Source organism: Cupressus sempervirens, chromosome 2, assembly GCF_028749045.1.
Source record: "Cupressus sempervirens isolate cs-2001-9-10 chromosome 2, ASM2874904v1, whole genome shotgun sequence".
Classification (NCBI taxonomy): Eukaryota; Viridiplantae; Streptophyta; class Pinopsida; order Cupressales; family Cupressaceae; genus Cupressus; species Cupressus sempervirens.
The window spans coordinates 244,131,435-244,203,523 of NC_143119.1; positions in this window are offsets into that span (position 1 = coordinate 244,131,435).

Sequence of the window (72,089 nt, forward strand, 5' to 3'; positions counted from 1 at the left end):
ATAAATAAATAAATAATAAATAAAGAAAGTGGTAATAATTAATAATAGTAGATTTATATTATAAATATGACTAAATCAATTAGAGTAAATTCTTTTTCCTTGTGTTAATAGGATGCATAATGAACTGGTAAGGATAAAAGAGACTAGTTGTTTACAATAATACAGTTGAACAAGATTAAGATAATAATATAATTAAGGTGTAATAGAATAGTACTTCACATAAATTTTCTTATCTATTATTGAACACTAACAAAATGTATAAAAATATAAATAGCTAGTGTTACAGTGGAATATAAATTATTATGGGTAGAGGAACATCGTAAATGTGTGCACATAGATGTACTCTTGAACTAGTATACAATGGAAGTGGAGATAAGTGTGGATTAGTACTCGATTTTCATAGCATTTATATAGGGTAGACATTTGACACTAAGTGAAATCTAAGCAATCCTTATATTGCATAATTAAACATATGTGGACACTACTAGAATTTTAATATCAGCATGCCTCAAGTATTAAGGCGAGTTTGATATAGGTGTCATTATTTTAGCCTCCTCATTATACATGGTTGTCCACAAACTTGACCTAGGATTGAGTTTGCTCAGTATCATCCACCTTTTTGGAGCATAATGGTAATTGCAATAATTAATAATAAGCTAAAATAAAAAGTAGTGTTTATGTACAAGTATTTTGGGAAAGAAATTCACTAAAGAATCACTTATATCAGGTTAATGTCATGAACATTTATACTAGGATCATGAAACTATTAGACAACTTGTGCTGACAATGCAATGATGTTGTGGAAGCATGAGGTTTTTGTATAACCTGAATCATTTGATCACGACACTAGCTAGGATTGTATTTTCCTATCAATGAACATAAGGATCATAATCTATCAAATGATTAAAAACATGCAAGATCAAATAGACATAACTTTTAAGCAAGTATCTTGAGTAGATGCATTAAGGTAACACATAGTTATTCCAAAGAAAAAAAATTGTTGTGTTTTTACAGTAAATTTTGGGCATAACATTCTGGTATCATAGCACTAGGTTATGAGATACTGGACATTAATGGGTCCATGAATGAATGTGCAATTCAAATGTTACCTTCAAAAGAGTTTGTAATGATGACACAAGATATAATAACACACTAAAAATATATGTACTTTATTGCAAAGAGGCAATGCTCTCCTACGATAATCAAGCTATTGTCATAAAATTAATGTAAATTAGAACTTACATATTAATCTAAATATTTGTATAGATAGCATCAATGAGCTAGGATTTTTATCACAAAAGGTGAAAAATGATCTTTCATTAGTAGTATTCTCAACTTCAAGATAAGACATAGATATTATTTTTACCTCTTAATTGTATCAACACTTATAAAATATATATATCTTAATTAAAAAATAAAGATCATTCAATTCTTTTATAATTATTGATAAATATATCATATTTAGTAAGATATTAATAGTAATTTTATTTTTATTTTTTCCTCTAGCATTTCTAGATGAAGGATCTTTTCTAATGCACTACTGATTTAATATAAATAAATAAATCAATAAACAAATATTGAATTTCCATTTAAAAGATCAAATTATTTTATAGATTCTACTCTATTTTAAAAATAAATATAATCTTTTTTATTGATTTATTAACTAATTTTCATGATTAATTAAAGAAAATAAGAATAACATATACATTTTTGCTTCTAATTAACATTAGATAAACTTTTATTTCTTTATTCATTTGATTGATAAAGAAATACTAATTTAATAGTATGTGTCAAAATACACATTTAACATTGTCACTGCATGTAAGAGACTTTAGTGACCATAGATTGAACTAGAATGAAGGATTTGTAAAGAAAATAAATGCAAGATTTATCTAAGATTTTCTATGCAAGTAAATGAATCTAAATGAGATGAAATACAAATTCAATCTAAGAGTTTAATAAGAAAACATTTAAGGTAGAACATGTATCAAATTTAACAACTAAAATGAAAGTATTGAATGAGAATGCATCAAAGCTTTTGAATGCACAAATGTGTGGAGTGCTCAAACTGACAAAGTTTCTTTACTCACAAATTTCATCCTCTCAAATGAGAGACATAAGCTCCCAATTTATAGAGAAACCCAAAATAAATAATGATGCATATCAATTAGATGAATGGTGGAGATTGAATGAGTGTTCATTTAGAAATAGAAGTTTCCGTTTGAGAGAGAGTTAAATGATTTGTTTCCTTGTTCTTTTCAAATTCACTCAATGTTTCCATTTTTCTTAACTCAAAAAGAGATTTTAGAGATTTTGTTAAAATTGTATATTTAAATTCAAATGATAAATATGTGTAGACATTTAATTCAAACAATTAATAAATTCATTTGTCATGTAATTTTAGAAAATGTAAAATTATTTTAATCAAAGTATTAGAAAAATTTTAATTGATTTAGTGGGTTTAATAACCAAGATGTTGATATTCATAAATTTATTTATTTTAAATTATTTTAGTGACTATTACAGATTAATGATTTTCTATAATTGGTACCTAAAATCAAGTAGGGTTAATTAAGAATTTGTTGATCAATTGAAAAATGAGGAGCAAATTAGTTTCTGAGACCAATTTTAGGGTACTACAAATATATGAGTACAAGGTATAATATCCATTATATATATATTTCATGATCCAATTAGCATTATTCATATAACTAAACACCATTAACTATTTATGGATTAATTATCTGTGACAATTATGATTGATTATCATTAATAATAATAATGTTGTAGGATCAAGGTGTCATCAAATTATAGCATCTAAAATTAGTGTGGAAAATGATAATAGTTGAAGGGCATATGACAATATCAAAACATGTTGAATTCAACTATAGAACGATATATTGGATGTAAATACAAGTGTAATATTAATATTTGTTACAATGTAGATAGAAGTGAAAATTGACCTCAAAATGATTGATATTAAGGTGGTCATGAAGTACCTGATATATATAATACAATAGAGGAATTATTATCTCTGTATAGGGGTCTATGATACTGAAGGACAATCCATTCAAGACACCATTGTGTGGTATAGCCAAATTTGTAAATGTCAAGGTATGATATTTCTATATTAGATATAGGATGTAATCGATAGTTGGATTCCTTAGTATGATTTCTACTTATCACACCATCGTATAGAACTCTTAATTTTAAGTAGATATTATTCATCTAGGATTTGTGATTTCAATGTACATGTTGAATAATATGGATAATTACATATTCAGACACATCCATTTGGACACAATTCACATTGGGAATCTAGGTTTCAAAAGGAATTTACATGATACTCAAGGATAGGATGTTAAATTGAATCATTGATATAGGATATTTCTATGACAAGGTCACATAAGCATATATTTCCTTCTAAGATCAACTATTAACAGACTCTAGTTTCAACACTAGGAGCCTAACCCATTACGTTTCACCATATGCAATAAACAAAAACCTAGTGTAAGATGTATTAGTGTACCCATTTTAACCACGACCTATGGATGAAGCACTTAGAGAACATAGGGGATATGAGACTTCTTACTAAGCCATTAGTTCCATAAAACAAAAATTTCTCCTCTTCTCCATTAGGGAACCTTGGTATGGCCACATCATGCTTGTGAAATTATTATTTGATGTAAAATTTTGTTAGTCCCTTGTTCAAATTTTGCGTTTATAGAATTTTTATTTTTCTTACCAACAATTTGACATTTATCATTTTGCTAGATTTCTTGATCTTGGTCCCATTGTGCCTCAGGGACATGTCTTATTTTAATTTTGATTTACCAATGTGGCCACATCTGTGTTGATTTCCTGTAAAATTAATCCTTCTATGTTACTTATGAGGCATTTTCTTATGGATTAGGTTGGCAAGAATATTGCATTGAAATGGCCATACTGAGGAGGATCCTTGACAAAACATCTAGAGAGTTAATGTACGAGTAAACCTTCTTGTTATCCATTACAAAGCTACTAGATGAGATTTCTAAGACACCATACCTTCGTATGTCACAAACATGAAATATGGCCCAATCTCTTTTAGCACAACTATATAACATATAATAAACTGGATAAGACCATAGATGCATGCTATGTTAAGGACCTTAAGATAGGACATAAACAATTTAGCAGTTAGACCTTAGAAAGATAAAGATTGGTCTATTAGCACCAATAAGTAGGAGACTTAAGTTGGGACAAAATTTGTAAATGCAACAAAGATAATATCATAGTACCTGCCCCTTATTGATGAACTCCAGGAGGAGGTTCATGCCTAGGGGAGGAGGATGTGAGACCTCACCCAATCCGCTGTAGTATAGATGACATAATTGCATTGTGGTACTTTTAGTTTGGTATTTTAATATCTATATTTTGATGATCCACATTTATGTTTGTGCATTAAGGCCTAAATTATATAATTAATGATTCTATTCATGAACTAGACCTTTTCTATTACTTTGATAGAGGCTAAATTGTAGAAATGCTTGTAATTCATTATTTATATTCAATATTTGGATATTTGACATTATTCAAGATCTAGTAGGACAATGGCTTACTGTATCACTTGATTTTGACACTTACAGTAGTGTTCTGCTTCTACGGTATGCACAAAAAAACTTATATTGTGAATGGAATGATCGAACACATATGGATGCAACTTAATGACATGATAAAATTAGATTATAATATGATGATTACAATGATCTATGATACGTAGATAAATGATAATTTGACTACAATGGCTTATGATGTAAATGAGGATAAATTTTAATTTGATAATGATGATTTAAGATTTAATGTGGTATGCAGATAAATGTTAATTCGATTATGATGAGTTATGATACATAGACATATGTTGACTTGATTTTGATATGTGGATCCTGATATTTTAACATTTTGAATGATTTACTTGAATGACTGGGAAAGGAAATTTATTTGAATTATGTTAATAAGATTATGTAACAATTGAAATTATAGGCATTTATGATATTTATTCATATAATCTCCTTGGACTACTAATGCTCGAGTTGAATGTGCAGGAAGTGGAACCATGGATACTTTGGGGGGGAAACAAGTTCCAAACATATGTGAACACAGGTTAACCAAGGCAAATCTTTGGAAGATTAAAAAAAGCACCATTGTGAAAATGTGTTGTTTGTAATGTAACTTTTTTTGCATGAAGAAATGTTTAATCATAAGTTAGGTGCATTAGGAGTGTGTCATGGTCAGTGGAATGTGATTTATGTGTCACTTGACACTTGTGAATTTTGTATGTGATTGATGTGTCATTTTGGGTTGGACCATTGTGGCAATTTACCCTAAAACTAATTACCCTATTAATAAGTAATTTAAACCCACTTGACAAGGGAAGGATGCGTCTCAATCATAATAAATTCGGATGTGTACTTTACTAGGGTTTTGAGGGGTCATTAGGTGATCCCAAAGTGTCTTTTAGGTGAAAATAAGTTACCCATATGATAGTACATTATGTTAGGGACCTAATTTTGATCATGTGAGTGCCTAGATAGCCTAGGGATCCCCTTTACCCATGCATTCTTCGATCAATTCGAATTTGGAGTTGTCATATGTGTTTTCCCCATGTTCCCACTTAGTCAAAAATAGAAAATTTAGAGGAGACAAGTTTGTAAGAAGTAGTGGCTTAGTGTTTTTGCTAAAATAAGTTAGTGAGAAGGCTTTATTAGAGGGTCTTGGCCAAACTAGTGGGGTGTCTACTGACTCTCTAATTTTAGAGACTGTTAGGTTTTGGAGGGAGATGAAGGGAACTCTACTACAACTATCCTTACGATATCTTAGACCAAGGTTGGTGTCTCAAAAATTGTTTCTTTCTCGTTTCTTGCTTTTAGCATGGTTAAACAAATCTGCAAGTGTGATAGTTCATTAATAGAGTATGCATTTGCATTGTAAATCTTGTGATATGGATTTTTGGATATTGTGTGAAAGTGTGGTGTTCTTGTTGCATTATGAGCATTGATTATGTATTGTGACAATGTGAGAATGTGTGATGTTCTTGTAAATTTCTTGGTTCACCTTCTTGGTTTTGTTTTTGTTGGAATGGAAAGTGAATGTATTTTATGCTTTTGGAGATCCTTTCTTGGTTTTGTTTTGTTGTTCTTGTTTGAATGTGGGTTTTGATTTTTATTATGGGTGTGAAGGCTTCACTCACCCTTGGCAGGTTAGAGAAGCCTTGGGTGAAGGGCACAAGTTGGGCTTGACATTGCAGGTGAGAAAAGAAGTCTTTTTCTTTTACCTCATGATGAGGTTTGTTATTATCATGGAGCATGGGCTCCATCATGGCCATGAATCTTGTTGTTTGGGAGGTATAAGGAGGTTTGGTGGATGAGGAGAAGATGGTTTTTTGAAGGCCTTGAGAGGCAATGCGGTGGCAATATGTTGTTTATGTTGTGGTGGCCTTGAAAGGAAAAATGCATTGGCAATATGATATTTATGTTGTTATAATTTCTCCTCCTTGAAGAGCCCACCTTCACCCAACTTTTTATGATTCCAATGGTGAATAATTGTGCAAGCCATGGGAGGGTTTTGATTGTGTTTGTGATGTGTTTTTATGTAGAGGTTGGTGAAGTATGTGTGTAACCTATTTGGTTCTTATTTCCCCTACTTGGTGGGTGGCTTCATAGAAGCCTAGGTTGGGAGGTGAGCCTCGACGGTTCCAAGTTTTGTGTTATTTTGCAGGTTATGTGAAGGGGCATGCCATGAAGTATTGGGGTTTCTCCCTTGTTCAAATGGATAAGATCTAAGTGTGTAAAGAAAGCTCAATGTTCATGTCTTCTTAAGTGGATATCATTTTGAAAATCTATTGTGTTGTCTCAATGTAATGCAAAGATATTGTGCCATTGTTACCATCTGATATGTAGAGAGAATAATATGAGAAGTTTTACATATATAATTGTATTTTAGTTTCAATAACAAGCATCTAATTGGATTTCATTGGAAAGAATTTATGAATCATAACATTTTTAGGAAGGATGTAAAGGAAGCTTTCTCTCTCTCTTTAAGGATAACTTATTTCGTTGATACTCAAGAAATTAACCATGCATTGTTGGTATCTTGCTCTTTGGAATTTATCAAATAATTTAAGATATGGTATGTAAAATAGATTTCTCATAGTTATGCCTTGGGAAATATGGAATGTCAATCAATTTTATCAATGGAAGAATATAATTAATCAACTAGTTTGTGTTTTATCTTTTTCTAGATACATTTCATGGATTAATATTCATGTCAAAGGTGATTTTGAATGGAATTGCTTATTATACATCTACATTGCAATTTTGAAGAAGAGAAATAGTAATAATAATGAACCACCCATTACCAAACCAATAACCTCATTAATCTAAAGGAAGGAACAATAGATGAGTCTCCATAAGAAAGCATGCCTGTACATGCATTTTTAGTTTCTAGAATTTGTATGGAAATTAAGAAATGTGACTCTTAGCTAATACAGGCCAATATAATAATATAGGAATAAGCTTTAGTACCCCTAGTAGGAACCTATGAGTTAAGGGGATTACCATATGGATTAAAAAACATATGACTCCCTTACAACATGCTAAGAGTTGTACTAAACCCACTTTTAACTCTTTTAAAAACAAGAGAAAATAAAACAATTAAATAATCATTAAACATAGAATGCAAACAAAATAATAAATAAATAAATAGCATGAAAAATCCTATTGGTGACCAATCCTACTAAGGCGTCACCCTTAGTATGGTCAAATCAGCCCAAGGGGACTTGCAAGAGTAAAGCCGTGGGACCCACGAGATAAGCCTTTCCCTCCCTTGGATCAGATGAGCACATGTCATAGGCAGACTTGGGCAGAGTGTCTTCACTAGGCGCCAACATGGGAAGGACTTCAAGTCAACTCCAAAAGTTTAGTTTTTTTTAATACATCAACTTGAAAACAGACTGCCTCACCTTCATAGGCATTTAAGATGGCATGGGAATTGAGGCAAGGCTGACATATGTCAGATTTCCTAAGTACCTTGTTCCCCACTTTTTTGTTTCCTTGGAGTAATGGAGGAATCATGTGTCCTTGCTTAGGAATTAGCAATTTAGGCATGGAACAGATTTGTTTTTGTGTAAATTAGGCATTTGAAACAAGGGTCCTTGGATGGGACATGACAGGTAAACATCTAGGGTGAGGGAGATAAAGTTTAAAGCCATGTTAGGGGTTGTAATGGGGTCTTGATAATAGTGTTAGTGGGAAATTAGAGAGAGGTTAATTATGGTTGGGTATTAGCAAGTATATAGGATGAAGTTTGTGGGGTACTCTAGTATTAGTGATAAACCATTTATTAATAGGTTTCATTTACTAATTTAATAAATAAATAAATACTAAATAAAGAAAGTGGTAATAGTTAATAATAGTAGATTTATATTATAGATATGACTAATTAAATTAGAGTAAATTCTTTTTCCTTGTGTTAAATAGGATGAATAATGAACTGGTAAGGATAATAGAAACTAGTTGTTTACAATAATACATTTGAACAAGATAATATAATCATATAATTAAGGTGTAATAGAATAGTACTTCACATAAATTTGCTTAGCTATTAATGAACACTAACAAAATGTATAAAAAAATAAATACCTAGTGTTACAGTGGAATATAAATTATTATGGGTAGAGGAACATCCTAAATGTGTGCACATAGATGTACTCTTGAACTAGTATACAATGGAAGTGGAGATAAGTGTGGATTAGTACTCGATTGTCATGGCATTTATATAGGGTAAACATTTGAAACTAAGTGAAATCTAAGCAATCCTTATATCACACAATTAAACATATGTGGACACTACTAGAATTTTAATATCAGCATGCCTCAAGTATTAAGGAGAGGTTGATATAGGTGTCATTATTTTAGCCTCATCATTATACATGGTTGTCCATAAACTTGACCTAAGATTGAGTTTGCTCAGTATCATCCACCTTTTTGGAGCATAATGGTAATTGCAATAATTAATAATAAGATAAAATAAAAAGTATTATGTATGTACAAGTATTTTGGGAAAGAAATTCACTAAAGAATCACTTATAGCATGTTAATGTCACGAACATTTATACTAGGATCATGAAACTATTAGACAACTTGTGTTGACAATGCAACGATGTTGTGGAAGCATGAGGTATTGTATAACCTGAATCATTTGATCACAAAAATGGCTAGGATTGTATTTTCCAATCAAGGAACATAAGGATCATAATCTATCAAATGATAAAAACATGCAAGATCAAATAGACATAACTTTTAACCAAGTATCTTGAGTAGATGCATTAAGGTAACACATAGCTATTCAAAAATAAATAAATAAAATTGTCTTTTTACAGTAAATTTTGGGCATGACACTAAATACTAAAGGAACATGAATTTTATATTCCATGGTGATACAAGAAGGTGGATCTATGGGTGTTTCAAAAGACACATTACAATTGCAAAGCACAGTTTTTGGGTGAACCATCAAGTTGGCCACCTATTGGGTTTACCATCCTTGGTGATTTATTGTAATGTGGGTATCTTAGTAGATAGGGCTCTCTCTCTCTCTCTCTCTCTCTCTCTCTCTCTCTCCCCCCCCCCCCCCCCTCCCCCCACTTTCATGCTAGTAGGGCTAGATCATGAAGCTATGTTATTTATAGTATTTATCTTGTCTTTCCTATGTAATCATTTATACTTTTATGATAGCTTTCCAAATATAATATTAGTATAGGAAGCATGTCTTAGCAAGATTTCCTTTAGTAGTTGATTTTGGTTTGTTATAGTACTAATCCCTCTTTTTGTGTCTTTTAGCTTTATTTTTTCTTTCTTTTCACATTCTCATACATGTATGTTGAGTTAGGATCCTTGGCTTGAGGGATTGCATCCTTAACTAAGTGTTATTTTATCTCATTGCAAATCCACTTAGATCTTTCTTCTCCTTTACCATGAGCATGTTCGATTTCCATACTCCCCGTAAAGTCAAGACTTATTATATCATCTTAAAATTGAAGCACTTCCATTTTAAGAACATTTAGCCCTCCTTAGGTAGTTTTTTGGGCTTTCATCAAGTTGTCCCCTATTTTTTGCCCCCTTCCCATCTTTTGTACCTATTTAGGGCTCTATTTTGGACCACTCAAGCACTTTTTTTCCCTTCTGGCTTATTTTCCAGGGGTTCTAAACCCTTGGGTCAAGGTTGGCCTTGACCCTGACCTAGGTCCCCTTTTTCATTGAAAAGTTTCTGGATGTGGGGAGAAGTTCAAAAGTTTATTTTTGTACTTTTGGGTTAGCTAGTTTGGGCTTCTCAAAGGTAAACTCTTAAATTGTATTTAATTTAGGTCCATTTCAAGGGGTTATGGATTAATTGGAATTTAAATCTCCTATTTTTGTCTCTCTAGATTTTTTTTTCCTAGACTACTATAAAAGGAAGCTTTCCTCCATCATTTTTGCTTCCACTTTTCATGATCAATCATTGCCTTCCTTTGAGTTCAAGAAAGAAAATCAAGTGAGTAAGAAATCACCCATTTAAGCATTCAAGTTCTCCATTTAAGATAAAGGATTCAAGCATTCAACCCTTTGAATGGATTTCGTTCAATCATTCAAATGCTAGATCTATCCATCACTTTGGTGTGATTTTCCTTCAAGGTCCCTTGTTCATCTTCAAGATATATTCATTCTTCTACCAACGTGGATTTCAAGCATAAAATCATGAATTTTTTTATTTACATTCATGGTTTTGATTAGATTATTGAGTCCAAGCTTTTATATCAATATACTTGTTTACATTTCAAATACAATTACATATATATTGAATATCATAGCTCCATTGTTAGATCTACTTTTACTACTTGCTAGCATTTTCTATTTCAATTGCATTATTAAGGTTGATTCCAAACAAGTTTTTGACCAAGGCAAACCCCTCATCTAGGAAAAAAAACTCTTTTTCTTATAGATATAGGTGAAGGATGACGAACATCAGTGTATATTTGGATACCCTTTTTGCCAAACTTTTAGGATCTTTGAAGATATTTTTTGTTAGAGTAGTGTAGGTCAAGGAAAAACTTTTGGGGCAAGATCTTACCCTAGCCTTCCCTCAAGGTTGACATAGCTTAGAAAAGAAAAAGAATTTTTGGTTTTCTAGGTCTCACAGTTTTGGTTTAGGAGCACAGAAATCAATAGTTTCTGAGACTATTTGACAACGTTTTCAATAAGTTCTTTTGCGAAGGTAAGTACTTTCATTTCTTCATTTCAAAATTAGAATTTATATATTTAAATTGAATCCCCTTACAATTCATATGTATGTATATAATTATTGGTTTAGGATCTCTTTCATTTGGATTATTCTAAACCCTATTCATCCATACATTTATATGTTATAGTTAGATCTCTTGAAAAGTTTGTTAAAAAAATTTGGGATCTCAAAATTTTTGGATTTATTATTCCTTTCACTAGTTTTAGCACTATTGGTTCTTTCATAAGTTTTCCTCCTTTTATTTTTACCAATAACTTTATGAGTCCTTCATCAATATTATCCTCTAAAATATTAGTGCATGGACAATCAAGGTTGGAGGGTGCTCTATTATGAACTAAGCGACAATACTTAGGGAAATCATTAAACTCATCCAAGTTAAGATGAATTGATATAAAATCCATACTAATATTTAAATGTAACTTTTTAAGGGATAACTATTGAGCATTCAATTTTTGAGGCATTATGTTAACTGAATCTTTATCTTCTTACAAGAATGTAAAGAGGTTTAACATCGAATGGGTTATTGAGGTTCACATTCTCTTTCTCTTTAGCATATAATACCACATGCTCATCATTATAAAGGGGCTTATTCAAAGTAACAACAGTCTCATCAATGGATTTCCCTTTTGGGGTATTACTAATTTTTTCTAGGCCTTTATATTTCCCATCTACATTCAAATTTTAGGAATTCTTACTATTATCTCACTTAGCTTTATCATCTTGGGTTATCACATTACCTTTAGGGCCCATTTGGTTGTTATAATAGGAATACAAAATTTCGAATACATTTTCTATTTTTTGTTTAGTTTTTCAATTGGAATAGGGAATAGGAATGCATATTCGCATTTTGTCTCTAAAATGAGCTTATACCCATTCAAAAAATAGTTGTTATGGGAATAACAATGCATATTCCCAATATTCATTCCTATTCTTCATTCTTATGCTTGCAAAAAAATGAGCCCTTAGTGAACTCTTTTTGAATGTTTTTCAATAGTTAGAAATAATTTCTATTATGCCTTTATAGTTTACAGTGAAAGTAGTCTCCCAAATCCCCAAGTTTATTAATCTTTTAGAAAAAAGTCTCATTTTCAATTTTAACTAAAATTTCTTCAAGAAAGGAAACATTAGGGTTTAGGGAGATTAGGGCTCTAGCATTTAATGCAAGAGAGTGATCTTAGAATATTCAACTTAGTGTATTGACCCCAAAGACTTTAGCATAAGGGGAAGAAAGTGTATGCTTAAAATGTGAGCACACTTCTTTGAGTCATTATATCCAAGATTGCTCAAGAATGAGGTCTTGAATGGTGGCTCATAGCTCTCTATTCATGGAGTGCAAGGTTTTTTAATGAGGCCCTCAGTTTTGACCTAGTTTGTGCTCATGCAAGTACACCATAAAATGAGAGATTTAGAGATCCAATATGCATGCAAATGGAGATGAAAGCTAATCTATATGATAACAATGCAAAACAATGCAAGATCTAATCTATAAATGCAAGATCTAAGATTATATGAAAATGCATGGATGAGATATGATAATGGAAGCCATGGATGCATATGAGAACAAGACTAGAAGATAGAAGTTCCCCACAAAAAAATTTACTATTCAAACTCCTTCAAAAATTACTCTCTAAACTTACATCAGAACAATAGCATAGAGTGTGTTCATGTAAAATAAGGAGAGTTCTCTTTGTATAGACAAGATTTAATGATCAAGATTAAGAGGCAAAAATATTTGATCAAGGGTGGAGAAAGAATGATCCATGTGAAATATAGATCCACCAATGAGAAAATAGGAAAAAAATTAAATAAAATCCCACTTAGAAATATGTACATTTAAGTGTAGAGGAATTTTTAATTTTTAATTATTTTATTTGCTCTTTAAGTGGGGATTTATTTAATTAAAAGGGAGCAAGTTCTTTTAATAAAATAGGGAATATTAGGCAAAAGCCTACAATACAATGATAACTTGTGAGCCTCTCATGTGGGAGGTCTTGGGTTCAAATCTACCTTAGCTTAACATATAATAATAATTATTCTAGGCTTTGGCCATTTATTGATAGAAAAAAATTAAATAGAAAATATTTAATTAAATTAAAAGAGGGGTTTTTCTCTTAATTAATTAAATGTGGATGAATTGTTTAATTAAAAGAGAGGTTTTATTTTAATTAAATGGGGACTTATTTTATTTAATTAAAAGGGATATTTTATTTTAATTAAATAAGACTTAGGATAAAATGATCAACCTTAGAAAATATTTAAATAATTAAATTTGATCAAGGAAATTGATTTGAATTGATTTAATAAAATATTGCAAACCATTGATTTGGGATATTTGATAAATTGAATAATGGGGGCCCATAGTCTAGGTGATTATTTTAGGTTGCATACATTTTCCCCCTCTTTGAGTAATGTGTGATCGATTTGGAACCACATGTAGTCAAAGAAAGGAATTGAAGTGTAAGATCAATTTGGGATCACAAAAAAAATGAGATGTGTGGTCAATTCGGGAATGCATTAGGAAAAAGAATACAAATAAATTTTGACTATAAAAATTTGAGGATAAAATTGATAAAATTGAATCAAGGATTGAAGTTTGATAAGTACTACCCCCTCATGATCGAAATCAAAATGAGATAGAGGAGAAACGAAAAATTTATTAAATTGATAAAATCAAACTAAAGATAAGGTTATTGATCTAAGATGAAACATATAAAAAATAACAAACCAAAATAGATCATCAAGCATTAAATATGATGCCCTAAAGTTGAATCAGAAGAAAAAATGTGGGATGACAGTGAATGGAAGATAGAAATTTGGAAGAGATGGAAAGAAATGGAGAGAAGAAAGAGAATGCTCCAAAATCAATTAACTATTTAAGTTAGGAAATTTTGATTGAGATCATGAAAGAAGATAAGGAAATGAAGATCAAAACATGACCACAGTTGATTAAAATTCCACAAGAAAGATGAAGGGGAAACCCTCTCAAACTCATAATAAAGCCTAAAAATGCAAACTAACATGAAGCCTAACAATTCAATCTACATGAAAATGCAAAGGTGTACTTGCAATAGAAAAAGTGTAACATATGTTTTTGTGTTCATCATTCATTAGATAATGTAAAGGAACTTATTTTCATCATTGTGCCATTATTAGCAGACATTGGAAAATCACGCAATCATCACTAGTCACAGGTGCAAATATGAAGATATGAATGTGATTTATATTGGATTGGAATGTGGAAAGATTCTAACATAAGCATCAAAGACATAAAGGTCATGATGACTTTGATGTTAGCTTACCCAATTTAATGTAGCAAATAAAACATATGCCTCATGATCCAAGTCCTCTAGCTATGCATCCTGAAGAGACTTAGGAACAATGACACTCAACAAAAATCAATAATAGTTAGCACACAAAAAAAAGATCATGACATAGCTAAAACATTAAGTTTTTATGTTTAAAAATTCAAGTGTATTAACTAATATCAGTTTTGAGGATAAGGAACAAATGCTTGCGAATAGGTAAGATACAGGACAAAGCTAGGTAAGTCTAAACCAATAAGTGTTGAAAAAAACTTGATCTCAGGAGTTTTATTGAAAAATAAAATTGGGGTGGTGTTGAAGAAAAACATTTGTGAGGTGTCCTAAAGAGTAACCCATCCAAGAGACCAAACCTAACATAGCTATGCCCCTTAGACAAAGACCAATCCCAAACTAAGGCAACAAGCACAAGGCATAATGGAGAAATGCTAAGTGTCAAGGACACACATAAAGAAACAGGGGTGCAAAGGCCTCAAGTAGTGTTCATTTCTAGGTTTTCACCGCTTTGATTTGATTTTTTTTTTCAAGACTTTTGAATTTTCTTTTTTGGATTTTTGCTACCAAGGCACATGTTTCTAGGTTTTCATTGAAGCACTTTTTCAAAAAAAATTTAAATTTTTGAATTTTTTGATCTTTTTTTATATTTTAAGAATATTTTATTTTATTTTTTAGGATCAATAAATATATACAAATAATATGCAATGTCCCAAGATAGAAAGGGCATCGTGGGTAGAATTTCTTTTGGTGCAAGACATTGATAGGATTAGGGAGATACTCTCCCTTTGTTGTAAACAATAAATATGCACCAGACCCAAAAGCTACTATAACAATGCAAGGTCCAAGCCAATTAGGTTCAAATTTACCCTTTTGATCTCTATTCTATTCATTCTTAGGATTCACACACAGGACAAGATCTCCCACCTGGAATTCTCTAGGGTGAACCTTTTTGTTGAATGCTTTTGAAATGTGTTTTTGATAGACCCTCATATGGTCAAATGATATTTGATGCTTCTCATTTAGAAGTTCTAACTCTTGAAGTCTCATGGTGTGATAATCTTCATCTGTAACTAGACCTTTGAGAGAAACTCTAAGTGAAAGAATCTCAACCTCTAAAGGTAACACTGCTTTAGCCCCATATATAAGGGTCAAAGGAGTAGCTCCAATAGGAGTATGAATACTCATTCTATAGGACCACAAAGCTGAATTTATATATAAATGCCAATATCTACCATTATTCTAAACTATTCTATGCAATATTTTAATAATGGCTTTATTTGATGCTTCTACTTGACCATTTCCTTGTGGGAAGTAAATATAGGACCAATATTGTTTTATCTTGAATTTCTTAGAGAGTTTCTTAAGGTCCTTATTTTTAAACTAGCCTCTATTTTTAGTGATAATCTCAAAATGCACGCCATATCTACAGATAATGTCATTCAAAATAAATAGAGAAACTATTTTCCTAAGGCAATAGAAAGTCAGACAACTTCTACCCATATAGTGAAATAATTAGCATATGTGATAATAAAGTTGTGTCCACATGATGAGTTGGGATGAATCTTCTCAACAAGATAAAAGGCCCAACATTGAAATGGCCAATGAGAGATAGAAGGAATGAGCTTCCTACCTAGAGCATGTATTAGGTTACCATGTTTTTGACACTTTTAACATGACTTTACAAAAGCTACAACATCAGTCTGCATTGTGGGCCAATAGTACCCCACCTTGATCAACCTTTAGGCCATGGAAAGACCATTAGAATGTTCCCCACGAATAGCCTCATGGATGTCAAATAATGCTTGATCAGATTCTTCCTTTTCTAAGAATGTAAGAACTGTTCCATCTAGACCCCTCCTATACAAATCACTAAAGATAAGGGAATGGCAGGAGGTGTTTTGAATTAGGTTTCTACATTCACATTAGTTAAAGGTTTTAGGTATAATTCCATCATGAAGGTATGAGTAAATAGAATCATAATGGGATGACTCACAACCAACAATTGTACAAATGACATGATTTTATTAGGAATCATAGATAGGGTGGTGTAGCTCTTCGACCAAGAATTCAAATATTGATTCATGCTACTCTAATTGAAGAAGTGAAGCAAGTGTAGCCATAGCATTAGTTACCTACTTTACTTTTTTCTTAAGGGATTTTCTAAAATGAGATGAATGTGAATTAGAGTTTTAAGGAATCAACCATTTTCTTTTAAGGTACCAATTTCTCATTTTTTGTTAGATAATCATCATTGACTTGGTTGATTATCAATTGTGAATCTCCATAGATGTGTAACTCTATAATTCTCCATTCTATGGCCATTTTAAGTCCATTTGTTAAAGCTTTACCTATACCTAGATTGACTACTTGTGTTTGTTCAATGAGCACTAAAGCTCTATCTTAAAAATAAGTAGGGAGATGATCAAATACCTCATCCTCAAGTGCCTTAGAGAGGTTTTCTATCATGCCCCCTTTTCAAATAATTAAAAATAATAATCTTTGCTGAGGCAGGCAAGCCCAAAAAGGTGAAGTTTTAGAAAAAGGGGATAATCTTTGGAAGCTAATGGACTAATAAATGAAGATTATTATTAAAATATGTTTTATTAACCCCTCTTGGATGTGAGTTAGGGTTATTCCCTCTTTTAAGGGGTTTGGAGGCATTTTTGGCTGATTCCAGAACTTGATTTTTGCTCATTTCTTTGTTATTCTTCAGAGGCTGCCAAACCTGTGGAGAAGGAGACCCAAGAACGGGAGTTTGTAGGTTTCTAGGGAGACCAAAGAATGGGATTTTTCAGGTTTCTAGGAAGGCTAAGGATGGGAGTTTGAAGCCATTCCATGTGCATGCTCATGCAGACTTTGCCTTTGTGCTGAACAATGCAGATTTGTGAGTTTTCGGGTGTATTTTTTGTAAGAGTTTGGTGTTTCCGGTTGAGTATTTCATATCAGTTTGGGTTGATAATGTATATAAAACTTTTAAATGTTAAAATAGAGCTGAAAATATGTATTTGGATATGATTATACTTCTGTGATAGATTATTAACTTTTGTGGTGATTCTAGGCTATTTTGTGCTATTTTCGGGAGCCCGATGAGCATTGTTTTTGTCCTCCGTTTGGGAGCTATTGTGTGCATGTAATACAGATCTGGAAATTTAATTTTATAGGCTGTTATGGTACTCAAATTTCTGTAATAATTTCCACTTTCAGATTTATTAATAAGAGGTGAAGTTGTGAAGCTTTTGGCACTATTTTCGACATACCCGATTTGGGGTTTCTTGAGAAATTTGGTGGATCTTTGTGATATTAGTTGTTTGATCTTAAAGATCTGATTAGAGGCATGAAATATAATACAAAATAATAAAAGGGGACATTTAATTTTCACCCTCAGATACATCTTTTCTTTTTACCTTTTCAGCTTTGACACCACCACATAGTGGTTTTTTCCATTAGAACTCCTATTCTTTTTCTTTTTTGTTCTCTTTATTTTGCACCTAAGGTACTTAATGTCTAGCTCTATCTTACTAGTATTTGGTTCACTAGTGGAAGAGACTATAGGTTTAATGGCATTCAAATAATAGGCTATTTCATAGTCATTTTGAAATCTGAAGAGCTTAGGTTCTTGATCACATTGGGACCAATCAATTAGGTCAGAATGAACAAGAGGTAAATCAATGATCAGTTCAAGGTTGTGAATATGAATGATATCTTTGGTGACTGAAGATTCAAATTCCATCAAATAACTTCCCATACTACCCAAATCAAGATTCATCCTCATAATTTGAAGAATCATCCACTAAGGTAGCATGCGAGTTCAAATCCTCTAGTCCTATATGTGACTCATTGACTAACTCGAGTTGAGAACTATATTTATGAAAGTTTTGAGAAAGAGTCTCATTCATACTCATGTGAATCTATTTATGAATTTCAACTTGGATGCTTACACCATGAAGGCTTTGGATGCCTAGATGTGGATGCCTCAATGTCATTAAGGGTCACAGTCTCATGTTCTAAATTTGTAACTATCTCATGATTGGTTGAACTATCCAAGTCTCCCCAAAGGAGATTAGTACAAGGGACCTAATCTATACACATGTCTTGCTGATTTTCCAAATTAGGCATATATTGAGTCTCTTCTTCACTATTTAACTTATCAATGATAGGAGCAACATTCTTACTTTGATTCAGATATCCTAGGCTATCCAACTTCTTAGTCTTAGCATAGAGTAGCTTGGAAATAGAAGTTTGTATTTGAGTCTGAGATCTATTCTTCTTTGAAAGATGTATTCTTCTTTGTAATGGCCATAACCTAGAAGGCCATATAGTTGGGTATATTGGATGTAAACTTCTTACTTTGAGTATATGAAATTTTTCCTCTTTGGATCTAAATCTAGTTCCTCTTGGTCATTTCCTATTGTGTGTTTGTTTACTAGCTTCTGAATCACCTCATTTTGGGGTACATTCAGATTAGCACTATATTAAATGGTATCAAAGCTTAGTTGTTCCTAAGTGTGCAAGAAGATCACTAAAGTGTGAGGCTATTTGTACTATGACCTTGGTTGAGTAAATTTTATTAGAGAAGGGTTTTGGTTTTGGAAGTTCTAGCTAGTTGGAGATTTGATGTAGGATGGTAGATCTATAGATTTGGCCTACACTTGCAAAGGACTCACCATTTGATTGTTGTTTGTATGTGTAAAGATGGTTCATGGAAGGAGAGATTTAGATCTAGAATTATTTGACATATTTAGGAAACTTCCGACAGGAGTAGAAAATATTGAGTTAGTGCAAGATCATGGAAGACATTTTGATGGTATTGAGAGCAATGAGTACGATTCTTTTTGGGATTATTTACATGAAAAAATTATTGATTTAGAAGAGTTTAGTTTGAGTTGGCATTTGAGGATTAGAAAGAAGGTTTGTTGGTCAGTTAAAGAGATTATGAAGAGAAGAAGATGGATTGTGGAAGTGCATGATGATTTTTCTGAAATGGAGGAAGTATCTTTTGGATTTCATGAGAAGATGGGTAGATCTGACATGGAAATTATAAAGCATCTTGTTGTGCATAGTGAGATTGTTGAAGAGGAGAGTTTCATTTATGTTGGTAAGGAATTGGATGTTGTTGTATAGAATAATGTTAATGTTGGAATAGATGTGATTGAGGACTTATCTATTATTTTCATTGCTGATTTGGAGTTAAATGATGCTGATCTGGATGTTACTTGTGGTAAGAAGATGGATTTACTTGTTGGTAATATGGTTGAGGGTTTTAGAGGTTTTATTGACATGGATTTAGATGATGTTTTTTTTGCTGATATGGATTTGAATTTATATGTCATTATTGAGATGCTAAAGGATATGGAAGTTACTACTAGTCTAGATTTTGTTGATGTTTCTGATTTACATGTTGTTGAATGAATAGGTATATATATTGTTATGAGTATGGATGACATTGGGTTATTGTTGCATGTTCTTTATATGGATTCATTTACTATTGATTTGGTGGAGAATTCTTATATTATGGATTTGTATACTTTCGCTATGATGGATTTGAGCTCATACATTGCTATTGATTAGATTTGTGATTTGGAAATTTTTGTTGACCCGGTTTTCATGTATGACGATGTTGTTATGGATGATGTTGATGATAAGTTGTAGATGGAGCACTATAATTTTTGATGGAGATTTTATATTGATTGGTTGAAAGAGATTCTAATTTTTGAATGGATGAAGCATAGATGGTTGATTTTCAGATTTGATCTCTTATCCATGATGGAGTGGAAACCTTTTGTGAATATGAAGTTGGGTGCAGAATTAACCTTTTACTCTTTTCTGCCAGTTGCTACTGAGTTTTAGTGGCTATTGAGTTCTAGTTACTACCAAGTTTTAATTTCTACCAAGTTTTAATTGTTGCCAAGTATTCCTTCATGTGCCAAGTTATCCAGTGGGTACTGTGTTCATGTGGTTATTGAGTGACCCTTTGGTTGCCAATCTTGGGTTGTTTCTTAGTGATCCTTTGGGTGTTGAGTTCCTAGTGTTATCGAGTGATCCTTTGAGTGTCGAGTTCTTGTTGATGTCAAGTGATCCTTTGGGTGTCAAGTTCCTATTGATGCTGAGTGATCCTTTGGGTGTTGAGTTCTTGTTGATGCTGAGTGATCCTTCGAGTTTTGAGTACCATTATTTCATGGAGCCTTTTTTTGTCGAGTTGTCTATGTTTGGTTCTACTTTGGACTAATCTAGCATGTATTTAATTTTGTGATGGGTATCTAATATTTGTAGACAGATGACTTGTCACTTGGTTATAAATTTAAGGTAAGGGTTTATTGGTTGGTATTTGCATCAGGCCAACTTGTGGCCTTTCTATGTTCTAGAATCTTTTGTAAGCTATTTTGGAAAGTATTTAAAGGGGTCTTAGGTAGAGTCTTAGCTCTGATGATTCAATGATTGATGATTTTGAAAGCTTAGAGATGTCAAATCTTGAAGTGTGGAGTCTTATCCAAGAGTAGCTTAGAGATAAAATTTTGTATTTGAGTTTGAGATATGTTCTTCTTTGAAAGATGTATTCTTCTTTTTAATGGCCATAGCTTGGAAGGCCATATCATTGGACATGTTGGATGTAAACTTCTTGCTTTGAATATATGAAATATTGCCTCTCTAGATCTAAATCTCATTCCCCTTGGTCATTTTCCACTGTGTGTTTGTTTACTAGTTTCTAGATCACCTCATTTTGGGGTACATCTAGATTAGCACTACATCACTTGCTGAGTTGACTATGTTGCTGAGTGTCAAAATATCACCCAAGTGGTCTTCAAAACTTGAGTTTTAACAATGAGCCAACTTGGTGAAGATTGTTGAATATGATATTGTAGCCAACTCTAGAAGGTAATTATTTGGATTTTTATGTGTAATATATCTTGTGTAATCCAAATGAGAATGTGTAAATTTAAGAAGAAAAATGAATGTGAATTAGAAGAAGGCTACAAGTAGCATAAGGAAAAGAAGAGTCTCATCTATCACAACAAGGTGATTAGTTTACATCAAGGGAATATCAATCAACTAACCAAGTTTCAGATCAGAGATCAGTTAGTGGTTCATCCTAAAAGGTGCATCAGTCAAATCCTTTAATAAGGTGGACTTAATAGTCTTATGAAAACCTCCTAACTGAGTAAAAACTTCATTGTATTGTATACATCCTTTTACAAGGTGAACCTAACAATCCTTATTGCTCCTAATAGGGTAGATCATCATAAGTGATCAATTGTAAGCTTTAACAGGAAAAATTTATACTATAGTACTAAAACTTGTGGGTATCATCCCCACCCTAGTTTTATTTTCTATTTGGCAGGTTTTTGGGTTACCAAATATTGTGTCATGTGTTATGAATGTTTTATTTCTTTCAATCTTTCATGCATGCAATTAGATCATATAAGCTTAAAGAGGTTTTATTGTTGAATTGAAGTAAAAAAAATTATTGGTTCTTGATTCACCCCTCCCCTCTCAGTCACCTTGTTTATATTAAATTTCCAACAAGGTACCCATCCTAGTATTACTCTGGCTTGAGAATGCTTAACTATGAAGATTCCTCCATGGTAAGTTCACTCTTCTTGGAACGCTATTTTAGAAACTTTCAAAAAAAATTGTGCCTTATGAACCATTCATTAAAAAAAAAACTTTGAGCTCATCAATGGATAAGTAGATATATTTATCACAAGTCAAATTATTAGATTGATGTCATTATTGAATAGTGTATTTTTTGGAGTCAAGCCCATTGACAAATGTTCCATGAGTAGCATTTCACACCAACACATCTCTCATAAGATTAGGAATAATAAAACTAGTATTATAATTTAGAATTTGGAAATATAGTAAACAAATAAAATATGTGGAAATGGATGAAGATTGAGAATTATTTTTTTAATGATTATTTAGAATAATAATTGTTATATTTTCTTAATTTTTAAGAATGATATTTTAGTTGCTAAAAAATGTTCAAAATGAGGGATTTAGTTCCCACAACAAAACTATATGGAAAGAAATCTTTTTTCCCTTTGATCTCAAATTATTTTATAGATGACATATATAGCTAGATCAATCAAATAGAAAAAATATTTTTTGAATTACTTTTTCTCTTTTATAATAATTCAAATTTAAACTCACCTGAAATTGGTAGTTTTCATTTCCCACCATAATTAATCACATATAGTCTAACCAAAGAAAAATTATACATTTTGGAAGATGACTCTCTCCTCTAGAACATCATATAACTTTAAAATTTTGATGGATAAAATTTACTATTTATTTCTTGCTCAAAATCAACATCTTCTCATGTATTAAAATATGTACTTGTAGTATTTTTTAATTACAATACACTATATTTAAGTAAAACACTATAAATTGTATATGAGAATATTCTTAACTTTGAGCTCTATTAAATGGTTTTTATATGTTGTTAAAAAAAATCATTAAAAAGAGAAAAAGTTATTGAAATGCTAGTTTTCTAAAATCATCAAAAAATAATTATTTTTCTTTAGTTCTTGGACATAAACTTGTATAAGAAATGCATTTAATAGACATTTCCAATTGAAAAAATGTGAGAACATATATAACGTAGGTAAAATAAATTTACCTAGATCATATGTCTGAAAAAAAGAAAGAGATATAAATACTAAAATTCAGTCATTCTAATAAGGCAGCCTAAAAGATAACGCAACTTTGTACTTTCACATTTTATTTTACAAAATTTATGTTGAATAATTAGTTACAATAATTATTCACTCTTACAAATTATTTGATAATTTTTTTAAAATATTTATTAAAATAAGTAAATAATACTAAATGTTAGATATGAAATTTCCTTGTATTAGTTTTTATCAATTATTTTATTAATTTTTACATATTTCACAAATTATTGGACAAAACAAATATGTTATATAAAATATATATTATTGTTCAAGTTCATTTTCATAACAATCTAAGTTATCTTTTTTGAATTCAATTATATTTATTCACCTTGATTCTAAGACTTAATACATTTCCAATTTAAATATATTTTCTATCTAACACTAACATATTCTAACATTTGTCAAAATAAAAAATCTAAACTAATTTCAAATTCCAAATAAATGATGAATTCTATATAAATAAGTAAATAATACCATTTTTTTACATTAAATTTAGAAAAATAGTATTTCCTAGAATCTATTCTCTTATCCCAAGTAAAATAAGGGAAGATTAAAAGGATAACTTAACAAAGAAAGTTGACCTCAAACCTTGATAGGCGCAAGAGAGTAAATAATATTATACTTAAGGGGGACATAAATCTATTGGCATTACAATTGCAACTCATTGGGTGCAAAAAACTAGTTTATTTAATTAATTCCCTTCTAGTTGGATGCAAACTATTGAACTAGAAAGTTTGATGTCATCACAAAACTACTGACTCCTAGTCGAAATATTTTCATTTTTTTAACTTTTTCTTTAGGTTATTATTTTCTTGTTTTGACATTATACAAATTAATTAAAAATGTTCTTTTAAAGTTCTATTCTATATTTTTATTGTACTAAATGTTATAAATATGTTATTGAATTTTATATTTTTAATTTAGATATTATCTTGCATGTCCATAAAAATATTAAAATGTAACTTAGTTCAAGGACTAGAAGCAAAAATGTTGCCACTTTTTTTTTTTTATATCGTTCAAACTTATTCATTATTCTCAATTCCGAAGGGGGACACTTCCACATATTTTACTCTCTTTTTTCCCTGAATTATTCATGAGATATTTCACCTGATGAACAACCTTTTTAGAGTTAATAACCCCTTAGGGTTTAGAACAAATATGGTTTGTGAGGAATTTTACAATCCTAATAGAATAAAATTGGGGTTCACCCAATTCCAACCCGACTCTTTGGACTTAATCTAAGAGTGTTAAGTATTTCTTGGGAATGTTAGTTTTGATTGTAGAAGCTAAAAGTTTTGAAAAAAGTAGAACTAGATTTTTGAAAGGCCTTGGCTCCAACCCAAAAATGCAAAGATTTTGAGGAAGGTACAAATTTGATGACTCTCATACTATTTGGCTTGAACATATTGAGATTATGTTTTTCTATCCATCAAGTCTTTTTCTTCTTCTTTTTTTCACTTTTTTTTTTTTGTTTCATTTTTTTTGTAACTTTCCTTCTACCCTTGTGTTAAAATTTCTCTTACACTTCTTTAAAGCTTTCATAAATATGTAATTTTCCATCTTTCACAACTGTGACTATTCCACTATTTCGATGATAGATCACAAAAGTAAAAAATTTGATGCTAAAAATGTATACATTATTGAAATAAAAAGTAATGAAAAGAGAATATATTTAGTAATAAAAATAAATAAACTCATCAAATAAAAGAAAAAAAATTTTAAAAAATAATAATTTCAAGTTAGTAAATATAATTATAATGCCAATCTCATCCTTAGACTAATTTGTTAAAAAAAAATGCAAACCTTTTCATAGAATAATATAGCTAACACTTATATTAAAGCTCGGTTGTATTTTTTTTGATAAAAAAAAAATTGGGTCATTTTTTAAGAATTCAATTTCTACATGTGATCAATATTGTTAACCACAACCTATAGGAGTTCGATGTAGAAAATAAAATAAAAAAATCTATAAGGTATTTGTTGGCCACTCTATAAAATGTTGGTAGATAAAATACCATCATAATTCTTATAAGATATGGTAGGGAGATATTTAAGCTTTCATTTCAAAGGGAAAGGAACACTGCATGTAGAAAAATTTTATTAAAAAATTCATGAAATTACTAGGTGAACAATAACTACACCTCAAAAATCACCTTCACACCACCATGCATACAAATTCACCCTTATTTGGGTGACTAATTATTAGTGACCAACCATTTTGTCATTTACTTAGTCACTTATCTTTGTCTAACCTTGTGATTTTACCTCACAACCAAATTAGTCATGAATATTTAGTCACTTATAAATTGAAAAAACATTATTAAAATTTTGATCATTTTTGGTCACATGAATAAGAGTTTGAGTCACATAGTCATTTATTTGAAAAAATTCTACTAGTGAACTATAAAATTTATTTCACTATGAGGACTATTGACCAAGAGAGCAAATTGTCAATGTAATGTAAAATATTAGAAAATTTACTATTTTTACAACATTGAAATAGAAAAGATCACTTGCTAAATATTTCTTTACTTTCTTAAATTGAAATCAAACCTAATAAGTAAGGAATGTTTATCAAAGGATTAAAAATTGTGTCTTACCATACTATTAAATTGTTGCAACTACATTACCATATTTTTTTATGAAGTGAAAATAGGTTTTGAAGGGTATGTTGAAGCCTTTACATTAAAATATATAATGAGTTCTATCGCCCAAACAAATACTTGAAAAGGGATAATAGAAAAACAAAACTAGAGAATAAAAAATACATAGAGATAATAAAAAACACAAAAAACTAGCCAAAAGTTTGAACTAGAAGAAACATTTTTCATAGTGGGTAAGTGAACCAAGTTATGGTGCCAAAAGGGGGGTATAAGTGGACACCTTACTTTTGAAATCAGCAATTTCTACACCTCAACAAGAATTTGAAGACAATTACACTCAAAATTTCAAGATATGACAAAAACAATAGTAGCAATCCTTTGCATCTAGTTTCTAAACTACTAATTTGTTTTCAAAATGGTTTAGTTTTAGGTCCTTAAAAAAGGGGACCATAGAAAGTGGTACTATTTATTTAGAGAAAACATAACATAACATAGTACAAAGTGTGGGCCCTCTAAAATTTTAACTTTGTTTTGAAATTCTTTCATCACTTTGGTCAAAAGTTACCTAACACTATGTAGTTTATCCTAGATTTTCTGGGTAATTTTATAATGTGTATTTTTTTAATAAATTTTTTATTTGGACACATCCCAAAAATGTGAAATATCTATGTGCTTCCCCTAGAAATGATTAAAAACTAATCTAAAATTAAAACTTCTTTTTTCTCAAAGTGTGTAGAATAGAGTCTAGTTTCTAAAAAACTATAAGTTGTTGTGAAATTTGATGAATGAGCTAAAATCTACAACCCAATTAGTACATGTTGGTTTTTGATGAAAAATGGACATACATTCAAAATAAATTGTAGTTGATAGACTTAGAATAGATCAACTAAAAAATAAATTATATGGTTATATAGCTAACACAGAGACCTACAATGTCATGTAACCTGATTTTATTGATGCTAAACCATGAGGAAACTTGAAGGAGAGCACACAAGGAAAATAAATTTTTTTTGTATGTTTGTATCAAAACACATCTCAGACTAGTTTAGATACTCCAAACCTTTGGGTTGGATCCACAAGGAAAAAACCAAGGCTTAGGCTTGGTAGAATGTAAATCTTTTAATAATAGGTGAAAACTATTTAAAGCTTTTTTAATTTAAGTTTTTATAGTATGTGCACACTTTAGTGCACATGCACTATTAAGACCTAAATACCAATATAGAGGGAAGGAGAGAGGTAGAGAGGGTAGAGAATGAGATAAATTAGAAGATGGGAAGAGAGTAGGAGGTGGTATAGGGAGAGAGGGAGGGAGGGAGAAATAGAGAGAGAGAGAGAGAGAGAGAGAGAGAGAGAGAGAGTAGGGGATCAGAGAAGGTGGTATAGGAAGAGAGAGATAATGAGAGAGTATGGGATGGGAGAGAGAGAGAGTGATAGAGAGTAGGGGATGGGATAGAAAGAGAGAGTGTATGGAGATAGAGAGAGATATGGGAGTGTATATGTGTGTGTGTGTGTGTGTGTGTGTGTGAGAGAGAGAGAGAGAGAGAGAGTAGGGGATCAGAGAAGGTGCTATAGGAAGAGAGAGAGAATGAGAGAGTATGGGATGGGAGAGAGAGAGTGATAGAGAGTAGGGGATGGGATAGAAAGAGAGAGTGTATGGAGATAGAGAGAGATATGGGATGGGAGAGAGAAAGTGGGGGGTGGAAGAGAGAGAGTAGGGGATGGGAGAGAGAGAGTGAGCATAGGGGATGGGAGATAGAGAGTAGGAAGGGAGATGTAGAGAGAGTGAGTGAGAGAGAGATAGTAGGGGATAGGATGGAGGGAGAGTTAGGGAGGGAGGGAGAGAGAGAGAGAGAGAGTAAGCAATAGGAGAGGAAGTGGGAGAGGGAGAGTGAGAGAGAGAGCGGGGATGGGAGAGAGAGATATATAAAGAGAGCATAGGGGATGGTAGAGAGAGTAAGAGAGAGAAACTAGGGGATGTGAGAGAGAGACTAGGAAGTGGGAGAGGGAGAGGGAGAGGGAGAGGGAGAGTGAGAGAGAGATGGGATGGAAGAGAGAATGAGAGTGAGAGAGAGAGAGAGTAGGGGGCGGGAGAGATAGAGTAAGGGATGGGAGAGATAGAGTAGGGGATAGGAGAGAGTAGGGGGTGGGATAATGAGAGAGAGTAGGGGATGGAGGAGAGAGAGTGAGAGAGAGTAGGTGGTGGGAGAGGGAGAGAGAGAGTGGGAGAGAGAGAGAAAGTAAGGGACGGGAGAGGGGAGAGAGAGAAAGAGAGAGAGAGTAGGGGATGGGAGAGAGAGTAGGTAGTGGGAGAGGGAGTGGGGTATGGGAGAGTAGAGAGAGAGAGGAAGTGATGGGAGGGCAGAGAGAGAGAGAGAGGAGGGGGAGGGGAGTGTGTGTGTGAAAGAGAGAGAGTGTAGGGGATGGGAGAGGGGAGAGAGAGAGTAGGGGATGGGAGAGGAGAGAGAAAGAGATAGCAAGGAATGGGAGAGGAGAGAGTGAAAGGGAGAATAGGGTATGGGAGAGGAGAGAAAGTGAGAGAGAGAGTAGCGTGAGAGAAATATTAGAGGATGGGATAGGTCCAGAGAGAGAGAGAGAGTAGGTAGTGGGAGAGGGAGTGGGAGAGGGAGAGAGAGAGAGTGAGAGAGAGTAGGGGATGGGAGAGGAGATAGAGTAGCTTGAGAGAGAGAGTAGGGGATAGAGTGTGAGAGAATGTAGGAAGTGGGAGAGGGAGTGGGGGAGGGAGAGATCCTAGAGAGAGATGAGGGGGATGGGAGTGTGTGTTAGAGAGAGACTAGGGGATGGGAGAGAAAGAGTGAGAGAGAGAGTAGGGGATGGGAGAGAGATTGAGAGAGAGAGAGTAGGTGGTGGGAGAGGGAGTTGGAGAAGGAGAGAGAGAGGAGATGGGAGTGTGGGTAAGAGAGAGAGAGAGTAGGGGATGGGAGAGAGAGAGTGTGAGAGAGAGTAGGGGTGGTAGAGAGAGTATATGATAGGAGAGAGAGTGAGAGTAGGGGATGGGAGTATGATAGAGAGAGAGGAGAAGATGGGAGAGGAGAGGGAGAGAGAGGGAGGATTGGAGTGTGTGTGTGAAAGAGAGAGAGTAGGGGATGGGAGAGGGAGTGGGATAGGGAGAGAGAGGAGGGATGGGAGTTTGTGTAAAAGAGAGAGTAGGTGATGGGAGAGAGTGTGAGAGATTAGGGGTTGGTAGAGAGAGAGTGAGAGTAGGGGATGGGAGAGAGAGTAGAGAGGCAGAGAGTGAGAGTGAGAGAGAGTGATTAGGTGATGGAAGAGAGAGATTAGGGGATGCAAGAGGTCCAAACAATGAGAGAGAGTAGGTAGTGGGGGAGGGAGATGGAGATGAAGAGTGAGAGAGAGTATAGGGGATGGGAGAGGAGAGAGAGCATCCTGAGAGAGTAGATGGTGGGAGAGGGAGTTAGAGAAAGAGTAGGGGATGGGAGAGAGTGTGAGAGAGTATGAAATGGGAGAGGGATTGGGAGAGGGAGATAGAGAGAGAGTAGGGGGTGGGAGAATGAGAGAGAGAGAAGGGGATGGGAGAGAGAGTGAGAGAGAATAGGTGATGGGAGAGGGAGAGTGAGAGAGAGAGGAGGGGATGAGAGAGAGTAGGTAGTGGGAGAGAAAGAGAGTAGGTGATGGGAGAGAGAGATAGAGAGAGAGAGAGTAGGGGATGGAAGAGGAGAGAGAGAGAAAGAGAGAGTAGGGGGTGGGAGAGAAGAGAGTGAGAGAGTAGGGGATGGGGATGGTGGGATAGGGAGACTTTTTTTTCACATAGTCTGCATATGCACTATATGAAAACACCAAAAAATGGTCATAACGAAAGTTTGGGTCCCTACTAATCCATACTCTTGATTTTGTCTATTGTGTATTCTATTGTTCTGATAGAAAACATGAGTTTCAGGCTATTGGAAGCTAGCAAACACTATTTGAAGGTTTTTTGAACATTCTTTCATTCTATTTGAAACTACCAAACACCAAATTCAATCATTGGATACACTATTTGAAGGCTTTTTGAATATTCTTTCTATAGAAAAGGTTACTATATTCCTTTTTAAATATTCTTTGTTATTATATAGAGACAACTTTGATTATAATTTGACATGTTCTTTAATATATAGTGAATTCATTGAAATTTGTATGTTTGAATGAATTTTTATTTGGAAATGGTTAGAAATTTGACAAGTTATTTAATTTATATTGTGTATTCATTGAAGTAATTGTAATTTGTATATGTATTTGAATACTTTGTAATTTACAAATTATAAGTAATTCAGATGTTTGAATAATTTGACATATAGAAATCATCATTATGCCAAGGAAGAAACCAAAAACTCAAACAATAAAAGAGAGGGAGAGAGATTTGACAATTAAAAGAGATAAAATGAAACTACTCTGTGAACAAAGAAAATTGCAAAGAAATAATGAAGAATTATCTTTTGAAGAGGAACAAGAACCACTAATACAAAGAAACAAAGAGGAAGAATTGGAAAGACAAAGAGAAGGAATGAGACTGTTATGCTCAAGAAGACAATTGAATTGTGAAGCTACACCATCTTCCAATGTTGGAGTCATATCATCATCTCATGTTGAAGAGACACTAATTTGTAGATTTGAAAATGTACACACTCCATCATGTCATGGTGAAGGCAGAACATCAACATACCAAGTAGGTGATATTCCATCTCTTGCATCTTATTTCCAAGACACATCATCTTTGGTTCATGGTACATAAAAGCACTCAACCTTATGTAGATGTTCAAAATGTTAAGGGAATGGAAGAGATTATAATACCTTATAGAATTTTTTTTAGAGGACCAAAATATTTGATTGATATTGATACTAACATTTTGAAATCAATGTCTGACAAGATTGGTAAGCATACTTGTCAAAGAAAAGTTAATCATATGTGGAGATTATTTTTTGAAGAATTAAATATTATAAGTCAATGCCAATTATTTGTTGAAATGATGAGAAATTTAAAATTTATGCCTATCATGAAGATTCTTGGGCTAAGAACAATGAATGATTCAAATGAAAAAAAGTTCTTATGACAAAGTGGGTTCTAAATCATGCATCAAAGATAGGAATATCACAAGACGAGTACTTACATTGACAATGGTAAGTACCCAAATGAAGAAAGCTTGACTCATGAGAAATATAAGAAAAATATTGAAATTGGTAGAGGTACTCTAAGGAGAGCCATGCTAAGGCATGAGAGATTGGAAGATCCAACAAAAAATGAGTTATGGAAATTTAATGGTAGACTACCATGAAAGGATAAAGAAATTAGTGAAGCTTTGAAATCATTGATCAAATATTTTTGGACAAATAACAAATGTGTTTCCCCTAATCAAAGAGATGGTGTAAGAAGGAGGATTGGTAGCCAAAATCGCAACCCAAATGTGAAACATTTTTTGGACTCAACTTAGACATAATTTTTTGCAAAATTTATTGGTATGTATCCTCAAATTTGAATAAGTCAAAGATTTTCTGAGATGGGTACACCCTTTTATGTGAAAATAAATCACACATGCACAACTTCTTGTAGGACACGTATTTAATTTTCTAGTCATTATGATGTTTTTAGACATATATGTGTATTTTTGCATTCTAGTTTTGTTTTGTAAGATTGTGACATAAATGAGCCGCCAAGATCTTCAAGGAAAATCATTTCAAACATTTTAAGTGAAATAGGGGATGACCAAAAATTTTACAAGAAATCATGCTTGGATGGTACAAGCTTATTTTGTGGTTCTTGACAACTTTTATCAACTTGTGAACATATGGATAGGACACATGCAATTAGAAATGAAAAAGATAGTGACATATGCTATAAAAGATGGGAAATAGGGTAAAAGATGTGATTTAATCATTAAAAAGATTCTAGTGTATGAGTGCCTAAAGATTTTTCATGAAAAGATTATTTATAAGTATGCAAGGCATACACATAGAGCTTGATGGCTAGATTTGTAGTTCAATTTTTGTAAGGATACATTTGCACTAGATACCATTATTTTGGTTGTAGATTTCATAGAGAACTACACACTAAAACCACAAAATGAGGTGCAACAAAAGTATTATACTTCTTAATAGGTTTTCATATTTGTTCACATAACATTCATGCATTCACCTAAAAGTGTAGAGGATAATAGGAAGATTTTAAGGGAGTACCATTTTTACATCAACAATGATTAATCACATTCTACAAAGTTTGTACATGGTTGTTTTCAACTATTTTATAAAGATTTGGCTAATAGGGGCATACCATATTGTCAACACATTATTCAATTAGACAATTGTGCATCTCAATTCAAGAATTTACATATATTCTATTGGTTGAGTAGGATGCATAGGTTGTCTAGAATTAAATATATGTGAAATTTCATAAAGGTTGGTCATAGAAAGGGAGAGCATGATGGTGTAGGCACATGCATCAAAAGAGCCTTATCTCATAAAGAACTAAAGTACAAAGATGGAGCAACATTGACAGATGCAAAATCTATTGTCCAATGGTGTAATGCTACAATGGTTCTAGGTAAAAAAAGGTGAGTCTATGGTTCATAGATTTTTTTGGTTGATAGATAATACAAACGTTACACCAAATAAGGATTGTTGCATAGTAATACAATCAAGTGAGTTAAACTCTTTTAGAAACTCTAATGCAAGTTCATAGAGTATCTACACATGAAAAATGGCATGCTATTGTCCATCATGTGAAAAGGAAAATTGGGATGAGTGTGACTCAACTAAATGGGTGGACAAATGGGATATACAGGTTTTGGATCCAATTGACACCTATCATCCCCCACAAGCACTAGAAATGGTAGAGATAGATTCATCCATTGACTTTGACCACTTGTCTAATCTAGTGCAACCTGGTAATATATATATATATATATATATATACAAATATATATTTTTAATTTCAATATGTAACTTTATAACTTTTACCTAAGTATTTTCTAAATTAATGATTGTATTTGTACACTTATCATTGCAAGCCATGTTTTTATTGTTATTGCACCTAAAGAAAATGAAGAATGGACACATTATTATTTTTATCATTGTGTCCAAGGAAATAAAAATTGGATCACTTGATTATAGATGGTGAAGGTTTAGAGTACCATATTGGTGCAGTGGTTGTAACTGACACATGACTTAGACGATATTTTATGAAGAACCCTAACTTGTGGTTATTCAAGGATGAGAAAACATAGAGGAATATTCTTCATTATTTGAACCTTGTTTTCACATCCAATGTCCACTTGATAAAATATGGTGGAAAACCATATAATAAGACTCTTTGGAAAGTTTACAAGTCAGAAAATGAGGCAATACTTTAGACATTAAAATGTAGAGTAGATCTAGTTGGTTCATTATATTGAATAGGGAGGGAGGAAGAGGGAGAGAGAGAGATCTAAGCCAAAGTGACACAATCCTCCAATAGCTAATAAATAGCCATTCTGAGAATCTGAAGCAAGTGCATCCAATAAAGAAAAGGAGCATCATTGAAGGATCTATATGTATATATGAACATTAACCAATAAAAAATATAAAGGAATAGATATATTTAGTATTGTATACAATGAAGATTTTTCCAAACCAAATGCAATAAGTCATTTATAATAGTTAGAAAATTAAGAAGTATACATATATATATATATAAGAATTAACAAAATGATATTGCACATAACCTCCATTATAACAACTCATGGAAGCTTTGCGATTTTAATAGTTATATTCTTTAGTCCCAAAAATGGATATTATAGATATTGCTCACTAATTCTTTACAATAGAAAATATTTACAAAAAATGTCATCTACTTGTATGAGGAGATTATATATTATAGAAATTCCACACCAAAGTAGTTGGCTAGCTACTCAAAAAATAGTAACTAAATGCAAGTGGGATCATAAAGATACCTTAATAAACTAGTATCTCATTTACTCAAGCAACATCTTGGTCATGTACTTGACTCAGACATATTTGGGAACAAACAATCTTCTTTTAAACTCAAGTCTCAATTTAAAGGTGACAATTAGCTTTTTGTTGTTTTGTTAAGATCATTAATATATTTCAATGAATGCATAAGGAGTTCATTAATTGGTTAGAAGCTTAAGGATAGGTGTTTGGTTTGATTTTAAGCACATTTGTGCTTTAGGAGGACCTACAATGGTCATGGGCAATGTATGAGCAAAAGTTGCTAAAAAGTTGTTTGCAACTTTTTCAAAGTCACTTAGCAATTTTTTTTTTTTTTTTAAATTTTTTTTCTTTTACAACTTTACTAAGAGGATACAAATCCATAACAAAACACAAAAAGGGATGGGAAGAATATAAAGGTGATGAGGAACTCTAAAACAAGAGTTGGTGAAAGTCACTATATGGCTAAAGTTTAGAACAACAAACTGTATGTAGCAATCTTTGAGGAAAAATCACTTTCATCACTGATTTCTTGTGAATAGACTGGAGTTTTGTGTAAATTTTCAATGCATTATTATTTTGATTCTTATAGTTTTGGTAGTATTTATAAAATTCTTTTCAAACTATATGGTCTGCTACTAGTTTTGGCATAACATGTAAATAAGGGGCTGTATCTTTGGTTTCCACCATGGGAAAACCATGGAAAATTGGAAGCTTCAAGTACAGATACCATTTTGTTTGTACAAAAGTGCAAGGGCCTTGGATGCTCATGCAACATTCTTTTTGAGCTTTCCCTAGGCTAATATAGTAGTATACAGCTAGGAGTGGACAAAAAAAATTGGCTCTAGAATGTAGAGGAGTGGGTTTTAAGATAAGCCCTTTGAAGGGATTCAAGAGGAGTATTAGACAGTGTTATGTTGTGAAGGAGAAGTTTTGATAAGATTGCAAAGGTGTTTGAAAGTGAGGACAGGAAGGGAACCCTCAACGCCCTCAAATAACCTTAGTTTTAGCATAATTGCTTTACCATTTTTTGGTGGCTCAAGACCCCAAAAATCCTTTACGGTTGGTCATTGGAAACAATTATTCTTATTACCAAATTTTATTAAAGCTTAAGGAAAAGTAGGTAAAAGCCCTACAAATCTACAAGGAGGCCTAATTGGGGCTCCTCTAGTAGTCTTGTTTATGAAGGAACTATTCAATTAGGTATCAAGCCAACTTGACTATCACTTTGATCATGTGGAATAGGTTGTAAAACTTTTGTAAAAATCTTCACAAACCTTGTTAGATCTTGTGTTGGTGAAAAACCATAAATGACCCTTATAAGCCTATAGAGAGTTGGTTGCTAGAGAGAAACTTGTAATGCTAAGGAGTTTGAATTCTTGACTTGGTGGGTATGCTTGGGTAGTTTGGAGGATTCTTGATTGTGAAGGAATCCTAGAGATGATTAGAGGTATCAGAAGAACTTAGATCTAGTTGAAGATCGGGAGCATAGATTTTCTAGTCTATCCCAAGCTTTTCCATTACATGCCTAGCCTGAGTATCACAGCTTCTCAATTCCTTTAAATGCAAGGCCATTGATGAATAGGCATTTCTATTTGAAAGATTTGTGGTATTGGAATGAAGTATGTGACCAAATTCTTTGCCTACTAATGACCCAATTCAAGGCTTGACTTCACATTGCTCCATGGATAATTCTATAGCACTTGTTACTTATCTATGTGAAATTTTTGTTCTTGTTACATGTGCACTCTTTCATAATAGTTGTAAGTTTTGTCTCTTCATCCTAAGTAATTGGCATACCCTGGATGGTACCAAGATAACCATTTTCTTCTAAAATGTCCTTTTCTCTTAGATTAATCTCTCTATTAAGAAAGTTTTCTATATCTTCCTCTGTATATTTAATAGATGTAGTTATAATTCCTCTATATATTAACCTTTCCTTTGTAGGATTGAGAACGCATGGGGAGTCAGGCCAACTTTTGGTCACTGTATTGAATAGATATTCACTATATTTCGATTGAAGGACTTGGAAAAGGTTCCAAACTATTAAAAAATAACTAAAAACACCTAATCCTATGCTATCTTGACCAAAAACTCAAAAAGAACCAATTTTATCCAATTAACAAATTTTGCTCATATCTTGCACAAAGAGGCCTAGGCATACATATCTTGCTCATATCTAATTTACTATGTGTTGTAGGATTGAACTGTCTATTTTTTTAGGTTTAGCTTTGAATAGTCACTAAATGCCATAGGGAAACAATATTTGACATGGCATATCTTGGAGCTTATAAAAGGTATAGATGTGATTCTAGGTGTTATAGGACCATGTTGGAGAGACCTACTATAACCTCTCTCACTTTTTTATGATATTAGTGCATTTTGATTTTGTGACCCCATCTTGGGTGATGCTGAAACTTGTAGTGTTGGCCAATATAGAGTTACCAACCATCGAATCTCCCTTAATGTTCCTTGTGGGATCAAATTGTTTATTCTATTATCTCTAGATGGCCAAGAAAACCCTAACTCCAAGCTCTTATTTTTCCATTGAGCACTCAAATATTTTCTAGTATGCTGAATCAAATTGTCCCTAAGAGTCACTAAATGTCATAGGGTAGTAATCTTTGATAGGGCATATCTCGGAGCTCATGCAAGGTCTGTATGTGATTCTAGGTGATATAGGACCATGTTGTAGAGACCTATAATAAAATATCTCACTTTTTGGAGATCTTATTCCATTTTGATTTTGTGACCCCATATTAGTGATGTTGAAACTTATAGTGTTGGCCAGTACAAAGTTTCCAACTATCAAATCACTCTCACCTTTCATCATGAGATTGAATTGTCTATTCTATTAGCTCTAGGTGGCTGATTAAACCCTAGCCTCAAGATCCTCCTATCCCATTGAGTGCTCAAACATTCTTGGGCACACCAAATTGAATCGTCCCTAAGAGACTAAATGCCATGGGGCAATGATCTTTGATGGGGCATATCTTAGAGCTCGTGCAAGATATGGATGTCATTCTAGGTGCTTTAGGATCATGTTGTAGAGACATACAATAAATTCTCTCACTTTTTGGATATCTTATTCTACCTTGATTTTGTGACCCCATCTCAGGTGATGTTAAAACTTCTAGTGTTGGCTACTATAAAGTTGCTAACTATCGAATCTCTATCACCATTCCTCATGGGATCGAACTACCTATTTTGTTAGCTCTAAGTTCTTGGGTAGACCCTAGGCCCAAGCTCCTCCTATCCCATTGAGTGCTCAAACATTCTCAGGCATGCCAAACTAGATCATCCCTAAGAGTCACTAAATTTCATAGTGCAGTGATCTAATTGGGCATATCTTAGAGCTCGTGCAAGGTATGGATGCAATTCTAGGTGCTGTAGGACCATGTTATAGAGACTTACAATAACCTCTCTTACTTTTTGGAGATCTTGTACCATTTTGATTTTTTGACCCTATCTTAGGTGATGCTAAAACTTGTAGTATTGGCCAGTATAAAGTTTCCAACTATCAAATCACCCTCACCTTTCATCATGAGGTTGAATTGTCTATTTTGTTAGCTCTAGGTTGCTAATCAGACCCTAACCCCAAGCTCCTCCTATCCCATTGAGTGCTCAAGCATTCTTGGGCATGCCAAACAAAATCATCCCTAAGAGTCATTAAATGCCATAAGGCAATGATCTTTGATAGGGCATATCTCAGAGCTCATGTGAGATATGGATGTGATTCTAGGTGCTATAGGACTATGTTGGGGAAACCTACAATAATCTCTCTCACTTTTTAGAGATCTTATTCCACTTTGATTTTGTGACCCCATCTCAAGTGATGTTGAAACTTGTAGTGTTGGCCAGTACAAAGTTTCCAACTATCAAATCTCCCTCACCATTCCTCATGGGATCAAACTATCTAATCTATTAGCTCTACATGGCTAGGTAAACCCTAGCCCCAAGATCCTCCTATCCCATTGAGTGCTCAAAGATTCTTGGGCATGCCGAACTGAATCATCCCTAAGAGTCACTAAATGTCATAGGGTATTGATCTTTAATGGGACATATCTCAGAGCTTGTGTGGGGTATGGATGCAATTCTAGGTGCTATAGGGCCATGTTCTAGAGACATACAATAACCTCTCTCTCTTGTTGGAGATTTTATTCCATTTTGATTTTGTAGCCCCATCTCGGGTGATGCTAAAACTTGTAATGTTGGCTAATACAATGTTGCCAACTACTAAATCTCTCTCACCTTTCATTATGGGATCAAACTATCTATTTAGTTAGCTCTGGGTGGCTAGGTAAACACTATCCCCAAGCTCCCCCTATCCTATTAAGTGCTTAAGCATTTTCAGGCATGCTGAACTAAATTGTCCCTAAGAGTCACTAAATTCTATAGGGCAATAATCTTTGATGGTGGCAACTAGATATGTCATCTCATCCAGTGATGGAGACTCATGATAGAAGGTAAATAGGTGATCATACAACTCATTTTGAATATGCTATTTTTTATGGTAATAAGGTAATCCTTTTTTCTAAGGTCAAGGAACTTGAGGTAACTTATAAACCCAAGTTGATTTAGGCCTAACAATTTTTCCTTTTTTGTTTTTTTTGTTAATAAGTTGACTCAATAAGTGTTTTGAGTGTCATTAAACCTTATATAGGTCCTATGTCTTACCAAAAATCACTTGCTTAAGTTCTACGAAGAGATAGTGCAAAAATTGCATTTTGCAATAAAAGTTTTTGATTAAGTAAAACAAGTTTTATAGGGATTTTGAAACCCAAAATTATTATAGTATATCAAAAATAAAAATATTTATAAATATCCAGCATAAATGAAGCAACTTAACAAAAGCCAACCTTAAAAACCACCAGTGACTATGAACAAAAAACTAGCAAGACTAGAACATGAAAGAACCAGCTACACTAGGAAAGAATGAGACAACAACTTAACTATAAATTATCTTTATCAAGAACCTATAGGGATTCTATAGCTTCTATGTTCTTCCTATTATCTGTCTCCTCTTGGTCCTTGGATTCTTTTGGATAATCCTTAGCCTGCACATTTTCCAAGTTGGACTTCTCCAAAATTTTCCTGCCAACTCCAACACTAATCACTGATTCACCTAGGCTATTAATACTTTTGTTTAGGGTATTCAAGGTGGTGATCACCTGATTTTCTAGGTTTTGGTGAAAGAACTCCATCCTTTGGACTCTTTGTTCAACCTTAGTGATTTTTTCCTTCTGGTTGGCCCTATGATCCTAGATGTTGAAATGTTGTTGGCTTCCATCCCGGCTTCTATCCTCTTCATTGTGCCCCTGGTCACTACCTCTTTTTTGGTCACCTTCCAGGCTTCTTCTCCCCTTGAGTTCTTCTATTTTATGGAACAACCATTTGATATACCATAAATTGTTTATCATGCTATTCCTAGCATTTTCAAAAAGGTTAAGCCCAGTTTCCCTTATGTTATTTGAGATCACAACTAGACTAGGATCAATGAGATTATCATAATGGTTTTAGCCATCAATGTCCTCCATCACTTGAATATTCAAAGGCTCCCTGAAAATCGCCAATTTGGCTTTGTTTGAATTAAAATTCCTCCAAGACATCCTCTTATTTTTTATTATCACCTCCCCACTCCCTTTTCCCAAAATTTTTGTAGTCAAAGAGGAAGTGGGGCTAGGGCTAGGAATCTTAGGAATCTAGTCTTTGTTGTGAAAGGTCTTATCTACTTTCCTATTCTTAGGATTCCTTGACATGTTAATAGAATCCTCCTCCTCCTTTTCACTATCCCTCCCCTTCTTCTCCTCCTTCTCATCATCCTCTTCCTTCTCCTCTTCCTCTAATTCAGTGTCCTCATCATCCTCATTGTCCTCCTCCTCCTCTTGAGGCTTAGCCTTAAGGGGAATGAGGGGTAAACCTCTTGGGATATTTTTGTAGGGAACACAAGTAGAGGATCTCATTTCTTCCTTGGATTTAGACTCCTCTTCTTCCAATTTTATGCTCTACACATCCTCAGAATCTAAGCTCCCAGTTTCCTCGAAAGCACACCCAACATCACCATGGGATTTTCCATTGGTTTGAGCCTTCAGATACTCATAAACCAAGAAGAGTAATCCCTCATGAAGATTATGGATTAGGATGGGTTTCCTCTTGAAACCCTCAATACCCTTGCTCACAGAGGTGAAGAGGTAAAAAGAAAAAAGACATTTTGAGTCTATGCCTAAAGTGGTTAAGCAAGACAAAATGATGCATTCTTATCTTATCAAATCTGGGGTCTAGAGAAATATACTCAATGATGATCCTGAGAACATAGCTCCATAGATTTCTTATTGACTCCATCTCATAGTACATCTCCACCTTGATGAGCTTATTCAACTCCTTTTCATCGTTCACACAAACTTTGATAGCATTTGTTGACATTTTCTTGTCTCTGAAAAAATTGCTCCCTTCCAGAGCATTTTACAATAAAAGTTGTTGATAACATTTGGGGAATTTTAGAATTTTTTTGGAAAACATTGAAATTAACCTTGTAACCAATAAACCAATAGGTAATTGGTTGGAATGGATGTCAAATGACGAAAATAGTCTCTATTAATTTAGAGGAGGCATAAGGTGTTGGTGATTATTAAGTATTTTTTATATGGCAAGAAATCACTATTCATGTTAAACTTCTATATAGGATGATTGAGTTATTGTGAAATATCATTACATCCTATTTGGAATAGCAAACTCATACTTTGTTAGAATGAAACACCACTTTAGTTGCATGTCATCACTGAATGGAGTTAGTGGAAGATGTTAATGATCTTCTTGGTTGTCTAAATAGCCATTTCATGGGTTTGAAACATAATCACTTCCCTTTGTGAAGAGTTATTAAAAGATTAGAAAATTAGATGTTGTTGTAAAGAAAATATAGTCATCGGATGTTGGACGATTGTTTTCACTCATAGTATGTTGAAAAATCTCTTGGAAGGATGGAATAGATGATAGATTGAAGTTTTTGAGATAGTTATTAGGCGTTTCTTGAAGTGTCTAAGGTGTTATTTTGAAGCAATAAGTTGATTATGATCTATTTCTCAAATTTGCTCATTTTTTCCTTATTGCTTCTCAAGTTTTGTATAGGGAAAGTGATCAAGTAGTTATGTGAAGTTGGGTAGAAGTTTGTTCAATGTTGTAACCAAGTTGGAAATAGTCTTTGAAGACACTTAAGAAGGTGGGAAAGGTATTTTTTCTTAAAAGTGTTCTTGTTGGAAATCCACTAGCTTTTGGTATGAGCAGTCTACATCATTTTGGATGCAAATTACATTAAAATTAAATACATGTTCAATGTACTTAAAATGTAAACAAGAAAAAAAAAATAAAAATAAAAAAAAATTTAAAAAAAAATAAAAAAAAAAAAAAAAAATATATATATATATATATATATATATATATATATATATATACTACAATTACCAATAATGTCATACATGAACAAACATATAATATATTATGATTACCAATAATGTCATATATGAACAAACATATCATATATTAACCAATAATTTCATAAGTCTAATAATGTCATGCTCCAAATATATGTTATACATCAAATATAAAATTTCATATATACATCAAATGTATATCGAATATGTCCACTAACATAAAATCCAACATATATGTGTGAGGCCTCGCCCCGACCATCGTAGCATAGTGATACATTAATATTATTTTGATACTCACAAGTTGAGATGTTGAGACATTATCTGATGCTTAGAACATATTATATTATTTCATGCTATGTGATGTTATTTTCAGATGTTTGATGTTTGTCAGTTAATGTTTTTTGTATATGTATGTTGATGAATTAAGTAAAATGTAGGATTAACACATTGATTTTGGAATCTTTATGATTAAGGATATAAGTAGGATGAAAGAAACCCTAATTGATGTATGTTTCAATTTATGTGAATTTCTAATACGTATATACATATTTACATGTGATTTTATGGGGCTACTGATGTGTGCAATGAGTGTGTAGGATATTTAGCCGAGAAACGCGACGGAGGAACATAACTGATCCCTATGTGCTAATTTTGGAAACCTTGTTGTTCATAATTAAATTGAGATGTATGTATGTATCCTTATGTGATCAGTGAATGTTAATGTTAGTAACTATGTTCTTTTAGTGTCGCTTGACACTCGTAAATTATTTATGCTCTTCAGCATGCTAGTTAGGGTTAGTTGTGTAACCCTTGGACCTAAGTCAGATTAAGTTAGTATCTTTTCCTAATTTGGTTCTTAATTGAGTTTAGTCACCCTTAATTTGGATTAGTGATTAATCTACATTTTAGAGTTGTTAGTTGGTCCTAATTATTTTTTCTAGCTTTTGTTTGGTTCCAAACCTATTCCTAAGGCTTTAAAACATGAAATATTTATACCCAAGGGGTATGGGTATGGGTTGGGGGTCTTTTCCAAACCCTAAGTCCCTTTTATTGACTTTTGAGGTCACTCAAAAAGTCTCTTTTTGCCTTTGTGCGAAAATTGACTATGGCTACCATGAGTTGCATCACCTCAGCTCCACTTAGTGATTAACCATAGTGTGGGTTGAGTTAGGAGCTTCTAGATTTTTAGGTGGGTGGGAGAAGTTATTGCTCCTTTTGCTGGTTGAGTTTGAGGCTTATTTAGAGGCCCTTCTTGGACTAGTTGAGTTTGTTACCCAATCTCTACATTTAGAGAGGAGTCTTGGAAGATTGAAGCAAGGAAGGGAAAAGATCTACTCAAATTTGTTCATTTGCTATTACATCTTTGTGAAGGTAGGAGTTCTTTATCTCCCTTGTTCAGATTTTCATCTTTGTTTCATGCTTATGCTACATTGTTGTTGTTTGAATGCTTGTATGTTTGTGGGTATGTTGGGAAGATTTGAAAACCATGTTTTTTTGAATTTTTTTTTTCTTGTTTATGTTTGAATTTTGAGATGTTCTTGTGTGTGTGTTTTGGCATTACTCACCCTTGGAGAGGGTAGAAGTGGCCAATTTTAGGAAAGGTCATTTTAGTTGGATTCCAACAGTGTAGAGTCTCTTCTTAGGATGAGAAGAGGGAGAGAGGGTAGGGTGTTATGGGCCCCTACCTATCAGCACAAACCACGTATGAGTTTTGGCATGTAAGAATGGAAGAACGAAAGTTCTTGATTTATAGCTCTGATTGGGCACCTAGTTTGGTGTTGTGTCTGACATCTCCTATTGGAAAATTCCACCTTTCCTTAGTGTTGATTCATTGTGAATCCTATTGTGAAAAACTTGTATGAATATGTATGTTGATTGTCTCTTGGTCATGCTTGTTGTCACTTGATCAAATTTTGTTTCCTCCATGGTTCTTAGAAATGTGTTTCAGAAATTGATATGGTACCCTTGATGAGGGTCATGAAGGAAATTCAATTATATTGTTGTAAATTTTGGGATTGGAATCCTATTTATTTTGTATTTTCAAAACTTTTTTGTAATGGTAATGACACCGGGTTTTCTTCCTAGTTTTTTCTTGGCTGAGCCTTTGAATTAGGTTTGTCAATAAAATTGGTGATTGAGTATAATTGTTTATCATGTGATTTAATCATAATTTTTAGTTAGATGAAATGCACATCAGAAAGAAGATGTTATGATGATGGTTTAATTCAACAAAATTTTCAAGTTTCTTTATATTTTCAAAAATGAAAATTATGTTAAGGAAAGAAAAATGGATATGGTTGATATATTTCAATTCAAATTTGTTTAGGATATCAAATAAATCATGTTTTATTGTGATACAACTATTGAATCTATGTTTTAAATCCATTCAAATATACACCTTGAATTTTTTTTAAAAAATTACATTGCTTTGTAACTCTATACTTAGAATTTTTATTTTTATTTTGAAGTATTCCAAGAGAGTAAAAACTCTCTGGTTTTTGTATGAGGAGACAATTTAATTCCCCTCATAACAACAGAGAATCTTTGAAAGATTCCTTTTAATATTTTGATTGAAAAATATAAATATAAATTAATCAATTTATAAATAGATGTAACAATTCCAAAATAGACTATTAACATTTTTAAAATATCCTAACTATCTTGTATCTACCTATAAAACTTTATGTATTAAATGCTTTCCCCAATTCCCCTTGTTGGGCGCAGCTCCCATATGACTTGGAAAAATCTTTTAAAAAGAAAATGTAATGATGATGGGGTGACATCACCCCATCCCCATCACCTTTTTTAGCGCACATCATCTTATGCAATTAGGGAAGGCTTTAACAAATTGATATGATTTTTAAAAAAATTGCCTTTCTCCTTGGGCATCACATCTGAATACATTTTTTTAAAAGGTTTTGTTGCAAAGTTTCTTTTTAAACAAATTCAAGTGTCATCAATCTGATGACATCACCTACCAACTCTCTTTTTGGACGTTGCTTTTGATTTGAGTGAAGGATGGTATTAAATTTTACTTTTTTTTAACCCATCTCCTCCACTAATCACCTTGCAAGAGAGTTCATGATTTGTTGACTTGTTGTCCCACGTACTTGGGCCAAGTCTTCTCTGGGCTACGTGTTGCAGACCATCAGTTTGTGTAGGGATGCTTGGGGATTCACCCAAGCTCTCCTTTGGGTGAGTGGAGTGTAGGGTAGAGTGTAGGTGGTGAGGAGTGGTTAGAAAATAGGTTAGTCCTAGGTTAGTGTTAGGATATTTTAGATTTAGTTTATGTTAGAAATATGTTATGTTAGTTAGTGTTAAATTTAATTAAGTTTTAAAGTTGTGTTAGTTTAGTATATAATTATTTTTAAAATATAATATAGTTTAGATTTTAAATTAGTTAGTATTTTTTAAATATATATTTTAATATAGTTTAGTTGCAATTATAGTTTTAATTAGTGATAATTGAATTTGGTATTTGATTTATGATTGTATTAGAATTATAATGATAAGTTTAGTTTTGTTATGAATTAAGTATCATGTTAAATTAATATTAATTTATAGGTTCTATCATCATTTAAATTAGTGTAACTTTAGTTCTATACTAATATGATTTTTTTAAAACTAGTTTAAATGTATTATCGATTTATTTTTAGTTAGGTTAAATGTTAGATTTATTAATGTTATTAAAGTAATATTTAAAAAAATAAAATAAAGTGTATTCATGGATCTAATTAAGACTCGTGATTTGAATAAAGTGGAAAAAGTGATTTAAGTAAAAATCGTGATGTAACTTTCGTCTAAATTACTTCTTGATTTAATAATTCAATTTAATTAATCACATATTCATTTAAATGGATATTCAATGATTTTAATTATCAAGTTGTATAAGAAATGAAATAACAAAACAAAGATCGATATCAAATTAATAACCATAGAGTTCATATGTAACAATTGTTTCCTCCACAAGTTTATAAACTTAAGATGAACATAGAGAACCTTTACTTAACTATGATCATAACCTTGTCAAACTTTGAGTATTTTAATTATAATTTTTTTTAAAAAAAAATGCTTGTGTGTTTTTGCCTTGAAATTTGGGCATGACAATATGTACACTAATGGCTAAACATGTGTGTCTATCAACTATATTTTATCCTTCCCACAAAGGGAAGGAAACAAACCCCTAGAGGTCTTCAGTTATCATGTGGAGGGAGATAATGGGGATGATGTGATATTCCTCACATGCTCACTTGTCCTCTTTTTTAGGCTCTTCTCTAACTCAAGCTGATACAAACAAAGTAGATATGAATCAATAATTATTATACATTGAAATAAAATAAATGTACACACAAAATTAATTATTTTCTTGCCACCATTAAATAGTCACTCTGTACATCCACCTCAAAGGCTTTTGGACAATCAGGTGTAATAAGGCCCTACAACAAGTCAATCAATATAATCACTTATAAATAACATTTAAAATTTTAATACTAACTATTATAAACAACAACTAAAGCCATGAAAATTCTTTCATACCTTGGTTAATGCCTTTGATGACTAGACATCATTGTAGCAACTCCATGATTAATAGATTGGCAAAGATGAGGAGGAGTCTTAGGTGTCAACAACTGCATGTCATATAATAAAACTTACATATAACATGAAACATGAAATAAATATAATCAAATAAATTAAATTAACATAAAACAAATGTATCTCTATGAAGCCCATATCATGCCTAGGCTCAGAGTCCCTTGTGAATGTTGATGGTCTAGTAAAGAACCAATGCACATGCATAATTTTTTTTTTTCAATCCTTCATATGATTACTTAATAACTATATGTATTAATTTAAATGATTAAATTGATACATACTTCTTGACTTGTTGATGGGATGAAAAATGGGGCCGGGAAATCTGTACTAGGGCCAACAAAACTTTTACCTTGAATTTTGAACAATGTCAATACATGCTAATTAATTAGTTATTCACTATACATATGAAATGTATCAAATTATTTTATTATAATTTTAATTTATCTGTGTGTAAATGCCAAATGTGTCACTCAGGAACTCATCAGTAACTAGCCCATTATTCATACTATCTCCAACATGATTTCCAAATATGCATAAGGATCCACATGATGTGCACATGTGATCGTGATGCAAAGAAGGGCTCCTCCTCAACTAATGGACTAGCGCAATGAATGAGGATTTGTGTCAAAGCATTGATAGTCCCTAGAGTACTGGTCTCTACATATTCTTTCACAAATGAAGGAATAATCACATGCTCACCCTGTGGCTTGACAAAAGATGCCCTAACTACATTAGGGTCATGACGTGCCCTCAACCTCTCAAATGATGACCCCCCACCTCTACCCTATGATTCTAATATATCAAAATAATTTGGGTTCTTCCTAAGGAAAAATTCACAATACAATTTCTTTAAGATATACATTAGACCCTCATGATTATTGGAGGGAGGGGCATCAAAGACCATCCACATCTATCCCAAAATTTATTTCTAATACCATCATGTATGCACCAATGAATGGGGAACCTTTTAGTTGTATGTTTAATAGTATTTTTTTCTCCAAGCTTTTTAAACAATGTGCAAATGCTACCTTTTGCTATTTCATTTTTTTTACATCTTGATATGATAATTTTTTTGCAAAATGTCTTCTTTGTTCATCCCTCTTAACATGCCAAATATCCAACTGACCACTAATAGAAGCTACATGGGTCATAATGTACTCAAGGGAGGATGTCAATTATGCTCTCATCGGATTAGTTTGTCCCCAAGCTTTAAACCTAACAATGAGTGCTTCTAATTCATTTTTCCCTCTTTCTATTTCATTTACTATGTTGTCTTGGGTGCCAAGATGAGGTCTTCTAATTAGTGGATGCTGCAAAATTTCTTGCTCTTCTTATGGAGGGTTTTGATTATCATCTTATGTAGGGTTTTGATTTGGATCTTGTGGAGGTTTCTCATTTTTATTTTGTTCATCAGGTTGGGGATTTGGTGGTTCATTATTCACACTTCTTGATAATAAACAATTGCAATATAATTGGAAGCCAGTGTTCTTCATAATTGGAATTTGACAAGTATGAGTAAGGTTGTTCATAGACCTAATTCTAAGGAACATGCAAGATGGGATTGTCCTCCTGACAATTGGTTTAAGATAAACTTTGATGGGGCCTCGAAAGGAAACCCATGTAAAGCAAGGTGTGATATTGTGATTAGGAATTCCAATGGAGATAATATGGGAAGTATGGCTATACCAATTGGAATTCAAACCAATCATATTGCTAAAGCCTCAACTACTCTTCATGGTCTGATTTATGCTAAGAAAATGAACTTGAATAATATTTGGGTGGAGGGGGATTCACTCAATATTATTAATTTTATTAACAAAGTAACAATACCTTCATGGACAATTGGTAATATTATTGATGAGGCAATCCATATTATAAAGTCCTTTGACACTTGTATTAATTCTCATAATTTAAGAAAATCTAATGATGTTGCTAATAAGGTAGTGAATGTGGCATGTAGTAATGATCACACTACTATTTGGGGAATTCACAATCCCTTACCTCTAGATGGTCACCAACTTTTTAATCATGATAAATGGAGGTCTTTGTGAATTTTTTTAAAATTATGATAGGGCCAATACAAGATTACCATGTGGAGTTAAGTGGTTGCAAGATTTGGGCTTTTAATTCCAATGATTTGCGCTTTGTTTCACATGGATTCTGGGTCTTTTGTGCTATTTTTCTTTTGGTTTTTTTGAAGACTCTTTTCTTTTGGGAATTGCAGATGATGAAGCTTTGGTTTTTCAGTGACAGAGATATGGGAGGAAAGAGGAAAAGGGTTGAACTAGTGAGTTGTATGGAGTGGATGAAGGAGGAGGTGTGGGATATCCTGAGGCAAGGTAATTTTATTGATTATATGGAGAGGCTTAATGGTAATAACCCATCCATCATGCAACAGTTCATCAAAAATTGGAAAGAGGGCCCCATTATGGTTGGCAACTAGCATATGGAGATTTTAGAGGAGGTGATTGCAGAGGCCACGAGCTTGGAGCTTGAGGGTATCAATTTCTATAGGGAACAAAAATTGTCGGATAGAGCTATTGAGGAATTCGTAGAATTCAAATAGGAGAAGATTCGACTGGTCAAAATTGGTAAGTCATATATGAATCTAGCCTCTATATCATGCCCATGGAACTTTTTTTTGTTTGTGATTATGGATTATTTGACCCTGGATGGGAGGTTTATGAAATTTTATGGGTATCACTTTATGCTGACCAACCACTTTAGGCATAGTGTGAAGACTAATTTCCCTTATTATTTGAAGCAATCTCTTAGCATTTTTATTCAAGCCATTCAAAATGACTTGAATGGAAAACATGTTTTTCATGAGGGCCTTATGGTCATCATCATGAATGTTTTAGAATCCAAGAGGATAGTAAGAAGCAGAAGCTACATTAAGGACATTGATTATGATATGGAGGGGAGCATCTAGGAGAAGGGTTATGACTCTAAAACCCATGATGAATCTTAAGGGGGTGAGGAGGATGTGACCAAGGGCACTAGGGATAGTTCAAGAAAGAAGAAAAGAGGAGTTGGTCACTTTTCTTTTGAAAGGGAGAGTGATTTTGTAGAAGAATTGGTGAGTGATTACAAAACAAAATATGAGATTAAGGGTAAGCGGATTAAGGGCAGTTCAGTTGGGAGGGCTTCTTCCCCCTTGGATGATGAGACCTTAGCTTGCAGGCTAGAAATAAAAATATTTTCATCAAGACATCTGGAGAAGCATTTGGGACATAAAGGAGACTCAAGAGATGAGGATTCTTAGGAATACGGGACCCTCCCCAATTCTAGTGAGAAGTATGGTGGTACTCTAGGGGCTTTGAGAGGGACATATGGTAACCCTGGCCCTATTCTAAAAGAAATTGGGGTAATGAAAAATCAAATGTAGATGCTTGGTAGGGATATGGAAGCTTTAAGAAAGGAAGTTGGACATGCCTACAAGATAGCTTGTGAAGAATGCACTGAGGATTTCAAAAACCTTATGCAGAAGATCCCACAACTGGAGGCTAAGAATAGGCCAATGGACAAAGATTTTACTGTCAACTAGGGAAAGATCACAAAAATGGAATCCAAGAGGAGCAAACTAGAAAAATTGATTAAAAAAATGGTTGACAATGTCACTACTCTATTGAAGAAAGTGGAGATGGAGAAAGGCCAGGATTCTCCTTAGGTTGTGCAAAGTCAAGGTCCCAGCAAGCATACCTAGGCTCACTCCAAGAAGACTGAAGACATGGGCAAAAAGGACGAGGTGAAGGCAATAGCTAAAAATATGTAGATTCTAGTGGACCAAGTGTTGGACCTAATCAAGGCTACTTAGTTAGTTCTTCGTTGTCTCATTTTCTATCCTTTTGTTGTCTTTTTGAGCACTTCTCTTTATGACCTCTTTTTTCTTCTCCTTGAAGGTCTGTTTCATGTTTGCTCTTTTCTACTATATCATTTTCTAGCTAGACATTTTGTATTTTGTAAAAAGGTTTTGGGTCCTTTAAAACCCACTTTTACTTAATCAAAAAAATTGCAATCTACATAAATAAACAAATTTAAAGAATAACTAAAAACCTACAAAACAATGTAAAAAATTGCAAAATAATGCAAAAACATATAAAATAATGCAAAAACAAGAGTAGAAAATATACTATATGATTGTGATCTTGATCTTTAGTGACAAGGAGGCATTTTGAGGAGGTGGGTGACAAAATTCTTCAATATTTCCAATTTGCATGCATATTGTTGAGGACAAACAATGAAAAACCAAAAAACAATAAAATGGGCTGCAGGTTTGCAGCCAATATATATAACTTTTTAATTTTCCAAAGCACAATTAAAAAAAAATTCACGTATCATGTTTTTAGCACCACAACTTGGTGCACATACCCTAGTTTTTTAGCTTCAAGAAAGAGTTGCCCCATGTATAATAAACCTTCTTTAAATCTACCATCTCCTTGTTGATACTCTATTCCATTTTCCTATTTCTAGCCTAGGTTCCTTTTCCAAGCCCAGTAAAAGAATCTCTAGGATCATTTTCCTTATCAACCTCCACTAAAATAATAGCCTTCTCAGTGTTAGATTGATCCAACTTAGCAATGCTCAGATCCAAATATTATATATGTCTATAAAATTATAAGAGGAAAGAGTAATATCAAAGATAAGAACTAATGACTATCAATACTTTATCCAAATTTTTGGCAATGGTCAAAAGAGGTAACACTTAATATGATTCAATATGATATAAATAATGTAACAATGTCTATAATAACCTTGTATTGTTCTCCAGCCAAATTCTTTTCATTTAAAGACTTGTTGTTCATTTCTCTAGGTGTGCATATTACTTGAGGAAAGTGTTTCCACTTATTGTATGAAAGGGTCCTTCATATCAATAATTCCACAAATAAGACAACACAATTGTGTGACTAATATTATGGGAAAATCTTGATGTAATTTCTATTGTAGATGGAAATTGTATCTTTTCTCTCTAACCATACAATCAATATCATAAACAATAAATACATTGTCAAATTTTTCTTCCACCTTTTCCTTAGTGAAATCTACTAACTTATTCCAGTCACATCTAGCATAAAAGTCCCCATACATTAAATGTAAGGGCATGGTAATGGTAGAACACACTAAAAAATTGAAGTTTGTAGAAGATGCAAGAACCATATTCATATCAATAATATTTCTGTGAGAAAAGAGATGGGAGAAACTAAAATCTAACTATATAAAGCAACCTAGGGATTATAATGAATGAAGAGAATGAAGGCTTTCTTCACGTTTTGAAACTTGATGTGGTTATACATATGATGCCTAACTAGAAGATGTGTATTAACCAAAATATATGTGAAAATAAATTAGAATAAAGCATGAACATGAATCAAACCATAGGAATTTTATTTCTTATCTGTCAAAATCCTTCCCCAATAGAAATAAAAAGTTGGAGTTATGTGGGTTGTTTCTGCAAACTCAATGTTAATTATTGTATGTGAGTTTCCTCATGTTGTACCTCCTTGCCTTCCTCTTTTGAGTTAAAAAATATAGATTCACATAAGTCATCAAATTCTAACTCATATAATCAATTTTCAATTGCAAAATAGCTTATTACCAAGCAAAGGTGGGAGAGGTATTACAAGTTGAGGTGGTCCAAAGTGACAGTCTCCCTTTCGTTTGTTTTCATTGTAAGAAAACAAAGGTAATACATGACAACATATAACTACCCCCCCTTTATCTATGATTATTGTAAGAAATCATGATGCTATAGAATAAAAGATAATATTTTTCTTGACATATATGTTAGAGCATCATAATGGAACAAGATATTGCATAATAAAAGATAATCTTCTCACTTTGATCTATGCTCATTCTTAGAAAATGGGATACTACACATTCAAGGATAACCATCTATCTATTGTAGATAAGCAATTTAAGAAAATGAAATAGCATGTGCAATAAAAATAGAATCATCCCACTTTTATCTATTATCATTCTACAAAAGAACAACGTACAACCATGTGACCAATTCCTTTCTATTTTAGATGTTTCTATAATTGAATAGACCTTGAAGTTAGATAAGAATATAGGCTCCAAATAAAAAATATATAGATACTAAGTGTCATAAATTGAAATCTATCGAAATCTAATTTCTTTCTAGCTTAAATAAGAATGCATGTTTTAAATAAATGAATAACATATAATTCTTATAAGATATCACAAATTGATAACTATCAAAGTTTAGTTTTCTTTTTAATTTGAATGATTGATACGATAATTATTCATCTAATAAAAACAACTAATAATCTTTGTCAAAAATTGGATAGTATAACTAACCTAATGTATTAGAACAAAATTATTAAAATATTACAATACCAATATTTATATCACTATTAAATCCTAAAAGCAATATCACAATTTGACTTGCTACAAAAATTACAACAAAAAGAAATAAATATGTTTGAATTCAATAATATAAATCATAATATTATTATAATATTGTTTTGATATGTTCAAAGATAAGATGGTATTGATAATAGTATAATATTTGCATATCATGTTCAAGGCTTAATAGATTATTTATTTTGGGAAGCGATTCTAACGATAAGCAAAGCAAAAGAAAGAGATTAAGAGCACCATCCCTTTCCACTGGGACAAGTTCTGATCATGTGGCATCTATCATTCAAGTAGTTGTCAAACTAACATTTTGCATCTATGGTGTAGAGATCACTAGCATAAGGATTAATGTCTAGACAAAACCATCCAATTCCTTCACTACATTCATTGTTCTCAATCTCGCAACATCATCTGCTTAGACATTGATCATCAGCTTTGCAGGGAACCAAATTATAGGGATCACCTTGTAGGATTGGAATTTTCCCTTCACTTCTCCTCTACTGGAGATTTACTGGACAAATTTGTAGCCCCACCTTTGGAAGTTTTTGTTGTCCCTTCTTCTGCAGTGCTCTCAAGTTCTTCTTTGACTAAGGAGGTTTTGGGGGCAGGTTGTGTTGTTGTTGACATTGCATGGAAAAAGGCTACTAGTATGGTGGAGGATGGATGGACAATAGTAAAAGGAAAAAAGTTCAAGCCCTCCACTCCATCTTTTGATATGGCTTTACATTCTCAAAAGATGGGTTTGAAAGGGAAATCTTGAGTCCTTGCCTATTTTCGGCTGTCCCATTTTTGGGCTTTCTTGGTTCTTGGCCTACTATTCTTTGTAGTTTGTCATGGTGAGGGACTTATTGTCTATTTCCTTTTTTTACCATCGGATTTTAGGTGCATATTTGAAACCTATTTTTTTGGCTAATGAGTATTGTGTTATATGTAATTCCAGCCTAGTCGCCTAGTTTTTGTTGGCGACCCATTTCTCCTATGAGATGTTGTATTGTTTGGTTTGGGCTTCATTGAAATTTTTTTGGTTTGTAAAGGGTTTTAGGAACCCTTCAAAACCTATTTTCCTTAATAAAAAACTAAAGTACGAATGGACCATGAAGAGTGAGTAGATGTTAAGGTCATAATAAATTGTTACCCTAGGGGAAAAGAATCACAAAGATATAAAATCTAATAATGTCTAAGAAATCTACAGAATGATGATGACATAAAATAGAATCAAGATAGGTAGTTTGGGGAGCCCCAAAATAATCATTTGGTATTTATTATGTCAAATATTATGAAACCCCTACATAGGTCCATCTCATTTTAATGGTGATCTTGGACTAATATTAATCCTACATGATAGCATCACTACCTATTTTTAAAGATATGCATAAAATTATGTTAGAATATAGAATATATCTAATATATTTTGAATAAATGAAATTTGGGTACTAATGATGGCCATGATTTGTATCACTTCCCTAGCATAAACAACTTATGTAATAGTTGATGATGAGATAGATAACAAAAATAACACACTTGAAAAAAATAACAAAGTAGGGCAAGAGATCAACGAAGACTAGTGGTGTAGGTTTTTATGCTATCAAAGGTGAAAGATGAAGCTTTATTATGGCTTTATTTGTAATGGTCTCATCCTATCCTCATTTATGACTTCTTCTAGATGTAAACAAGGTAGAGAGAAAGAAGAAAATCATTTTGAATATTTTAATACAAATACTTGTAGAATTGTTAGAGTATGGAGAGTGCACCTACTTGTTCCATGGAAAATGGGCACATCAAATGAAATTTATTTGGTCATGAGGAAATAACAGAAATAAAATATATTTATTTTGAATTATTTATAAAAGCTCAACTAAAATAGGTTTAGTAGTTGTAAAAAAACCAAACTATATAGCCTTTGATTTTGTCATTTGTGCTACACCATAAAAGATCTTTTAAGTTATATGGACTTTCACCAATGTTAGAGGATAGAGAAACATAGGGTTATGGAATGTAGAGGGAAGATGGGGTATGCGAATGAGGAACTACAATCTCACTTGAAGCAAGTTATAAGGAAGCAAACAAACATATAAAAGGGATTTGTTGAAAATGTATATAGGAAATTTTGAAAAGATATAAATTTATAGGTGTAAATGAGAAATATGTAATCACTAATAACACCTTAATCCATTGTACTTTAATAAGAGCTTATTGACTTGCTTCACACTTATAATATATTATAAATTGGACTTGTAGGGGACATGAAATATTAGCCCTTTTCTAATAGGTGGTTTTGTAAATACATTGCTGCCATGTTGAAGGCAATGTTTATGTGTTTGTAATTTAACTCACTAACAAATTTATGTTGTGATCTCTATGATACAAAAAAATTCCCCACCGTGGAAGAATTTATATTTATATTATAAATAACATTTATTAGAGAACAAGACGTAAAAATATCAATTTGCTAAATTATCATTACTAAAGGAAATTTCAATTCCCAAAATAAATTAACCTAGTGTTTCACTAAGTTTTCCACACATTTTTGTTTTTGAAAAATTATAACAACAAGAGAAATATAGTGGAAGAATTAACTCACATTTACACAAACAATCCATAAAAAAATTGCATCTCTTAAGGGTTCCATGATGGCGAATCACATACATCAATTTTATTAATAATAAATTTGATACATAAAAATTCCACATCATATAATAAACACAAGTATGAATCAAATTAAAATAAAATAGAATTACATAAGATGCTACATGGCATAACCAGAATGCATAATCATCAACTGTACAAGTCAAATGGTATGAAAACCTTAAAGAATATACATCATAAATAAATACATCATCTCATAAGATATCTAGATAATCAAGTATAGTACAATAGAATATCACCATCCAATAGAAATTTACAAGATCCTAGAATGAAAGGAACAACTGCACAAGTACATCCAACAAGGACATCTAGATGTCAAATCTCAATGGTATAAGAAACAATACCACCCTACCTTGTGGAACCTAAATTTCCTACTCCCACCATTTTGAGGAGATAATCTCAAGTCCTATATGAATATTAATCCCAAAAGTCATAACCATCTTATAGGTCAAGGAAAACCTGATAGAAATCTATCTCAAAGGTACCAATACACAAATAACATCTAAACTCAAAGGAAAAAAAGACATGTAGGAAGTCTACTATGTAAGTGTATAAGTGTCGTCACATGAGTCAACTTTAAGGTTACCTTGGCAACCTCTCTAGACTCTAGCCCCCATGTGAATTATGTGGAATTAGTGTCCGTTGATACAAACAAGGCATAATAACAAGGCAAGATCTAACCAAGCATCCTCTCTAATCCCATCCTAGCCTATACTAGCACTCGAGGCATCGGCAAGGAAAATCACTAACTCTTTTCTAATTCATTTTAAACCCATTTAATAAATGTTAGTAAAGGTATTATCTAATTGAATCAATTTGTAAAAATCTAGTTATGTAAAATATTGGAGTTTACATCAATCAAGAAAAATATGTGTGGGTCATTTTTACTAATATACCCTTATAATATATGACATATATAGATTTCAAGATATTAAGTGTTATTGAACCAATGAAGTCAAGAATAAAGTAAATGTAAATAATTTAGAATGAGATAAAATAGAAAATGTAGAGGGGGCCAACTAAAGTATGAATGGACCATGAAGAGTGACTAGGTTTTAAGGTCATAATAAATTGTTACCCTATGGGAAAACAATAAAAAATATATAAAATCCAACAGTGTCTATGAAATGTGCAGAATGATGGTGACATAAAATAGAATCAAGATAGGTAGTTTGGGGAGCCCTAAAATAATCATTTATTATTTATTATGTCAAATATTATGAAGCCCCTACATAGACATCTCACCTTAATGATGATTTTGACCTAATATTAATCCTACATGATAACATCACTGCCTATTTTTAAAGATATACACAAAATTTATGTTGAAATATAGAATATATTTAATATATGTTGAATGAATGAAATTTGTGTAGTGTTGATGGCCATGATCTGTATCACCTCCCCAAAATAAACAACTTATGTAATGGTTTATGATGAGATAGATTTTTAAAAAAAAACCTTGAAAAAAATAATGAAATAAGGTGAGAGATCAATGAAGAGTAGGGGTGTAGGTCTATAAGCCATGAAAGGTGAAAGATGAAGCTTTATTATTATGGCTTTATTTGTAATGGTCTCATCCTATTCTCATTTATGACCTATGTCAAAGATTATCAAGAAGGGAGCCACTATAGATTGGAATGGTAAGCCTTCACAAGAATTCCAGGATATTAAAACTATAATAAAAAAATGCTCCAGTACTGAGAACTCCAGATTACACAAAGCCTCTGCATATCTTTTCTTTTGCATCTTTTCACATTGTAGCTGCAGTTTTATTGCAAAAAAATCAAGAAGGATATGAGTAGCCTATTGCCTTTTTCAATAAGTCACTGCAGCCTGCTGAATTAAAATATGAGATAAATGAAAAGTAGGCATATGCTTTAGTAAAGGCTGTAAAAGCTTTTAGATGCTACCTAGTAGGTGCTACTATCATTTCCTTTCTACCTAGTGCTGCAGTGAAAGATATATTTTCTCAACAGGAAGTATCAGGAAAAAGGTTTAGATGGATCAACAAGATCTAGGAATTCAATATTAACATATAGATAACTAAGTTGGTAAGAGGTCAAGGTTTGGCTAAACTCATGGCTAAATCTGATTTGGATGCAAATTAGATAAATGTGGTGGTTGATAACCTCAGATCTAACTTATGTGACATGGATCATTCTGATTGGTACACCAATGTTATATATTACCTACAACACATGGAAGTTTCCCCTCATCTACCTAAAAATGAAAAAAGGAGTGCTAAATTTCAAGCCATTAGGTATATAATTGTCCAAGGCAATCTATGGTGCAGAAATTTTGAAGGAGTATTGTTGAAATGTGTTGATCAAGAAAAGGCAAAAGAGGTCTTGAAGGAAATGCATGTTGGAGTGTGTGGGGGACACTATATGTCCAAAAATAATGCACATAAAGTAATGAGGGCTAGATTTTGGTGGCCTTCCCTTTTCAAGGATGCTCAGATTATTATTAGAAAGTGTGACTCTTGTTAGATGTTTGTTGGAATACTAAAGTTCTCAGGTAATACTCCATTGAAGCCAGTGGAGGTTCAAGCACCCTTTCAACAATGGGGTATGGATTTCATAGGAGAGATTTTCCCCAAGTCTAGCACTGGCTTCTCTTGGATTCTAGTGGCTACTGATTACTTTACAAAGTGGGTAGAGGATATCCCCACAAGAAATGCAACAAGTAAACTTGTCAATAATTTCCTACTAAATAATATTATCTCTAGATTTGGTTGTCTTCAAAAAATTGTAACAGACAATGCTATGTGCTTTAGGTCTGAGGAATTTATTAAATTTTGTTATAAATATGGAATAACAAGGTCATCATCTTATTCTTATCATCCACAAGGGAATGGACAAGCTGAATCCACAAATAAGATCTTGTTGAAGGTTATTAAGAGAACCTTGGATGATACCAAAAAGGCATGGGATTCCATGTTACAATTAATAGTATGGGCTAACAGGGTAACTATGAAAAAAGCCATTGGTGTAGCTCCATTTGATTTGGTGTATGGAATTCAAGCAAAAATGCTTCAGAACAACTTGATGGGACTCTACAATTACATTCAGTTGTATGATGAATATACTACAGATTAAATGCAAGAAAGGATGGATGAATTGGTAGGATTGACAAAAACTAGAAGAAAAGCATCTCTTAAGAACCAAAAGTTGCAACTATAAGTTAAGACACTCTATGATAAAAGAACGATAAGCAGAAAGTTTGAAGATGGAGATCTAGTCTTAATGTGGAATGCTAGAATTGAGGATAAAGGAAAACATGAAAAATTTGATCCTATCTAGTTAGGCCCATATCTAATTGAAAATACTTGGGGTGAGGATTCTTATATGCTCAAAGATGTATTGGACAATATATTGATTTCATCTCAATCAAGGGCTAGCGCTTTCCCACAAGTTTCTTATCAAATAAATAATGTGAAGAAGTGAAAGTTGGACAAGTGGCACAGTCTGATGAGATGGGCCCGCTATTCTCAAGAAAAAAATAATGGTAAGGTGTCCTCTGTGGTGTGTGTTAGATGAGTTGGAACAGGTAGAGGAACATCATTCATCACTATTAGCCAATATGCTACACGAATGGTGAAGTTTCTATAACTATTGATCTATCAGAGATCAAAGGCCGGTGCATGCCTGCAATTTGAAAATACACAGGAAATAAGTAATGTTGGCAAGTGGATTTTTGACATGTGGCAAGGTGGGGTTAGGTATTTGTAATGCAGTGTACCACATTGTAAATGATTGATGACATGTACTGCCAGATGTACCACTAAAGGAGTTTTGACTGCTGAATGGAAATGAAGTCTTATCAACCATAGATATTTTGAAGATCTACGGTTAGTGCAATCCTACATTATGAAGCTGCAAGTCAGATAAGAAAAGTGGGAATGCACCTTTGCGATGCGTGTCACAATGGGGCTAGATTATGGAAAAATGTAGAAGTCATGCCATAGGATTTGCCAAGTGTGCTTACCTAGAGCTACTTATTTTGTGGGCCAGAAAGGTGTCAGAAATAAATACAATAGTCAGAACATGTAGGTTAAAAGAAGTCATGTCATTGGTCCAAGTGGATCATGCGAGCATAAAATGAAGAGTTGTTTCTGATTGTTGATCCTTATCCTAATCAACGAAAGGCACTTCCCCACATTTTGAATTTGAGGGAAGTTTAAACAAAGTGGGAATGCACTTTGTAGACACCTATCTATGGTTGCATCAAATTCTTTTGCTTAGATGCCCTGCAGGCTAGAATCAGTATCGTTATTGATCTTTTGAAGATCAATGACTGGTGCAAGCCTGCAATTTGAAGATGCTCGTTAGATAAGGAAAATAGGAATGCACCAACACAACACATGGATTTAAGGATGCCAAGTAATTGCTCACTCAGAAGAAAATATGGGATCTACTAGCGTGGAATGTTGTCAGACGGTATGAGCTCATATGGTAGTTTCTTATTGGTTAGTGCAGCTGATTGGTTTTTATTAGAAAGTGGATTGGTTTGATCGTCAATCTTGTTTGGATCAACGAATGATGCTTGCCTGCAATTCTAAGATGAAAGGAATTTAAATAATGTGGGGAAGCAGATTTGTGAGACGTAGCATTATTTTAAAAGCCGTAAAGATTATTACTTTTTAAATCAGAACCGTTCGATCTGGTAAAATCTATTGATGGGATTCAAACTTGGGTGCAAATTGTGGGTAACAGTTACTGAGAGTACATATGATTTAGACCTTATGCGTGCAATTTTAATGTATGAGCAGAGGCCATGATTTCACCATTAATGAACCACCAAAGTGCAGAGAGAACATCAGGGCATAAAAAAAATTTAGAGCCAAGGCACGAAAATCCTTGGTTAACACTCCATTAAAATTGCAGAAGATATCACATAGTGTAGAAGTGTGAATTTTGGCGGGTAAGTACTCTGTGATTTTCTAAGTAAATTTAAAGTGTCCATTGTTGTAAAATTCCTAGGGTTCATTCAAAATGCCTCCCCGAAAAAGAGTTTACTGGGCAAATAGATTATTTGAAATGTTCTGTGCATGATGACTTTCTTGAACAATTCCCTGTATCAGTCCATGAAATAACTAAGGGGAGGGAACTCATTGCGAAACATCCCAGATTAGTTGTAGCAGAAGGTTTTTATGACAAAGCTAATTGGGTAAGAGATGCCCAGGTTTCCATGGGAGGTCTGGAGTTGTTTAAGAAATGGTTTTCAAAGCAAAAACTGGACACTCTTATCAACAATGTTGGGAGTTTGATATTGGTAAATTAACAATCCCCACAATTTTCTTTTTATAGTGATTTATTGATGGACCTGGCAAAGAAATATGATCCTATTACAAGATGGGTAAAAAATCATTCTAGAGTCAATCTTTTTAGGGTTTGCCCTGAGTTGTTCTGTGAGGTTTTCAACTTTAACCCTAACCACACTATGCATGAAATCATTAATATGAATGATTTATAAGCTAGATATGATGCAAAATGAATTTACCTAAGAATAGGGCCACTGTAGGAGCATGCTGCTAAAATTGGCACTTTGCCTATGATTATAGCCATTACCCTAGAGCCATTGTTGAGAAGACATTTCAACTTGAGAGCTCAAGCACTGCATTTTTCTCTTTGCAAGATTTTTTGGATAGATGAAGGTGATCAAAGTCTGGGTTCTATTGTCCTTATAATGGCTCAAACCCTTCAATTTGGAATGAGTACCATTCTAGATTTTGCCACTTTTCTAGCAAAAGAGATTCACAATGGTTTGGTTGGAATAGCAAAGGCAAAAGTGAACAAACCATTTTATTGGTATTCATTGCTGATGCATGTATGCTTATACAAGGGATACACTTTCTTCTCCAAGGGTATGGAGTTGGAAACAATCAAGGATGGAGAGAGGAATCTAGTGCAGTTGTCGAGTGTGGATATGACTTTAGAAGCCACAGATGCTAGTTATGTAAGGTTTAACAGATATTTTGCATCTATTCTGAGATTGCTTTTGAGAGGGGACAACCCTAGAATTCCACAAGCATTTTTGGAATTGGTTAGACCTAAAGATCATGCACAAGGACTATTGGTTAGTCATAATTGGGGGGATATAATCCCTTATAATGTTTCAATTGTGACAAGGGTATATGGTTTTGTAGGAAAGCCACATGTGTTGCCTTTTCATGTGCCCTTGAAGATAGGGATTGCTAAGCTCTTATGGTAGATATGCACTATAGATAAGAGGGAATTGATTAAGAAGGGCACTTTCTTTCCAATTGTTACTATAGTGCATGATTTTGTCTTTGTTAGAAAAGGGTGGAAGCACTTGAATTTGTTTTTTTATAGATATAACATGGTAGAGTCTCACGCCAGATTCATTGACCTTGAAGGATTTGATGACCTTTTAAAAGAAAGGGTGAGAACTTCTCATATGGTACATCAAGTTTACTATCTAGAAGATATAATCAGAAATATCTTCACATTGTAGGAACAAGAATTGAGGAAAGAGAAATGGATAGTTTTTAGTAGGACCTTGGAATTCATTAATGATTTTGACCCCTAGTGTGACCCATTGAAAGATAAGAAATACTGGAGAGCTAAAATACAAGCATTATTGAATAATTTTTCCATAATAATTCAAACCATGAATGAAAAGAAAGCTATGTATGTTGAGACACATCCAGACAAGGCTGCAGAAGTACAAAGAAGAATAAGCAATAGACATGTGGTAGCTCTTGGCCAATATACATTGCAGAAGAGGGTAGGTTATGTCGTGATTCAAAATGTGCAACATGCACCCCCTAATTAGAAGCCAAGATGAAGAAGTCCATCTGTAGCCAGCTCTCCAAAAGGAAAAAAATTAGAGCAGGGATCTTCTTCTTCTCAAAAGGAACAATACTCCCTAAGCCAGTCCTGAATCTAGATAGATGATGAAGCATCTCTAAGGGAATAGCTTAGACAAATGGGTGGAGAAGGGGATGTGATTGTCACTTCCACAGACATGGATGATGGAGAGCCACAAGAACCTCCTACACCTTCCTTGGACCTAACCATTGCTGATTACCATGGTAAGGAAATTGACCCAATAGTTGCCCAGGCTTAAATGAAAGATTTATTCATGATGAAAATTTTGTATGATCTAGGGCTTTTGCTCAGTTTTTGTGGAGATTAAATATGGGAAATTTTGAGAAAGCCTATGAGAAAATCAAGGCTAAGCAACCAGATAAACCTGACCTAGTTATTAAGGGAGAGGTGAAATCAAAAATTTTGAATGATTTTTCCTAGTTTACTCCTGAAGCTGGGAGGCAAATAGTTAGACAATCAGGAGTCCTCCTTCTGCTAGAATGGGATATAGTGAATGCTATTGTTTTTGATTCAGTAAGGAAGTAGAAGGATGTTCAACTAACAACTACTGAAGAAATATTATAGGCTCATAGTGGAGTCAAATTCAGCGATGACCACCAAGCCCTTGTTATATGGTCCATGGAAAAAAGGGAAAACACCAGGATGCATGAGTTTTCGACTACAGAGCATACTGGTACATTGATAGTATACAAGGCTGGTGAGGTAAGTAGTAAGAAAATAATGGGAATGGCCTCAGAAGTGCTAAAATTTGGTGGTGTTATATCTAGCCAGGAAGAAGATAGATTTACCCAACTCGATGCTAGGTTTGAAGAAGTTTTAAAAGCATATGAGGAAAGGGGTATACAGATACAATCACTGGAAACCAAAGTATCTCAAATGGAGAAGGTATTGGGGAAAATAAAAATGGGAGAAACTAGAAAACTTGGGATTGCCTACCCCCCAAGGCCACCTATTGAACCCTTCAAGTCTACTCCAATAGTTGAGATACCTCATACTCAAGAAAGACCTCAGTTCTATACTGCAGATGATTTTGAAGAAGAGAAGAATAAGTTGTCTGCCATGCATGTAGAGCTTAACAATTAGCATGAAGAAAAACTGAGGAATGGTATTATGTATCTAATAGATAGAATAGAGTGGCCCACATTCTTTGATTAGTTGTCAAAAATTTCAGCAATCAGGGATGAATTAAAGCAAAATGAAGCTATATTCAGACCCATTGTATAGAAGTGGATAGAGAGAATCTCAGAAAATACTGCTATGTATATATTTGTTATTCATTTAACATATCATTAGATAGAAGGAATTTTTGACTTGCTAAATAAGTTCCAGGGTTTTGATGATAAACAAGATTCTTTCTATAGAAGATTAACCAATTGCCTTTCCAAGTATTTTGCAGAAAAATTTGATTTATTCCCTTGTGCTCTTAAGTCAGTCGATAAAAGAAAAGAAAAGGAAGAATGGAAGAGGGAGTTAGATGAAGCTTTTTGTGAGAGAATAAATAGGGTTATAAATGAAGCTAGCCATCTATTGAGGGCAGTAACAAATGAGGAGTTGGTTAAAGTGCAGATATTTTATAACTCTATTTGAAAAGAATTGGTTAATATGGAGACATTTGCAAATTCCCTTTTAATTGTACAAAGAGAAGTTATGAGTTTTGATTTGCTAGATGATGTTGTCTATGATAAGTGGAAGGAGAAATTTATGTCTACAAAGAAGATGTCAGAAAATGAGGAGGCAAAAGATCATGCAGATGTAACTGTTACTTTAACAATCGATGAAAAAGACAGAGAAAATTCCCAAGTTAAAGTAAAATTACAGATAAATGAAGGAGACACTTCACTTTCAAGCCTCATGGTCATGTATTCCGAGGAATCAGATAGATAAAAGAATCAAATCATTATGCCAATTCAAGAGGATGTAATATAAAGGGCCCACAAAAGGAATATTTGATGTAAAACTTTTTTTGTTATTCACATTTTTGTCATCTTGTGATAAGTGTATGCAAATGTTTCTTATAAAAGGCACCTATCACTTTCTCTTAGCCTAAAGCTTGTTGCATCTCACACTATTTAAGTGAGATTCCAAGGCTAAAGAATGGTCCAAATTCTATTTTTCTAAGTAGTATGCTTAGTCTATTTTTGGTCCAATGTTTTTAAAAAGGAAGTTTGTGATGTATTTTCTCTGTCATTTCTCTGAGAATACATGAACATAGAATGATATGTGTTTCTTCTGAAGGTTATTCTGAGCTTATTGTAAATGGTATACAATTTTCAAAGAAAATAAATACAAATTATGAACTTTCCCCATGTCAGTTCTTTCTGAATCTTGTCTCCTTTTAATTACTTGGTTATCTTGGTATTGTATAAGTAAAGGCTTGTGCAATTGAATGCTATAATGACCCCTTTTTAGGATCATTTTTTTATTTGCAACTTTTTCTTTATTTGTATTCTTTTCGCCACATTTTGCTGATTGATAATATTATGGGGGTGATACTTTCAATTGCCGAGATAAGACTTGATCATGGATCCTACAAACAAGAATAATTATTAGTATATAATTGCTCCAAGAAAGATGAGTCTCGTGGTGATTCCTTCCCTCCTTATTATGATCATCATAAGATGGTAGATTTATGGTGCAAAGAGCACATGAAACAAGCTACAAGAGGATATCCTGTCATGTGCTCAAATTTACTCCACCTCTCCCTCCACCAACTCCCTACCATAGGATATCATAATGTGGATGATAAGATGAGTGTTAAATTTAATTTACTTAGCTCATTTGAAAGATTTCTTCTTATAATACATAGAAAAATTTCTCTTGGTTATGATCATGTCAAGATGGTAGATTGATGGTGCAGAGGGCGCATGAAACAAGCTACAAGCAGTTCCCTAGAGCATATCCATCAGGTGCTTGAATTTACTTGGCCTCTCCCTCCACTAACTCCCTATCTTAAGAGATCTTAATGTGGAAGAGATGATTAATCAAATGAATATAATTATTTGACATAGGAATCTCTCTCTCTCCTTATTACAATCATCTTGAGATGGTAGATTGATGGTGCAAAGGGTGCATGAAACAAGCTACAAGCAGTTCCCTAGAGGATATCCGTCAGGTGCTGGAATTTACTCTGCCTCTCCCTCCACCAACTCCCTATCTTAAGAGATCATAGTGTGGATGAGAAAATGAATGTTAATCTAATGAATAGGAATCTTTCTCTCTCCTTATTATGATCATCTTGAGATGGTAGATTGATGGTGCAAAGGGTGCATGAAACAAGCTACAAGCGGTTCCCTAGAGGATATCCGTTAGGTGCTCGAATTTACTCCGCCTCTCCCTCCACCCACTCCCTATCTTAAGAAATCATAATGTGGATAAGAAATAGACCCTTATGTACTATCTAATCACATGTCTTTCCCTTCTATCATAATTGGTTAAATTCTTTCCTTTTTGGAATAAACATTTCTTTATAGACATGTATAATTTACTCTTTTTTAATGTCAGGAGTAAAACCAATAGTCACTAAACCATGATAGGTCACTTGTTCCTTATTTCATATATTTCTAGAGTGTTTAATACTTTGTTATTTATTTATATTTTATTTTTTATTCTTCATATATATTTCATTTTTTCATATATTCTGATTTCATTTCTTTGTAACTAGAATCATTGATTGATTATTCAATATTCTTCACAATAACAATGTGTTAGTAATAAGAAAGATAGCATTAATTATTTCATCATGATATATGCACAAAATATATATCTTACCTCATTACCTTTATGTGTAGAAGTGGTGACTATAGGATATTTATCCATTACTGACTCTTAACTACCTTAAAGATCCTTGTAGATTCAACCACCTTTCCTGAATAGCTCCCCACTTCTATATGAATTAAGTGCTTGGGAGAATAGGTCGATCATGGAGATGTTTCGAAATACTTTTGCACTAATGATTTTCCCTTGCGTATTTCTCTTTCTTTACGAGCTTGCCTCTAATGAAATGTTTAGGCTCTTTTACCTTGAAAGTGTCAAACTCCCTTTGAATCTGATATCAATATCCATTTTTCTACAAGACATACTCAAAAGAAAGATCAAAGCAAGTGCTTGTAGAGAAATACAAGAAATAAGAGAAAGATTTATATGACATTCAAAGTGAATCTTTAAGTGTGACTATGTGATTGTAATTGGGTCGCACATGCCACTTGTACATGTCGTAGCCCAATATTTTTTTGAGAGACCTCACCTTGCGAGAACATGTTTTGATCATTACATATATTAATAAAGCACAACCAAGTTCTTTTGAAGATTTCATGACATCATCAACCACCGGTGTCGACCATCTTCTACAGAGGATTTAGCATTCACAATATCTATCAGATTGTTCTTGATGTAAGAGACCAGATCATCAAATTTCCTTCTCTCCTCCCATTTTTGTACCATTTCCCTAAGATGCATTGTCTCCTCTGATGCAATCCCATTCACATTGTCAAGCCCAAGGAGAGTGAGCAGCAAGCATTAGCCATTCTCTTCTTTTCTCTTCTCTTCTTTTTACGACTTGTTGTGGACCTTGTAAATTAGTGTTGATAGGGTTATTCTCTTTGTCGATGCCATTGGATGTGGAACATTTACCATATTGGAGGTAGGCATGATCGACGATTCTAAGTGGTTGATCATTTGCGTAGGACTTGTCCATGTTGGACAGAATACTATACATCTTGTTTGCACTGAGTCCAAATCTGTGATTAGATTCTCTACCATTCCTATTATCCATACTATTAGGGATGGATGAAGATCCATGCAAATCTCGTGTGATGTTATTGATAACAAGGTTTTGTATATCATGGTTTCCACTTAATTCTTCTCGCTCTTGATAACAATGCAGAGGTTGGAGCTTGTCGTTGCCAACAGAATCCTTTATCTCAAGCTTCATGTAAATATTCTTAGACCTGTGGTGCAATGAAGGATTTATATAGACATTCTTGAAAGACATTTGATACCTATCTTTAAATTGTTAACCTATCATTTCCATGTGGTGTGTCTTTTGGTTGAGATTAGTCGCAATGATTGACAACAAACCTCTGTCATGCTTTTGAATATCATGCTTTGTGCAAATCATTTTAGGGTTTGTCCATATCTTTCACATGCCATAACTTCCTTTCTGCATGCATGAAGGCTGCGAGTGCTTCAAATTTTGTCATTCATTCTTATAATTTGAATAGTGATATTATAGGATGGCTGAATTGGTCCTCTGATACCAATTGTAATGACCCCTTTTTAGGATCATTTCCTTATTTACAACTTTTTCTTTATTTGTATTCTTTTCGCCACATTTTACTGATTGATAATATTATGGGGGTGATTCTTTCAATTGCCGAGATAAGACCCCTTATTTGGAAGTTATGATATGTTGTGATTCCATGTGAATCTAATTATAAGCATAGCAGGTAAATATGTAATAATTGTTGCTTTTTCAATGATCTAATTAGTTGTCCTTTGTTGGATATTTGAGGTTGACAGTTGCCAATCTATTTGGTTGAATAAATAGTAGATAGTATTAGATTCTAACTCATAATTCATTGTACCAAATGTTCAATCTCTTCTCCTATTGTGTCTCTATTTCTTTCCTCCAATGATTCTAGGTCTATATCCTAGTTCCTCTATTTGCCACTCATTTGAGATTTTCTCTGTCGAGCCAGATACCCCTACTTGATTTATGCCTGTTGATGAAATTCCCAAGAAGATAATTATTCATGCTCCAATATGTTGCCCTTGCTGAAGGTATTTCTCCTTATCCAAAATTAGAGTGATCTTATATGTCCTATCCCTTATAGATTATATAGTTGCGACCCTTAGTATGAGCCAAAGGTCATATACATTAAACTAGTTTACATATGTTAACATTTTAGTTAATATATAGTATATACTTTTAACAATATTTATTTATTATAATTTGTGAAATTTAAAATGATATTTTTTTCATTTATATTTTAGATGATATAAATTATATCAATTTTAATAATATATATTTAATGATTATATAATATTATATAATGGTTTTTTCCTATGTATAGTCTTATATTTATTATCTTTCTTATCTATGTTTAATGGTTTTCATTATTTAACTTAAAGTATCAACTTGTTTTTGATTTAATAATATCAATATAAGAGTGTTAGTTTATAAGGATTATTAATTGTTTATAATAGATTTATTTATAAAAGTATCTAAGTGAAATATGAATTTTCCATCTTAAATATGTTTATTATTATATGTAGTTGACATAGAGAATTATATTTAATACATAATGATATTATTATATATTTTTACTATCTTATATATATTCATATTATATCATTTAATTATATTTTAATGTTTAGGTATACATATTCCTACTATTGTATACAATGAAGCAGAGTAAAAGGAATCAAAAATATACTTCCCTAATACCCCTCTTGATCATGGATCCTACAAACACAAATAATTATTAGTATATAATTGCTCTAAGAAAGATGAGTCTCGTGGTGATTCCTTCCCTCCTTATTACGATCATCATAAGATGGTAGATTTACGATGCAAAGAGCACGTGAAACAAGCTACAAGTGGTTCCCTAGAGGATATCCTATTATGTGCTCGAATTTACTCCACCTATCCCTCCACCAACTCCCTACCTTAGGATATCATAATGTGGACCAGAAGATGAGTGTTAAATTTAATTTACTTAGCTCATTTGAAATATTTCTTCTTATAATACACATAAAACTTTCTCTTGGTTATGATCATCTGAAGATGGTAGATTGACAGTGCAGAGGGCACATGAAACAAGCTACAAGTGGTTCCCCAGAGGATATCCATAAGGTGCTCGAATTTACTCGGCCTCTCCCTCCACTAACTCCCTATCTTAAGAGATCTTAATGTGGATGAGATGATTAATCAAATGAATATAATTATTTGACATAGGAATCTTTCTCTCTCCTTATTACAATTATCTCGAGATGGTAGATTGATGGTGCAAAGGGTGCGTGAAACAAGCTAGAAGCAGTTCCCTGGAGGATATCCGTTAGGTGCTTCGAATTTACTCTGCCTCTCCCTCCACCAACTCCCTATCTTAAGATATCATAGTGTGGATGAGAAAATGAATGTTAATCTAATGAATAGGAATCTTTATCTCTCCATATTACAATCATCTTAAGATGGTAGATTGATGGTGCAAAGGGCGCATGAAACAAGCTACAAGCATTTTCCTTGAGGATATCCGTCAGGTGCTCGAATTTACTTTGCCTCTCCCTCCACCCACTCCCTATCTTAAGAGATCATAATTTGGATGAGAAATAGACCCTTATGTACTATCTAATCACATGTCTTTCCCTTCTATCGTAATTGGTTAAATTCTTTCCTTTTTGGAATATACACTTCTTTATGGACATGTATTTACTCTTTTTTAATGTTAGGTGTAAAACCAATAGTCACTAAACTATGATAGGTCACTTGTTCCTTATTTCATATATTTCTAGGGTGTTTAATACTTTGTTATTTATTTATATTTTATTTTTCATTTATATTTCATTTTTTCATATATTCTGATTTCATTTCTTTGTAACTAGAATCATTGATTGATTATTCAATGTTCTTCACAATAACAATGTGTTAGTAATAAGAAAGATAGCATTAATTATTTCATCCTGATATATGCACAAAATATATATCTTACCTCATTACCCTTATGTGTTGAAGTGGTGATTATAGGATATTTATCCATTATTGACTCTTAACTACCTTAAAGATCCTTGTAGATTCAACCACCTTTTCTAAATAGTTCCCCACTTCTATATGAATTAAGTGCTTGGGAGAATAGGTCAATCATGGAGATGTTCCTAAATACTTTTGCACTAATGATTTTCCCTTATGTATTTCTCTTTCTTTACAAGCTTGCCTCTAATGAAATGTTTAGGATCTTTTACCTTGGAAGTGTCAAACTCACTTTGAATCTGATATCAATATCCCTTTTTCTACAAGACATACTCGAAAGAAAGATCAAAGCAAGTGCTTGTAGAGAAATACAAGAAATAAGAGAAAGATTTATATGATACTCAAGAATAAATAATTTTGCACAATAAATTATTCCAATAATATATATAATAATCTAATTGAAATATATACTTTAATACATATCTTTCCAACATTTTGTTTCCTTATCAAATAACTAACTATGAAATTCTGATTCATAATATCAAATTATCATTTCATGAAAAATATTCTTCTCATCAATTACCATATATATATATATATATATATATATATATATATATATATATATATATATATATATATATATATATACAATTATAGGTATATAATTATATAAGAAAATTAAATTATATATTTCATAACAATATGAAAAGAAAAATTAAATAGCATACCATGTATATCCTTTAAGAGGATTTTTACCCCAAGTCCTTAATCATTCCGTCAACATGTCTTTTAAAAAAACATGGCTACCTTTACTCTTGTGGATGTCCTCACTCCTCTTCATTGTGTGATTGACATGAGTGTCTTTCCCACATCGTTGTTGATGGGTCCAAACATAATTAATATCGCATCCTTATCATATCCTCCTGTATTTGGTGGTTCCATGCTTAAATTTTTTTTTGTCCAAATCTTTGAATACTTGAATCCACGAGATTATATTTTAATTTTTTCTATGATTTCATTTTTCAAAAACCTTTCTTCTAGTTTTTGGTCCGTATAACTTGCACTTCAATAGGATATCACCATCTTTTAATTTTAGTCAATATAATTCTTAATGGACTCCCCATCACTATGTCTTTACAGGCTTGAAAAAAATCTCAAAACAAACCTTATCCATGATATTTTTGCCAACCTTTGTAGACGAAGCTATTTAGTGTTTTCAAACTCATTATACACAAGCATGATTAAATATAGGTACATCCACATTCAAAGTGAGTCTTTAAGTGTGACTATGTGATTTTAATTGGACCGCACGTGCCACTTCTGCACGTCCTAGCCCAATATATTTTTGAGAGACCTCACCTTGCGAGCACATGTTTTGATCATTACGTATTGTACTAAAGCACAACCAAGTTTTGTTGAACATTTCATGACATCATCAACCACCAGTGTCGCGCATCTTCTGCAGAGGATTTAGCATTCACAATATCTTTTAGATTATTCTCGATGTAAGAGACCAGATCGTCAAAGTTCCTTCTCTCCTCCCACTTTTGTACCATTTCCCTAAGATTTGTTGTCTCCTCTAATGCAATCCCATTCATATTGTCAAGCACAAGGAGAGTGAGCAGGAAGCATTAGCCATTCTCTTCTTCTCTCTTCTCTTCTTCTTACGACCTACTATGGACCTTGTAAATAAGTGTTGATAGGGTTATTCTCTTTGCCGATGCCATTGGATGTGGAACATCTACCATATTTGAGGTAGGCATGATCGATGATTCTAAGTGGTTGATCATTTGCACAGGACTTGTCCATGTTGGATAGAATACTATACATCTTGTTTGCACCGAGTCCAAATCTGTGATGAGATTCGCTAACATTCCTATTCTCCATACTGTTAGGGACGGAGGAAGATCCATGCAAATCTCATGTGATGTTATTGATAACAAGGTTTTGTATATCATGGTTTCCACTTAATTCTTCTGGCTCTTGCTAACAATGTAGAGGTTGGAGCTTATCGTTGCTAGCAGAATCCTTTATCTCAAGCATGATGCAAATATTCTTAGACCCGCGGTGCAATGAAGGATTTATATAGACATGCTTGAAAGACATTTGATACCTATCTTTAAATTTTTAACCTGTCATTTCCATGTGGTGTGTCTTTTGGAGAAGATTAGTCACAATGATTGACAACAAGCCTCTGTCATGCTTTTGAATATCATGCTTTGCGCAAATCATTTTAGGATTTCTCCATTTCTTTCACAGGCCATAACTTCCTTTCCACATGCATCAAGGCTGCGAGTGCTTCAAATTTCATCATTCATTCTTATAATTTGAATAGTGATATCATGGGATGGCTGAATAGGTGCTCTGATACCAATTGTAATGACCCCTTTTTAGGATCATTTGTTTATTTACAACTTTTTCTTTATTTGTATTCTTTTTGCCACATTTTACTGATTGATAATATTATGGGGGTGATTCTTTCGATTGCCGAGATAAGACCTGATTTGGAAGTTCTGATATGTTGTGATTCTATGTGAATCTGATTATAAGCATAGTAGGTAAAGATGTAATAATTCTTCCTTTTTCAATGATCTAATTAGTTTTCCTTTGTTGGATATGTGAGGTTGACAATTGCCAATCTGTTTGGCTAAATAAATAGTAAAT